Genomic DNA, 72089 nt, shown 5'->3' with positions numbered 1-72089 from the left:
GGAAAAAATTGCCCAACTCGGTGAACAAGCGAACCAATCGTTCCCCCCGCTCAATGTGTCTAGCGACATCGTCGCTAATGCTCCGGGGATGGTGCCCGGTTATAGCAATCTTGGATATTACCTGCCCGACGATGTACATTATGATTTCTTGGAGGTGGATGAACACAGATACGAGTACGGGAAGCCTCTCGTCAAAGATGAAAAATCTCTAACAACGATGATGCGAAGATTCCATAATTGGTACATGAAAACCTGCAGAGAGTCTGTGGGGACGAATACTTTGTATCTGAGAATTAAAGAGGAGCACGACCTCGTTGGAACTGATCTGTTGCATGTTCCATTTGAGGAGTTCTTCCAGTTCTTCAATCAAAAGGCCCTCGATAAATTAATGGTCACTTGCTACTGTCTGTAAGTACTACTTCTGTCATTAAGTCTCTATATATAGCTCAGCTCTTTCATTGCATGTATTTATAATTATCCTCACTATATTATGCAGATTGAAGATCATCGAGTGCAGAAAAGCAGAAATGTATGATATTGGGTTCATTAACACAAATCTCATAGATGAATTTCAGGTTACAAAGAACGCCGAAGAGGCCGAGGCCAACTTGCTCAAATCATTGTTAATAAATCAAAACAAAGATTTAATACTCTTTCCTTACAACTTCAAGTGAGTGTTACTGTCGTGTGCATATTCGGTTTCCCTTATTACTCGAGCGAGATTATAGTAATGTAATTGATGAGTTATGCATGCGTGCGCAGCTTCCACTATATTCTCCTCGAGAATAAGCTTGAGCGGGGACTAGTAACCGTCTTAGACTCGAGACGAAAAGATCCCGAAATCTATGCGGACATGACTAAAATTCTCAACAAGTAAGTTCAATCGATCATTCTCGCACCATATCGGCAACTTTTTGTTCATTTCCTGATATCTCAAGTAATAATTATTTTCTTTGTCTTGCAGGGTTTGGAAACAGTTCACCGCAGAAGCTCCGGGACTGCCGAAGGAGCTGCGATATACATACCCGAAAGTAAGTACTACTAGCTAGCTAGTTGCGCGCATCTCCCGTTAATTCTATAGCTACTTTCATCAATGCCATTTATAATGCTTCATTATCAGTTTGATTGACCTCTATTTCTCGTAAAGTGCTTGTGGCAGGAACAAGGGAATGATTACTGTGGATACTACGTGTGCGAGTTTATCTACAACGCGACTTTGAAAAATAAGCGGGGCTACTCTAAAAGACAATATGAAGTGCGTAAGCAATAATATTCACAATTTCATTTTATTACACCATCATTTCTGTTGAGTTTCATTCATATATATGTATTAACCCCCTTCTTCAAATTAGACGTGGCAGATGCGGAATGAACTCCTACCACAACATCGCATGAAAGCAATTTAAGAGGAATTGGCGGGATTCTTTCTTGACCACGTCATCAATAAAGCCGGAGAATACCATGTGGAAGTTGATTTCAAATGCTAGGGGATTGTAAGAGATCTTACATATTGTATATGTATGTAGCCAGTAGCGTCGGATAGATAATACGAAAACTTGTTGTTCGACCAATCTCTCGGAAAAGGAGAGGTCGATCACTTCTCTTGGTATGCATGACGAACTTCTGTACTTAATGGTTTCCTTCATTTTCTTACTAGCTAGCGTGTCGAGGGCCTCTCTATGTATAGTACGTAGCATCGACCAAGCACGGAGATAAGAGAGGACACTTCTCTCTATTAATTAATTAGCTACCTAACACAATATATGAAACACCTTAATTAACCATACAAAACCCCCAAATCCACCCCCCCTTTCAGAAAAAAATAAAAACCCTAGCCCTGAGCAGCTGACGCGTGGATGCCTATTGGTCCCGCTTGGTGCCACCAACCGGGACTAAAGGGCCTCCTGCCTGGGCTCGCAGCACGGCCACGTGGAGGCCCATCTGTCCCGGTTAGTATAAGAATCGGGACTAAAGGCCTAGGCATTAGTAACGACCCTTTAGTCCCGGTTCCCCAACCGGGACAGATGGTCCTTATGAACCGGGACAAATGGCCCTTTTTCTACTAGTGACAGAATTTGTTGTTGGCTTGCAAACTCGCATTCTTTTTTAAAAATTCCATGAGAATCCTAAAGTTCGTACATTGTATATTGTTGTTCAAAACATAGGTTTTCTTACTTCTGTCAAATCCTTTGATGCGAGATCGGTTAAAATTAGGCTCTACATAATATTATCATAGTTTTTCTTTACCTTATTGAATCTAAAAAAAACATGTTTATATTTTGTCAGGTGACATGAGATCGTTGGTTAGGCGTGGTTTTTGAAACATATAAGTAAAGGTAGATTAATCTTAACCATCTGGTATTTCATTTTCTATTGTGGAACTGGTTAGATAGCAATGGGAGCCTATCCTGTACTGAAAGCTCCTTTTGATTAAGAACATTGTTGAAACTATTTAGACTAAATATAGCCTGAACCATCCTAAAAATCCCTCAAAGGAGATAATAAAGAACCCAAAGCAGATGGTATACTACTGCAAGGGTGGTCTTAAAAATCCAGAAGAGGTTGCTCAGAAGAGATAGATGTATCCCAACCTCTATTGTTCACGCGTGAAGACTTCTTTTACGCGACCGGAAAAGGTGACTACAAATTACCCTTTTTGTTTGTGAATCCCTGTTTCCTTTGAGCGCACACCCATTACATTTACATAGCGATCAAATCAAGGAAATCGAGCAAACTATCCCAATACCGTGCCAACACAAATCATGATATTCACCAACTTGGATTTGGTTCTCTCGCGAAAATCGCGGGTTGCAGAGATGAGAACCATGAAAGGCAAGGTCCAGAATAAGAAAACAGGAACCGAGGAAGAGGAAACCACAAGAGTGAAGACTAGTAGAGTCTAGTCTTTTGTCATTCTTTGATGATTTTTCACTCAGTGATTCCTTCGAATTTGCCAAAAAAATATTACTATCATGATCAAAGCATATGCAGAACAGAACGACAGCAACAGCCGCCTGGAGAAGGAAGGAGACGGTCGAAGCATACTTCCCCGCGGCTGATGCTGACGATAGTGGAAAGGTCTCGAAGGGGTACCTCCCGCTAGCGCTGGTGGGCGAGGATGGGGACAGCGCATCGGGGTGCTCAAAGAGCGCTGGAGATGGTCGCGCAACAGTTCGCCTACAGCCGGCCCGGCGTCCTAAGGATCCCCTACGATGGCCGGCAGTTCCAGCGCCTGGTCATCATCATGTGCAGCAAGAGCGAAGCGTGGCGGTAGGTGATTATGATTCTTTTATATATGAACTTTTTTTTGCGGCAACAGAACTTGTATTACTCAATAACAATGTCCTTACAATCACCTTGAGCTAGTTCCAAAACCTCTACTGGACCAGACCCTAGCCAAGTCATAGTCCGACCTTCAACTCTAGCAAAGGTAGCTAGTCTATCACTTACTTTATTTTGTAGTCTAGAAACATGAGTAATACAAATCTGCCTAAGGCTTAAAAGAAGTCTGATTTCATTCACCATGGAAGCATAAACTGATCGATCAATGTCGCCACATGATATCATAGACACAGCCATGCTCGAGTCCATCTCAATGGCTATAGGAACATCGGATCGCTGTAACGCCAGAGACAGTCCTTCCATGCACGCACACAGCTCTGCCTCCAAAGCATCTCTACACGACCATAGTGCTCTGCAAGCCGAAAAAATGATGGAGCCCATATTATCTCGCAGAATCATCCCTACACCAGCACTAGAACTTGATACAAAGGAGTTGTTCGTATTTAGTTTAACCCAATCAGGTACTGGAGGGACCCAAGCTAATTCCTTCTCTGGCGCGGCAACACTAGGTTGTCTGGCGGCCCGGTCGAGCTTAATGATTGACTTTCCTTTCACTAGATCTGCATGTGGGTTCAGCTTAATGCACAACAGCTCTTCTTTGTATCTCTGAAGAAAACTGATTGACACTTGCATGGGCGGCGCTGGTTTGTAGTGAACTAATTCATTACGGACGTACCAGGTTCTCCAGAAAATTAGCAACATCATGATACTATCAAACTCACCAAGTGGAGCCAGAGCATGAAGAAGCCATTCTTTCCCATTAGGACTAATCGATTCAATTGCCGGCAGATTCCACACCTTGGCCATAGCCAGGTACAGATCGCGACCAAATTGACATCTCAAAAAGGGGTGATAATTGTCCTCTTCCTCCACACCACAAACTGGGCATCTGTTGGACGACTCTAGGCCGATCCTATTCTTATTCTTCCACGTCGGGAGCGCATTTGTTGCTAGTCGCCATGCAAAATTACGCACAGTGGGCAGAACCCCGCTCTTCCATATGTACCGCGAGCAAGGTCTACTTCCATTTGCCAAAGTACTAGAAGAAACTGCTGTACCCCTATGTGCCTCCTCAAACGCCAGCATATACGCTGATTTAACCGTGAAGACACCAAGCTTAGCAGGACCCCAAGCAGTCACATCATCACCCAATCTTGGAGAAGCCCGTATTTTTAAGATTTCCTCAACATCAGCCGGACAGAAATATTGTGCTAGCAGTGCATAGTTCCATGAGCCATTATTATTCAGAAGGTCTGATACGAACCGGATACGGCAAGTTCCCCGTTGAGATATTGGTTTATAAGAGAAAGGTCGGGGAATCCAGTTATCTCTCCAGACCCTGATGCTTCTTCCATTGCCAACCCTCCATATCAATCCTTTTTTTAAGAGATCAAGTCCATGACTTATAGCTTGCCAAGTAGATGACCCGTTTCCAGTAAAGACCGTATCCTCTAAGTTACCTTGCGGATAGTATCTTGCCTTGAGCACACGAGCACACAAACTTTCAGGTTTGGAAAGAAGTCGCCAAGCCTGACGGGCCAACAAAGCTTGGTTGAACATCCGGAAATCACGGAATCCCACACCTCCTTTATCTTTGGGTTGTAACAAATAATCCCAACCCCTCCAGTGAACTTTCCTTTTCCCTTTCTTGGATCCCCAATAGAAATTCCTCACCATCCTTGTAAGATCATCACATACAGAGTAGGGAAGTTTAAAAACACCCATAATATACGTCGGCAGCGCTTGGGCCACCAACTTGATAAGAGCTTCCCTACCCGGCGGGGCTAGAAAACCATCACCCCACTGAATTAAACGCTTTGTTAGACTCGCGTGAAGGTTCTGAAAGCGTCCCTTTGACATACGTCCCTCTGGTGTTGGAAGACCAAGATACTTCTCCTCGAACACCAAGCTCGTAACATTCAGAGCTTCCCTAACCTGCTCCTGTAACATGGCCGGGCAAGCAGTACCAAAAAATAGTGAGCACTTATTATAGTTCAGACTCTGACCGGTGGCCTCACCATATAAGTCCAATGCTGCCTTCACATTCTCCGCTTGAGCTCTAGATGCCTCAAAGAACAGCAAAGTATCATCAGCAAAAAGCAAGTGTGATATGCCCGGAGCTCTTCTGCACACCTTAACTGGGGTAATGTCTCCCGTACTTACTCTACTTTTCAAAATAGCTGACAAGCCATCTGCCACAAACAAGAATAAAAAAGGTGAAAGGGGATCACCCTGCTGAAGACCACGCGTCGGTGCAAATGAATCCAAGAGGGTTCCGTTTAATTTGACAGAATATCTCATCGATGTGACACACGTCATTATCCAATCAATCCATCGCTGAGAGAAACCCAACTTTTGCATCACTCGCTTCAAGAAGCCCCAATCCACCTATCATATGCCTTTGACAGGTCAAGCTTATAAGCACAGAAGCTTTTTGTAGGATCCTTCTCCTACTTGATAAAGTGAATGCACTCAAAAGCCACCAATGCATTATCAGTGATCATCCTCCCTGGAATAAAGGCACTTTGCTCCGGAGAAATTAAGTCATCCAGAAGGGGTCTCAACCTATTAACAAGGCACTTAGAAATAACTTTATATATCACATTACAGAGACTAATGGGCCTGTAATTAGACATTTTTGTGGGGTTAGAAATTTTTGGAATAAGAACAATACACGTGGAATTTACCCCCTCAGGCATAATACCCGTCATGAAGAAATCCTTCACCGCAGCAAGGACACCGTCCTTTAGTATGCTCCAGTTTCGCTGAAAAAACCTTGCTGGATATCCATCCGGCCCGGTGCCTTTAGGGGACCAATCCGGAATAAAGCATCCGCAATTTCTTTATCTGTGAAAGGTGCACATAACTTGATATTGTCTTCATCCGACACCATAGCATCAAGAAGATCAAGTACTGGAGAAGCATCAAGCGAGGGGTCCGCTGAGAAAATATCATGAAAGTATTCATTCGCTAGCTTTCCCATCGCAGCAAAATCAGAATGCACCACTCCAATGCTATCCTTCAGCTCACGGATTTTATTTTTTCGTGCTCTCCAAACAGCCTTATTCTGGAAAAATCTTGTATTTCTATCGCCCTCCTTTAGCCACGTGACTCGAGATCTCTGTAACCACATCATCTCTTCTTGATAAAGTAATTCATTCATTTTATCCGTGACCAAACGAATATCCTGCTGATCTGCATTCATATGCATCAATTCTTCTAACTGGGATCGTGACTTGGCAAGCTCCCTAGTCACATTACCAATTTTTTTACTCCAAGAACCCAGGGTCACCATAGTCTTGGTGAGGGCATCACGCAGTTGGCCTAGGTTCTGCACAATACCTATAGCCTCCCAAGCCTCTTTTATCACGTCCGGTAGCATTGCATCTCTCTCCCAGAACAGCTCAAAACGCCGACATTTAGGCCCTGTTGGTCCCTGGTCGGCCGATCCCTTCACCAAAACAGCCACATGATCAGAACATGGCGAAGGGATATGCAATACCGATGTGTGCGCAAATAAATTCCTCCACGAGTTGGTCGCGACTGCTCTGTCCAGTCGCACCTTTACATTGCTCCCTCCACTGCGTTTGTTGTCGTAAGTGAACGGAACGCCAACAAAACCCAAATCTATTAGCCCACAAATTTCCAGAGTGTCACGAAAGGCCACCATTTGAGATTCCGCCCGTGGAATGGACGACATATGCTCAAAGTCCCAGAGGGCCTCGTTGAAGTCTCCAAGCAATAACCATGGCAGATTATTCACATTCTTTAGATTCTCAATTTTTGTCCACATAAGGTGCCTATTCTCAACTCGAGGCTCTCCATAAACACACGTAATTCTCCATTGTTCTGCATCTTGGTGGACACGGACCAAGGCATCAATGTAGCGCTCATTCTTGTCCAAAATCTCCACGTCGTAGGACTCATGCCAGTATAATGCAAGACACCACTCATTCCATTACTATCCACTCCACAAACCCCTTGAGACCCAAGCGAACTCTAATTCTTCTCATCTTTTCTTCCTTCTGCCTCGTTTCACATAAAAAAACCATAATGGGGGAATGCGACTGGCACATGGTCGCTAGTTCATGAACCGTCCGGGTATTTCCCCTCCCCGGCAGTTCCAGCTTAACAAATTCATTGGGCCCGACGGCCCTCCAGCTCGGAGGCCGCCTCGTTTGACATGTCCACTTCAGCACCTACAGCTCCCTCTCCCTGCCTTCTTCTCTTGACGATAGGATCCTTACCAGGAGTAGAACTAGGTGGCGCACCCCCCGCTCCTCCTGCCACAGTCCCATTTTCGAGCATCAAAATTGTGTTTGAAACTTTTCCGGACAAGTTTGGAACAGCTTGACCTCTCACGTTGACAGTACCGTCTTCACTAATAAGTCTCTTGCGAACACTTTTAACATCTCCTACAGCCGCTTCGCTGTTATACTGGGACACATCCATATCATCAGCCATTGCATGCTCATTGCCTCTCCCGCTTCCACCAGAATTGTTGGTTCTTGCCCCCTCTCTCCTCTACCTCCTCCGCCACTTCTTCCTCCTCTGTTAGGACCACCAAAAGTACCTCCACCTCTGCCTGCTCCTGCCCAACCTCCCCCTCTGCCACCCATAGCGCCACCACCACTTGGTTCGTTATTCCAATGAAGCCAGTCCCCCCACTCACACGAGCTAGGATCATGAATTCCATCGTCACATTCTTCAACAACATGTCCCATACACCCACAGAAGAAGCAAAAATCTGGGAGCTTCTCATAACTAACTGGGTATTTCTTTCTTTCCTTCAAGGTGATAGGCACGAATCTCACCAGGGGTTTTTGAACATTCACAAAAACCCTCACACGAAGATAGCTTGAGGGGTTAATCTTTCCTTCATTGACAACCACAGTAAACGGTGGTTCTCCCACCTTCTTCGCAACCTTCTCCGCAAGCTCTTTCTTCCTAGTCAACCCATCAGGTAGCCCCTTGATTCCTGCCCACAAAGGGAACATATCCAATGCATATTCAGTAACGTTGGTATAGCCATCATACTCCACTAACACAACTGGATCTCTACGAAATTGCCACGGACCCCCCTCCATTACCCTCTTCCAATCACCCAAACAGTGGCACTGCGCCAAGAAGAGGTTCGCCCCCTTGATATTGAAAGTGACCCCTTGTGCACATGACCAAGCATTCCTCATGGAGTTCAGCAAGGCTGCATGGCTGAACGGGCGCATCGTATGAACCCTAAAAAGGGCCAACCAGCGGACCTCCTTGATCAGTTCATCTAGCTCTCCTGACAGGTCCAAGTCTTCCTCCTCCTCGCCATGAAGGTTTAGCCCCTCGAAGGCATCTTCTAGGGCTGGATCTGGGCCGTAATGATCCCAGCCACCCCCATCTTCCTCCTCCTGCGTCACCCCATCAATCTTCTCCTTCTCTCTCTCTCAAATTCCTCCGCTCGCGTACTAGACTGCCATGTTCCCGACCCCCCTACACCATGGATCTCTTCGATATGTTTATCCTTTGTCTGCACTTCCTTCGAGCCTCCGCTTCCATCCAAAACGCCAGCGCCCTCCATATATGAACTGGTGCACCTATCTTCCAATCTATGGTTTTCGTTGGTTCTTTCGGTTTATTGATAGGGGAATAGTGTGATATGCTTTTTGGGCCTGTTTATTTAGTTAGACTAGCACATATGCCCGTGCGTGCAACGGAGAGAAAATTTTGACTTTGGGGTTCCGCATTCATCGACTCTATGTTATATACTCCCTCTGCCCTAGTATTTTCACGTGATACTCCCTCTGTTCGGCATTTTCTTAGGCCGGGGCTTGGCGTATTTTCTGAGGTCATCGGAACTTATATATACTCCAGTTCGGTATAATTAGGCATGGCCCGTTCAATTTTTACTTTTTTGCATTTCCCCGCATTCTTATTTTCTGGGTGGGTCCTCGACGCTTATGTTATACTCCCTCTGTTCGTAATTTGGCCGGGGCTTGATCGTGTCAGTATTTTCTGCATAAATCATTCAAACTTGTACTCTAGTTCAATATTACCCGTACTCGCTCCTGGATTCAGTCATGTTTCAACATGGGACTTTCGTTGATTTCTTCTTGCTCATATGTAAGAGTCCATACAACGGTGCATTCAATCCCTATAGGGATGAATATGACCCCTACCCTTTGTCTATTGGCGTATTGGCAGCTTAATTATTAGCTTTAATTAGCGGTCTATTTAAATTGCTTGATTTAGGTCTAAGGGAGTGAGGTGGTATAATGTAATTGATGGGTGAATCATTTGTGAAACAGAATTGAGAGCTAGCTCAGATGCTCCCACCCTTTGTGACCGGAAGGGAGGTCAAGGGTTTGATCCCCCACGTTAACAACTATATCTTGTGTACATCCGGTATGCATGGGCCGCCGCGTGTGCGATTTGAATCGTCCACTGCTATAGCTGGGCCGGATGCATAGGCCGCCGTTGTAGCTGGGCCGCATGTGCTTGACAACGCAGCTGTTCTTTTAGTACCAAATCATTTGTAAAAACATAATGTAGGATGAGATAAGGCGTCGAAACCAATAAAATCACCTAAGCCGGACGAAAGCAAGAACATAACCTTGTTTTATTAGTAGGTATAGATAAGGAACAATTCGTAGTGTTCTCCATATATTGCTGAAGGACAACGAATTTGGTCTTTTAGTGAGGTGGTTCTGTATATGCAGTTTTTGTTTGAATTGAACTCACTATTCTTTTACATTGATTGCTTCAAGTGTTGTTGCGTCTGTCTCTGTGTACATTCAACGCTACACTAGTATAGAAGGCACACACGCCAGCAGACTTAGAGTCTGTCATTTTGGAGCTACTGCCTACTAATGCCCAATAAAAACGTTTACAAGGAGGATACATATGGGAGCCGATACAAATCTTTAGGAAATGGACAAAACAAAAATAGGATTTTTAACTGTATTATTATTATTATTTTCAAAATCTTGAAACTATATCTCTGTTTTAAAAAGTAAATTATATCACCTGGTCGTTCCCGTTGCAGGCGAAGAGTCACTCTTCGTTCCTTTGGCGGACGGACAGCCTCTTTTCGTTCTGGTTGCGTAGAAAGAGATGCCTTCGTTCTGGTGGGGGATCAGGGAAGAGGCGCTCTTTGTCCCTGGGCAATGAAAAGAGGTTGTCCCTGTAATGTGAACAAGCAAACTCGTAGATGATCATCCCCGCTGCATTGAAGATCCCTGGCCGAACCGTCCCACCGCCAGGACCGCATCGATGAGGAGAATCCAACAAGAGCTTGAACCGTGCATTGTGAAGAATAAATTTTGCCGTTCAATCTACACCGACCAGCGCAAGTCTTGCCATGTTTAGTTGTTTGCTAGGATTTTTCATGCTTGCTAAAGAAAATTGCCATTCCGACGACAACATAATTTTCCATTAAAACACTTGCTTTGTCATGCTTAAAAATGCGACACTGAGGAAATACCAAGTATATCCTGCAAAAAAAAGGAAATACGATTCAAGCACGCTTCTCTCTCGCGATCGCGTCCCCCGCCCCCCCCCCCCCCCCCCCCCCCCCCCGTGGGCGACCGGTCGCGCAACGGGCCTCCTCCTTCCAGGCTTCCCCCTCCCTCCTTCCTTCTCGCTGCCGTCGCCGGCGCCCGCGGCCGGCTTGGCCCCGGGGCTGCTGGTGGCGGCGGCCTCCTGGCCCTTCCCCTCTCGGTCGCTCTCCGGCGCGGGCGGAGCTGCGCCGGGGGGTGCATCTAGGCGGCGGCGGTCTGGCGTGGCGGCGGGGCTCCGTGGCGCAGGCAGGCGAGCTACTGGGCAGCGGCGCCGCCGTTGACGGCGGGGCGGCGCGGTGGCGGGATCTGGCGTCGTCCGCTCGGCCCAGATCTGTGATGTGACCGCTAGTGCAAAAGATAATCTTCAGAACATGCTACAACTTGGCTCTTTTAGTTTTGAGGTTCCATCAATTAAACCGAAGAAGGATGTTGTGAAGCCCAATTTTAGAACGCCTCCATATAGATGGTGTTTTGTTGGAAATAGGTGGCAATCTGATTCCTGTGTAGCCGCGTGAGAGAGCAGAGTCTTATTTTGTTTTCTGTCTACTAGTAGTGGTCACGTAGCTATTTGGTTGTGATCAGCATGGCCGGATGATTAATTAGTTAATATATTGTTTAGTTTAATTAGGAGAGAGAAAGAGTCATGCGCTGGTACGATTTGTACTAGTATTCGGTTATTAGGAAGAGTCCCGGTCAGTTTCGTTTTGAGCCTCCGTGCTCCTTAAATAAAGACCATACGGCCGTGTAACAGAGGCATAATTTTGTTTTAGTCATGAGATCAATAAAACTACAGAAAACGTCCCATGTTGGGGGACACCAAATATCTTTGTTGCTGATCCGAGGGGATTTTGTTGCAGCTGCGTGTGGAGTCGATACAATCTACTCGACACAAGTTTCTGATCTTACGGTCTTGCATCTTTGCTCGACCGGAATTTCTTGTTGCTGCTGCTAGTACCGTGAAAGATCGGGACGTCGAACGATTCGCCATCTAGTCGACTATCATCAAGTGGTATCAGAGCTAAGGTTGTTCACGGTACTGTGTTGATCAAGATGTCAACCTCGGTCAACAAGGGTGATGAGGTTGCTGCTGATTCTGAGGAAATAGTACGTCCAGTGTATGCGGATGATATTCCGCAAAATATTCGGGATGATTTTGACCACACATGCAACTACATCAAGCAATGTCATGATGCGCTCGGCAAAAGGATAGATGTCCTGATCACTCGATCTGATGGTTTGGCGGACATCATCAATATGCCGGCGACGAATTTTGCCCCACCATAGACTGCTCCGGCGGCTCCACTGCATTATGCACCACCTGCTCGCGATGGACATGCCGGCGTGCATGATCGCCGTTTGGCGGCACAACCTCATCCTGGAGATGATGGTCTCGATGACGGCGTTGACCAGGTGGGGTACGCGCCACGACCACGACACTATGAGCCTCGTCCTGAAACTTCCGTTCGTGGCGGAGTGCATGACTGAGTTGGTCAAGTTGTGCGTGTGCCTGTGGATGATGGAATTGGGCGCATAAAAATTTCAATCCCTTCGTTCTTCGTCAAGTGCGAACCAGAAGGCTATTTAGAGTGGGAGATGCATGTGGATCAAATTTTTGATGCCCATCATTATAGCGAGGAGAAGAAAGTTCAACTTGCTGGCATTGAGTTTACCGGTTACGCGCTAATATGGTGGAATCAAATTTGTCGTTCAAGACATCGCCCGACGACTTGGCGAGGGATGAAAGAGTTCATGAGGCAAAGTTTTGTTCCTGAGCATTATAAAAGAAATATGTACAACAAGTTGCAGCAAGGTAATATGAGTGTTGATGAATATTACAAGGAGATGGAATTGCTTATGATACATACAGGGACAACGGAGGATCCGGAGGCGACCATGGCACGTTTCTTTAACGGGCTAAATATCGAGGTGCAGGATCGTGTTGAGATGGTGGTCTACTACAACATACAAGATCTTGTGCACCAAGCTGTGCATGCGGAACAACAGATTAAGCGGCGCCAAGTCAGCACAGTTCCCAGTAACACTTTGAACACAATGCGACGCTCGCAGCATAGGAGTGAGGATGTCGTTCCTAGCTCCAGGACGACGACATCAAATCGTTCTCATGGTTCCGTGCAAAAGGATGCTTCAAAATCAGGACTGTCGAGGGTTGATTCTAGTGCGCAGTCTACCACACATACTAGTGACATCGAGTGTTTCAAGTGTGGAGGAAGAGGACATATGAAGCGTGAATGCCCTAATGAGAAAAGAGTGTTGCTAACGAAAGATGGCTATGCATCCGCTAGCGATGAAGAGGTTGTTTCTGACACTTCTAGTGAAAAATCTGAAGATGTTGAAAAGGTGACTGCGAGTTTTGAAGCTGCTGAATCATACCCGTCATTGATGGTGCAACGAGTGCAAGAGGATCGCATTGAGGATAAGGGGCAGCGTTGGAATATTTTTCAAACTCAGTGCAAAATCAACAACATTAATTGTAAGTTGATCATAGACGAAGGAAGCTACACTAATGCGGTTAGCAAGGACTTGGTGGATGCTTTAGCTTTGCCTACTTGGAAGCACCCACAACCACACTGCGTCGAATGGTTATATCAGTCGGGCAAATTGAAAGTTACTCACAAGGTGCGCATCAATTTTTCGGTTGACAATTACACCAATATAGTTATCTGTGATGTTCTGCCAATGAATGCATGCCACTTGTTATTGGGGAGGCCATGGCAATATGATCATCGTGCTACCCATGATGGAAGGTCCAACACATATTGTTTTTGGGATGTTGGAAGGTGGCATGTGCTACAGCCGATGTTTGCCAATGATATCAAAGATGATGTTATCGTCTCAGTTAAAAGGAAGGTCGCCAAAGCTATCACGAAACCGAGGACGGCTTCATTTCAAGGGAGAGGGGGTGATGTGACCGCTAGTGCAAAAGATAATCTTCAGAACATGTTACAACTTGGCTCTTTTAGTTTTGAGGTTCCATCAATTAACCGAAGAAGGATGATGTGAAGCCCAATTTTAGAACGCCTCCATACAGATGGTGTTTTGTTGGAAATAGGTGGCAATCTGATTCCTGTGTAGCCGCGTGAGAGAGCAGAGTCTTATTTTGTTTTCTGTCTACTAGTAGTGGTCACGTAGCTATTTGGTTGTGATCAGCGTGGCCGGATGATTAATTAGTTAATATATTGTTTAGTTTAATTAGGAGAGAGAAAGAGTCATGCGCTGGTACGATTCGTACTAGTATTCGGTTATTAGGAAGAGTCCCGGTCAGTTTCGTTTTGAGCCTCCGTGCTCCTTAAATAAAGGCCATACGGCTGTGTAACAGAGGCAGAATTTTGTTTTAGTCGTGAGATCAATAAAACTACAGAAAACGTCCCATGTCGGGGGACACCAAATATCTTTGTTGCTAATTCGAGGGGATTTTGTTGCAGCTGCGTGTGAAGTCGATCCAATCTACTCGACACAAGTTTCTGATCTTACGGTCTTGCATCTTTGCTCGACCGGAATTTCTTGTTGCTGCTGGTAGTACCGTGAAAGATCGGGACGTCGAACGATTCGCCATCTAGTCGACTCTCATCAATTTGGGCCTGGGCGGGCCGGCGGCGGGGATGGCTCCGATGTGGCTTCTGGGAGGCGGGGGAGATGTGACGAGTGGCTGGGTGCCGGCGGCGACGACGCCGGCCTGCTGCATCGCGGCCGGCGGGGCTTAACGGGCCCGCTTCGGGCCTGGCTGGGCCAGGGGTGGCCCGGCATGCCCCGCTGCCGCGTCCGAATGGCTACCGCGACGGTGCCGGACGGGCCTCCCGCACGACGGCGGTGGAGGTGGTTCCCTCCCGCTCGGCGTCGATGCTGCTGCTCCCGTCGTGGTGAGCTTCTCTCCGGTTCTCTTGGCCTCGTGGTGGTGTTCGTAGTAAGGAGGCGTGGGTGGCGGCGCTACTGCGTTGGCGCATGGTGATGGGCGACGGTTTGGCGGCTCGGTTCCGTCCGGTTGGGGGTTGGAATGCGGGAGAAATCCCTGCCGGCTTCGACCCCGACGCGGTGACACCTGCGGGTGCCACCATTCCTTCCTGGAGGGTGTCGGTGGTATCCACCCCCACCTCCCTCCGCGTGCCCGGGGAAACCTGAGGACTCGTCCGGGCAGCAGCGTCGTCGGCGTCGCATCCCTTCTTGGAGGTGTTGTTTGGTACGCGGCGGGTCAGAGCCTCGGTCTGTGGTAATTTGTTTCCGGTGGGTGCCGCGGTGGCGGGTCATCCGCGCTTTGCCAAGCTGCCGTGGTTGGCATTTGTTTCTTCTTCTTTTTTCTTGGTGTGTTGTGCTACTCGCCATAGCGTTATCTATCCTCGGTGTTGATGTTTTGAAATACAAAGCGGGGGAAATCCTTTTTCGGCAAAATGCGACACTCGATTTATAGCGAAATCCATACATAATTGGGCGTTGGACTGGACAAGCACACAATACTTGGGAGTTGGGCAAGAAGTTTCCTTTCCGGTTAAGAATTGGCGGTATTCATCGTGTCTTTGTGGTAACTTAACAAGTACCAACCGCCGTATGGGCATTCCATGTCAGAAGTTGAGGCCCAACCAAATCCAGCTAGAACCGCGCATTAGGCAGGGAAGAAATCTTGGATTGTTTTGTTTTTCAAAAAGGAGGTCATCCTCGGTCTCTGTATCAGAATGATGCATGCGGCCATCCTATTAATAAATAAACAGTTCAACAAAGTCTCCAAGTCTCAAAAAGTAAACGAGCTCAGAAAGAGCAAAAAAATATGAAAACGGGATAGCCACAACCGGCAGACTAAAGGTAGATAGGACACTAAACACCTATCATAGTACATGACCGCCATCCAAACCGGTTGAAAATAGCCCGTGCTACCGTCTCTCAACGGATAAACCCAGTAACCATACGCTCCTTAGCATCCGTCGGAGTGAGTAGCGGCCACATACGGATCAATGTAGTGTCTCGGAAAATAACCTGCAAGAAATGAATATGTGTTGTTCTGTTAAAAACCAAATCGTTCTGCAATTCCAAATAGCCCATAATAAAGCACATACTCCTACACAGATATGTTTCGCTATTTCTGTCTCAACTTCATTTAGCCACGTCCCGAAAAACGTGTGGATGCTATTTGGAGGAGTAATGTTAAACGCTATATGAACCGACCGCCATAACATTTTGGCCATTGGGAATCAAGAAAGAGGTGTTTGATAGATTCATTATGATCACAGAAGCTGCATCTTCGAGATCATGTCCAGTTACGTTTTGCCAAATTGTCCTTAGTGAGAATGACTTCTTTGTGGACAAACCACATGAACACTTTAATTTATAAGGGCACTTTGACTTTCCAAATATGCTCAGATCGAGGGATAGATCCGGAGTTGATAATATCCAAATACATGGATTTTACCAAAAACACTCCATTCTTGGTTAGTTTTCAGTGCAACTGATCTGGGTGTTGTGAAAGGTGAACATCAAACAATCTTCTCACAAGATGAAGCCAAGCTTCCCAACGGTTTCCCGCTAAAGTCTTCCTGAATTGAATATCAAGAGGATTAGACTGTAATACTGTTGCAATATAAGCCTCTCTCCGCTGAACAATATTATAGAGAGAATGATATTGGATAGCTAGATGCGTCTTCCCGAGCCACGTATCCTCCCAGAATCTCGTGGAAGTACCACTACCAACGATAAATTTTGTCCTATGGAAGAAGGCTGATTTCACTCTCATCAGTCCTTTTCAAAACGGCGAATCGGTTGGTTTGGCCATCACCTAGGATAAGGTTTTAGAGTGAAGGTACTTATTACGCAGAATCTGGGCCCATGTGGCATCGGTCTCTACAGATAGCTTGTACAACCACTTGCCGAGAAGGCATCTGTTCTTCACCTCTAAATTTTCAATGCCAAGACCACCTTGATCTTTTAGCCTACAAATAATATACCATTTAGCAAGTCTGAATTTTCGTTTTAACTCATCACTCTGCTAGAGAAAAACGCGATCGATAGAAATCCAGTCTTTTCCGAACCCCTACAGGTACTTCGAAGAAGGACAAGAGAAACATTGGCATACTTGTGAGCATCGAATTAATGAGAATTAGTCGGCCTCCATATGACATAAGTTTGCCCTTCCAGCAGCCTAGTTTCTTTTCAAATCTATCTTCAATTCACTTCCATTCTTTGTTAGAAAGCTCGCGATGGTGAATCGATATGCCCAAATAAGTAAAAGGCAACGAACCCAACCCACATCCAAACAGTTGTTTGTAAGCTTCTTGTTCCTTTTTAGCTCTCCCAAAGCAGAACAATTCACTTTTATGGAAGTTAATCTTTAACCCCGACAACTGCTCGAATAAGCATAGCACAAGCTTCATATTTCTTGCTTTTGCCAGATCGTGCTCCATGAAGGCGTACTGTAGAATGGACACTCCCCCATCCACTATATGCGGGACGAGACCACCTACTTGGCCATTTTCTTTAGCTCTTCCTATCAGAATTATCAACATGTCCGCTACTATGCTGAACAAGATAGGTGACATCGGGTCTCCCTGTCTTAGACCCTTGTGTGTCTGGAAATAATGACCTATGTCATTATTCACTTTGATCCCGACACTGCCTTTTTAATTGAAAGAATCTACCTGCTTTCTCTAGGACTGATCGAATCCTTTCATCCGCAAGGCCTGCTGTAGAAATGGCCACTTAACCTTATCATACGCTTTCTCAAAATCCACCTTAAAAACCACCCCATCTAGTTTTTTCGTGTGGTTTTCATGGAGCGTTTTATGTAGGACCACAACCCCTTCAAGGATGCTTCTGTCCGGCATGAAGGCTGTTTGATATGGCTGCACCACACTGTATGCAATCTGTGTCAACCTGTTAGTCCCCACCTTGATGAAGATTTTAAATCTTGGATTGTGCGATTATATTATTTTTATTTCAAACAATATGGTACAAGATTAGATATTGTTCCCTTAGTGTGGCACTGCCTAGCCGCTCCAAGAAACAAATTCCACTTCAGAGTGGCTTCACTGGAGGAAGATCCGAAGCTTAACAAATAATTCTTGGCCTTCATCAGCCCATCCATACTGTGAATCCTTTGGTTTTCGTTAAAACCCAAGAGAAAGCTTTTAGCCAAGATACTTTCTGCAGGAGGTATTGTCATCGTGCCCCATCCTTAGTACTCCCTCCGTTCGGAATTACTTGACGCGAAAATGGATGTATCTAGACGTATTTTAGTTCTAGATATATCCATTTCCGAGACAAGTAATTCCGAACGGCGGGAGTTCTAGATATACCCATTTTCGAGACAAGTAATTTCGAACGGAGGAAGTAAGAAGCTTGACGAGCCACTTACTAGAAAGGATAATGTTTTTAATCTCATGATCTTAAATACAAGACCACCGTACCTTGTTTGGATGGCAAATGGCTGCCAATTTAGCCACTTTATATGTTTTATTTCCGCTGTCACTTTGTCAGAAAATTTTGGACCTGTAATACTTCAATTTCTGCACGACCCCTTGTAAAATGGGAAATGATTAGAATCAGTCGGGCGATCATGCGTAGAGTTTGGCCACCTGTGTAGCCATCAGATCCGAGTTCCAGCGGACGACACACAACGTACATCTTAGTGCAACACATTAGGTGTTGCAAAACACTTGATTGCAAGACACTAGATGTTGCGAAACCTCCGAGTCTTCTGTTTAGATCGAGTCGGGAGCCCTGGCACCACTTCGTTTGATTCAATCCACGTGCTTCCGCATCGTCCGATGGTCGTTGGCGCGTCGCCGCCAGTGATCCCCGTGTCCACCACCGCACCTTGTTCCCTTCCTCCGTCCTCTCTTTCTCCTCGCGTTTGCAGCCAACCATGAATGCCAGTCGCAACCAAGTTCAGTCTCATCTTCTGACCACCACGCGTTGAGCCCAGCCGCCCGCCGTTGCTCGGGACCTCCACCGCCGATGGCGTGTTCGTCCCTCCCTCGGTCTCCTCTCCTCCTTTCCTCACTAGCCAGCCAGGATCTTCACCACTGGATGCGTGCCTCTGCCACCTTAACAATTTTCTGCAACATCATGTGTGTTGCAAAAGTCTTTCCGCAACGACACCAATGTCGCAAAAAAAGACACCCATGTTGCAAAACTGTTAAGTCGAAAAGTAATAATTCTGCAGCATCATCTATGTAGCAGAAGTCTCGGGCGACTCGGGCGGCTCCGCAAACCCTAGCCGCCCCAACTCCCTCCCTTCCCTCCGCCGCCGCCGGAGGACGCCGCCGGGCTAAGCCCGGGGGCCGACGGCGGTGGCGGAGGCTCTCCTCCCTGGATCGCATCGGAGGGGGTGGGGCAGGACCTCCACGCGCGTGACGACGCAGTGGCGATCTGATCCATGGTGGCGCGACGGCGTGCTCTAGGCGGAGGCCTTGGGCGACGGCGTGGTTGTCTGGCGGCGAGCCGGCGGCGGCGGCGTGAAGAGGGCGCCGTGGAGGTCCGGGCTGGCCAGATCAGGATCCCGGGGCGGCGGCCCTGGACGGCGGCGGCGGGTGAAGCTCGGGCTTCCCGCGGCGGCATGGCGTGGTGCAGTCCATATCCAAGGCGGATCTGCGTCGGTGATCTCGTGGTTTTGCCACGGATTGGTTCCGATCAGAGACGGTGATGAGCGTGTGGGATTCCATCTCGGCGGCTCTTGCGGTTTGGCGAGGTGGGGTGGGAGTCCTCCTCCCAGGCTCTAGTGGTGGCGCATTCAGGCAGTGGTCGGTGTGCCAGGACTCCTACGGTGGCACTGCTTTTGCGGTTGGTCGCCGGATCTAGGCGGCTAGATCTGGGGCTTTGAAGGCGGTCGAGACAGTGCACAGGTTGTCGGGTGGATTTCTTGGGACGGATCCGAGTGAAAACTTGGTCTTCGGTCGCTAGCCGAAGCCGGTGATGACGATGACCGTATCATCGTTTCCTTCATGAAGGCATCATCGAGGTACAAATCCCAAACCCACCCAATACCTCTGGGGGAAACCCTAGATCAGTTGATCGGATGACGGTGGCATTCATGTGTCGTTACCCCCTTGGGGCGGCATTCTTGGAGATGCACTCGGGCTCGAGGGACCAGCGGATGGCTTCTTCGGTGGAGCGGTGTTTCTTTCTACATATTCATGGCGGCGGCTCTTGGCGGCATGGAGCAGCGGAGGCTTGGCGTCAGATGTGTGGTGATGGACACGCGCAGGAGGTCGACGCTTTCTGGCGTCATGGTGGCGTCGACGGCAGCTAGACCGGGCAAGGTTGATGCAGCAGTACAACTCTGAAGATGGATTGGTGGCAAGTGGCTGCGGCGGCCTCATACCCGGCAGGCGTCCTGGTTGAGCAGCACGCCGGACTGGTGGGTGCCCATACCCGGCAGGCGTCCTGGTTGGGACCTCAGGTCTTAGATGTTAGGTCTAGCTGCGATGTCTGTTTGGTATTAGGCCCAGGCTATCAGCGCCCCTTCATCAATTGGATAGGTGTAGCGACAGTTGTTGCTTAGACGGTGGCTTTAGTCTTACTGTTGTATAATTTTGTAAGGTCTTGTGAGAATAATTAATAAAGTGGCCGCATGCATCGTCTAGATGGAGAGGCCGGGGGTCCTCCTCCTTTTCTAAAAAAAAATATAGCAGAAGTCATGCTGCAACAACACCCTTGTTGTAAAAAGTTAAGACGGAAAAATAATTCTGCAACAGAACCTCTATCGCAATGCAACATGAGGTCAATGGGTTCTGCAACAGTGACTTTGTTGCAATAGTGAGGAAAGGTCCAGGCCACTGGATGGCGACAGATTAGACGGTGGCGGATCTTTGGCCGACGCGTAGCGTCACCCTTGTAAAATTTGAGAAAAAAAAAAGAGAAGGATATGAAAAACCATATTTCTGAGCACGGAGTCAATAAGAACGAACGTGTGTCCCGCCAGCGGAAAGGAGCTTGCCGTACTTAAATTTGTATCTCTTCCTTGTCCAACTGGAGAGATCTGCCTGTACTCCGTATACAGGACAAATCCGTGCGGAGACTGCAAATTATCCTAGTATACTGTGATTGTTTCTGTTGACAGGGACCATTTGGGAACGATTTGACTAATAATCGAGACCCCAACCCCATCGTCCACGCCCGCAGTCAGCATCACGACACCTTGCCACAGAGCCTACGCTTCCTAGCTCAACTGAACCACCGCTGAATCTTCACAAATTAACCACCTTCTGAATCTTCATCTCACCCTATAAAAGCATATGGCATGGCTCTCCTGTCCTGTGCATCGATGTTTAGGACAACATCACACGATCGACCATCAACAAATCACAACCTTTCCCCGCGCTAGCTAGCTACGCATTTACGCAACACGCAGAACATCAGCAGCAATGGCCGCCTGGCGAAGGAAGGAGACGGCCGAAGCATACTACCTCGCGGCCGATGCCGGCGACAGAGGAAAGAAGGTCCCCAAGGGGTACATCCCGCTGGCGCTGGTGGGCGAGGAAGGGGGCGGCGATGAGAGGGTGCTGGTGCGGATCGATGCGCTCAAGGAGCCGTGCATGGCGGCGCTGCTGGAGATGGCCGCGGAGCAGTTCGGCTACGGCCAGCCCGGCGTCCTGAGGATCCCATGTGACGCACAGCAGTTCCAACGGATGGTCGCGGCCATGTGCAGCAAAGAGCAAAGCCACACAGGATAGGTATTAGGTAGTGATTATTACTGCACATCATACCAAGACAAGCCGAGAGAACCAAAGCAGCCATAGAATGGAAGAGGGATGCACCAGCTCAAATTATAATTATCTCACCTCAGATGCACATGTTTTCTACTAGGTTTATTTAGTCACGGAACGAACCATTCGTGTTGGGGATAGTCATATACAGTAACTGGTTGACAGCAGATTTGGTCTTTCGGCGAGGTGGTCCTCTGTATACTGTTTTGCTTGCGTCGAGCTCTGTTTTCTTTCACAAAATGATTTCGCCCGACTTGAGAATGAAGTTCATGCTCAATGGCGTCTCTGACATTCCATGGGAGACATTCGGCCTTCAGGTTCAGTCTTCGGGTTTTCTCAACTATTCGGTCTTCAGATGGCCAGCACTGATTTCCCCCTCGCCCGTGCAATCGGCCATTATCCATTTACCCTACCGCTCCCGCACGGCCGCCCCCACCTTCTTCCTTCTTCGGTTCTCCCGGCGACACCGACTCGCCGGCCTGCTCCGTCTCCGTGACGGCGGGGAAGACAGAGGAGGGTGCCACCCTGCTGCGCCGGCCTGCGCCGCGACGCCGGAGAGGAGGAAACCCCGCACCACGCCGCGCCGCTCTGCCCCGTGACGACGGAGTGGAGGACACCACTGCGCTGCGCCGGCCTGCCCCGTGATGCTGGTCGCCACCAACTGGAAACGAGCCTAGACTCGTGCCAAGTAAGTCCCCTGATCCCTAGTTTCTGTTTCTGTAGCAAACTGAAATTCCACCTGATTGGATGATTCAGAGACCTCTTCCATCACTCAACTTCCCCTGATTAGATGATTCCTGCTAATGGATACACTTGGAAATCATCAATTTACGCATATCATTTCACTATGCCGCGCACTAAGCTAACTTTCAGATAACCAAAGGAGCACCTTCTAGCTCTAAGCATTGTCAAATCAAGTAGGTTACTAAGTAGAATTTGAGTTTTCAATGACTGGCCAGACCTTAGATCCCTATAACTGAAAACATATATACATTTGGTCTTCCAAGTAAAGAGTGTACAGCTCTAGTTTTGTTGGCTCATTTGTTGCCTCGTTTGTTATTGTAGACGCCTGAACTGGAAGAAGAAGTTGGCAATTCCATAGAAAGTTCTCAGTGGTCGTTGACAATGAGCTGTGAGAATGTTGAGGAAGAGGTCGAAGACGAAGCTTAGAAGAAGAAAACGGAGTCCCAGAAGTATAAAGCACCCAAGGAGTCCAAGAAAATTAAGAAAATGGCGCCAAGGTAAGATGTTTCGGAATCTATTATCAACATCCTTGTGTTCAGAAGCAGGGCAAGCGCAACTATTGCAAATAAGAGCTTTTATTATGCGAATAAAAAAATGTGGTATATCATCCTTGCTGAAGCATTTGACCACCTGCAGGAGCAACCCCAATAAGATCAATGATAACAGGCAGCAAACTCTTCAAGCTACAACACTACAACAGATGAGGAGGACGGCAGTAATTATGCAATTGTTGCTGGGAGGTTTGATCCTGAGAAGATTAGAGATGCTTTTGCTGAAATGATAATTATGGATGTGCTCCGATTTGCATTTTCCGAGAAATCAGGATTTAGAGAGTTTCCCAATGAATCTTGTGATAGGGTCAGCCTAACAACCAAAACCTGGACATCTATGCAACAGCAGAGCTATATTTGTGTTAAGGCTCATTTCCTTGACACCGGTTGGAGGCTACATAAGAGGATTATTGGGTTCTTCTTGGTGTGTGGTCATAAGGGGGAAGACATTGGGAATGACATCGAGACGTGTTTGGTGGATTGGGGTTTTAGAGAAAGCGTTCACAATAACCGTTGACAATGCATCAGCAGACGATGGTGCTGTAAGTTACATGAGGAGGGCCATGAACGATGCTAAAACTAGCATAGCAAAAGGGCAATATGTTCACATGAGATGTGCAGCCCATGCCATAAACATGATAGTTTTGGATTGCCCAAGAGAGTTGGATATCCCAGTGCAACGAGTCCGTGCTGCTGTCTGTTTAATCAGAAAATTTTTATCTGGAATTACTCAATTTAAGTATGCTGACTTGGAGAAGGTGGACATCAAAGCATTCTTATCGCTTGTTGTATGCATCAGATGGAACTCCACATACCTAATGTTGAAAGCTGCAGCCACATATCAGAAGGTGTTTGATAGGTATGGTGATGATGACCCTTACTTTGCAATCGAGTTAAATAGTGAGAAAGCACCAGGAGTTCCTGGAGCTGTAGATTGGGAATATGCAAGGAAGATTTCGGAGTTTCTTGAGCATTTTTATAACCTCATTGTTCGTGTTTCGGTCCAAGCACTCATTTGTACTCAGGAATGGATGCGGTCAGCTCCTGTAAATGATGAAGAGGATACAGAACAGTTGATCAAACTAGAGGAAGGTATGAAAATAGGTTCATTGCCGAAAAAGGCTTTCGCCCCGCTTTATATATAAAGCAATGCCACACCTTACAACCAACAGGACAACAGGAAACAAAAAATACACTCGACACGGATACAAAGCACTACGGAACAGCTAACGAGCTCCGAAGAACCCAAAAGTACTTCGGAGCCCACGACGGTTACAGATCATGACATGGACACGCCCGCGACAAGGGAGCTAATCGTCGCCGGAGGAGAGCCATGCTTTGTCGCCTCCCAGGGCCACTCGGTTCACCATCCTAATCTGCCGCTGAAGAGGGCACCCCCGCCCTCTTGTCCGGGATCGAAGGACATCGACCCATCAGCAGGCAAAGCAGCTCACCCCCGAGCACGCTTGGACCGGTGAACCAGTTGCCGAGGAGAGAGCGACCGCCCTGGCAACCTCACCTCTGAAAGAAACCCATACATCACCACCATCTCCAGCCAAGACCCAGAAGCCCACCGCAGCTGTCGGACATGAACCCTACTGAAGAAGCAGACCAACACCACGCCAAATCCTAGACCGCTGATCACCCAAGACGGCACCTTCAAGAAGTACATGACACTGACGCGCCACCGCGGCCCCAATCCAGAGATTGTAGGCTTTCGCCCGAGACCAGGAGGCGGAGGGCATGGAGTAGGCCTCGATGTTTCCCATCAGAGGGACAACGGCGCCACGGGCGTCGCCAACATCGTGCCCGGCATCGCCGGCCAAGGGTTTGCCCCGACCTAGTGCCCACACCCAGCGCCCCGCCACCGAACAGGACGCCAGGAGGACGCCCACATCTCGGCCGGTCAAGGAGGACAAGCGCCGGTGAAAGCCTCCAACTTCAGATCGAGATTCATGGCCGCCACCGCCTCGCCGCCCAGCACGGCCAAGACCAGCGCACCGCAGCGCCAGCGCCACCCCCAGACGTGGGAGCAGCGCCCTCTCCAACCGTGGCCGCCGCCACCAGCGACACCCGCAGCCCCGAGGGGACCAGATCGACCTCACCGGACCTAGCCCCCACCACCACCGCTGCAGAGCCGCACCACCGCCTCCCAGCACCGCTGCTGCAAAATACGCTCGTCCCCGCCGCCGGAGAGCTCACCGGATCCAGCTCCCCCACGGCCAGCTAACCCGCGCCGCCGGGATCCCGGGCAGGGGAGGGAGGAGAGAGGCCCCGCCGCTGCCAGCGCCGCACGGGCTTCGCCCGGCGGACGCCCTCCGGCAGCGGCGAGGAGGAGGGGGCGGGGGAGGGAGCTGGCCGCCGGCGGCGGATCTGGTTCTCCCGAGAAGCGCGCGCGGGGCGCGTCGCGGGAGCCGCCGGGGGGGGGGGGGGGGGTGTGCTTCCTTTGTTTCCCTAGTTCCTTGCTGAATTTAACTGTTTACTGGTTGCTTTATTTTAATCTCAGAATTACTTCAAGAAATGAGTGGCCTCAACGTATCCGAGACTAGCTCTAGTAATAACAATTCCATCACCGTTGATCATTCCACATCATAAAGATGGGTGAGTACTACTTCCCTTGATAAGCACAAGAACAACATGCAACTTGGAGAGTATGATGGTAATCTCATGCTACATTATTTGTTTTCCTGCAGTTTATAGAGATTGGAGCCTTGGGAAAATCTTGCCGTCTCTCTGATGAGTTGGAGCGTGGTGGTGCAAAACTGCAAATCTTGTTGTCTTGTTTGCTTCAAGCGATTGTGTCATTATTTTATTTTGGCTATGCTTCCAGGCAAGAACATCTATCAGTCAGTCAATGATATGAAATCGTTATCTGTGTCATGTTGCTGTGCTGCTGCTACTATGAACTGTAAGCCACTATCTATTTTGCTTCAAGTTACGCAACCTCACAATTTTTTATGGTTCAAGCAGTTAAAAATAGCTTCACCATAAGGAAATTCTACCCAACTTTGGAGATAATTCACCAAAGATGAATTATCTCATCATTGTTGGGGAAAATAGCAATGGAAACAGGGATTATCAGCTAGGTAATTTGTGGTAGAGGCTAAGAGACAAATGCTGAACCATCTACCTCACCTAATCATTTGGTATATTCTTTATATCATGCTCATATGATCAGGAGGGCAGCAGTAATTGTGCACTCGTTGATGGGAGGTTGATCCTGAGAAGATGAGAGATGCTTTTGCTGAAATGATAATTATGGATGGGCTCCCATTTGCATTTTCCGAGAAACCAGGATTTACAAAGTTAATGTCAAAGGCACGTCCTCGCTTTACTGTGCCATCTAGGAGAACCACTATCAGTTATTGTGTCCACATTTACTATTGTGAGAAAGTGAAACTGAAAAAGTTCTTCAAAGAATCTTGTGATAGGGTCAGCCTAACAACCGACACCTGGACATCTATGCAACAGCAGAGCTATATCTGTGTTACGGCTCATTTCCTTGACACTGACTGGAAGCTACATAAGCGGATTATTGGGTTCTTCTTGGTGGGTGGTCGTAAGGGGGAAGACATTGAGAAGGACATCAAGAGGTGTTTGCTTGATTCGGGTTTAGAGAAAGTGTTCTCCATAACTGTTGACAATGCATCAGCAAATGATGGCACTATAAGTAAATGAGGAGGGTCATGAACAATGCTAAAACCAGCATAGCAGAAGGACAATATATTCACATGAGATGTGCAGTCCATGTCATCAACTTGTAGTTTCAGATTGCCTAAGAGAGTTGGACATCTCAATGCAGCGAGCCCGTGCTGTTGTCCGTTTTATCAGAAATTCTCCATCAAGAATTCACTCGATTTAAAAGGTGTGCTTACTTGGAAAAGGAGGAGAGCAAAACCATCTTACCACTTGATATATGCACAAAATGGAACTCCACATACCTAATATTGAAAACTGCAGCCACATATGAGAAATTTGGAAAAAGATTAGTGAAACACTTAATGACTTGTTTAAGATGTATGCTCCAAGTGAGAAGAAGGAAATGGAATCCAATGTTGTGCAAGGCACGAGCTTGATGAGGTCCCTAATTGCCAAGAGGATGAGAATGAACAACTGTGTGGTCGGCCCTACCAAGTCTGAGCTTGAGAAATATCTTGCTGAGGAGACTGGCGCAAACACCACCAAATTTCATATTCTCATTTACACCCTTCATGGTCCAAGCACTCATTTGTACTCATGACTGGACGCGGCAATCAGCTCCTGTAAATGATGAAGAGAATACAGAACAGTTGACCAAACTAGAGGAAGGCATGAAAATGGGTTCATTTGGTGCTTTGTTTCCCTAGTTCCTTGCTGAATTTAACTGCTTACTGGTTACTCTATTTTAATCTCACAATTATTACAAGAAATGAGTGGTCTCAATGTATCCGAGACAAGCTCTAGTAATAATAATTCCATCACCATTCATGCATGATTCCACACCATAAATATGGGTGAGTACTACTTCCCTTGATAAGCACAAGAGGGACTTGCAACTTGGAGGGTATGATGGTAATCTCATGCTACATTATTTTCTAACCTGCAGTTTACAGAGATTGGAGCCTTGGAAAAATCTTTCCATCTCACTGATGAGTTGGATTGTGGTGGTGCAAAACTGCAAAGCTTGTTGTCTTGTTCGGTTCATTATTTTATTTTGGTCTATGCTTCCATGCCGGAACATCTATCAGTCAGTCAATGATATGAGCTCAAGTTATCTGCGTTGTGTAGCTGTGTGGCTGCTACTATGAACTGTAAGCTACTATCTATTTGGCTTCAAGTTATGCAACCTCACAACTTTTTATGATTCAAACAGTAAAAAATAGCTTCACCTTCAGGAAATTCTACCAAAAACACCAAAGTTGAATCATCTCAGCATTGTTGGGGAAAACAGCAATGGCTAAGAGACTTTGTGGTGTTATAGAATACTTTCAATTTCTCTGTTATCACGTTCTTAATTTCTTCTCACAGACAGGGCCAAGAGACTAATGGTTCAAATGCCTCCCATAGAGGCAAAAGCTGAACCTTCTACCTCACCAAATCATTTGGTATATTCAGGGATTATCATGGACATATGGACTCATGGAGTAGAAAAGGACTCATGTAGTAGAAAAGCAGAAACATCTGGTTTCTAGCTCATAGGCATATTTTTTAGAAATGCATGATCTAGGTAATCACAAACAAATTGACTTTAGTTAAATCCATCCCGTAGGATCTTATTAATTAATACCTCCTTCGGTACAAAATATATTGCACCTCTTTTACACTGCATGATATCAAAACAACACTGAGCTTATATATTCGTGATGAAGGCTTCAGTCATACTATGTTACTAAAAAAAATCATAATTCCTGATGAAAGCAATTTTTAGGATAAAATCTAGTCTTATAACTTCGCCCATGTGTTCAGTATAAAGTCTCCTTTGGCCAAACTGAAGAAATTAGACTGCAAACAACACAGACAATTTGGTTCAATTATTATACAAAGAATTTGTCAATCTTTGCTGCAGAAGCAGAACTTGTGACATAAACTAAACTAAACCAGACACCGCAAGGAATTTGTTTTCCAGATCATAATAATTACATAAACACAAGGAAAACTTCAGGCGTCAGGCACTCCACGAAATCACAACTCAGGCTACTAGCAAGCGATTCAGGGCGCGTTGTGACACGACAGTGTAAAACTTCAGTGGTTCTGCTGAAAGCGGTTCATTAAGTGAATCTCCTCGGCAATTCCCGGGAACCTTTTGGTTGTCCACTGGAACCAACCAAGTGATCACTTCGTGGATCCAGGACCCATGACCGCGCCCGGCGGGGACACGAGCTGGGGCCTCCATGGTATGTGTGTAGGAGAAGCAGCCTCGCAGGTCGCTGACGGAACAACTGAAGAGGGGAGCGCTGCAGCGGTGGTGTGAGTGAAAGCGGCATAAAAAGCGGATCTTGGATACGATGCGACGCTGGCGTTTGCAGACGAGGGAGACATGGGGGAGTGAGGACGGCTGCTGGAGGAGGCGGAGGAGATTCTCAGAGAGTAGGTTTTCATTGTCAGCGGCACCATCACCCTCGACATCTTGCCCTCCTCCCTCGACATTTTGCCCTCCTCACAGCTCGTGCAGCAGGGGGAAATGGTCAAGTGATCAGCATCGTGGACCTGCATTTGCACAAACACCTAGTCAGTAATTTAGTCAGGCCATGTGCCTATTCATTAGGGAAAATTTTAATTTTGCACCAAATACGTTAAAATAGCATCTCCGATTAACACAGAGCAGTATAAATCAAGATAAACTTAAATAAGCATTTGATTAACCTTAAGGAAGTTGACTCTTTAGTGTCCCTTCAAAACTGTAGCTCTAGTACCATATACTAAAATGGATGCTCCATGATACAAAGTCTTCCAGGCAAGATCATTCCAAGGATTCAACCCATCTTGAGCTCCCTGCTCAAACACAAACAATATTGCAATTAATTGATAAGTCCATATCTTAGTTGCAAAACCAAGAGTGAGTTTTCAGTAGTACAAACCAATTCATGTCTTGGGAAGCACGGATCACATAGTCAAGTAAGCAGTCACCATGAACCAAGATGCCTCGTGTTTCCGATCATTAGTTAGAAAATGACGTGAAAGGATGGGAGTGACTCGACAAGGAAAAGATAGGCCCATGTAACGCAGAGTGACCCCAAGGCATGTGTAATGTCCTCAGTTTCGATGTTGCATGGGAAGTAGGAATTTGCCAAGGTATGCACAATGGATATGAAGTGATATGTACCATGAAGTCCTAGGAAGCATATATGCAAATAAACCATCCCACTACATGATGATGAATGGAATTAGCTATGAGTGCTAAGCTCTACATGATGAATAAATGGGTGGTATGAAAAGTGAGAAAGTATAAGCCTAAGAAATAAGACTCATCTCGCTATAAATTAAGACCAAGAGCTTGATAGAGAGAAAACATGGCACCTATCTTGTTCTTCTTTACTTCTTTCTTTTTTTCCTTTTTTCTTTTTCTTTTTTCCTTTTTTCTTTTTTTTTTCTTTTTTCTTTCCTTTTCTCTGCCCTACAAAAGCTTGAAAGGTGCCAACAAAAGCTCTAATAAATGAAATTAAAAGCAAAAATGGTTGGCAAGTTTCAACAAGGGCTAATAATGATGGCTAATATTCCTCCTTAAAAGATGTGCAAAGCGAAATATGAATGTGCATGGCAAAAGAATCCACTACTTGGAATAGCAAATGAGGAGTTGCTATGATAGGTAGATATGGTGGACTCATTGGAAAACTGAAGTGGCCTAACGGGAGTTTCTCTCTTTTTTTCTTCTATTCTTTGGGGGTAATTTTACTTGTTGACCTTTTTTTTTCTCTCATGGTTGATTCAACTGTTCTATCAACCTTGGTTTCTTACCTCTCACATCTCACTCTTTTTAGTGAGAAACTCCACAAGGGGTTCGGATGTACCGGCGGAGTATGCTAGATCCCAATGTAGGAAATGCAATGCCAAGTACCGATGAGGCTAGCAACATAAGATAAAAGGATGATCGGCTTGGAGAACATCTTGTCACAATGAAATGCAAACCTGAAAATGTAAACTTATGAAAAGGTTGTGGAAGCATAGTGAACTCGAAAACCATCTGCGAGAGCACATTTAGTCCTGAACTAGCAAGCACACCACCATGTCCTCATGGATGACCACGAAGCTTTAAGTGAAGTATTTTGATGCATAGCAAAGCGAAGATAAGAACACCTGCACAGAATATTAAATATTGAGTACACCATAAATTTCTTCCAGGAACAAACAAAGAAAGACTGAAATGCCATTAACTTATTTGTCAACTTGTGAGAAGATAAGTGGTGTCGAGAAGAAATCTTGAATTAATGATTTAGGAAAATTATTTTCCGAGAAAGAAATAAATAAAGCTGAATTTTAAATTCATTTCAGTGCCTATGTCTGAATATCTGATATGTCATGAGGCTAATTGGATTTCTTACTGAATATTTGAATATCTGAACAAAGTGCGTAAGAGTTTAACCATAAAGATCAAATGTATATATTTACCAGATGTATGTGCATGAAGAACATCACACAAGACCGTCATGTGAGAACTACGCATCATGCATGGATGGACTGAGTGTTACAAGGGTAGAAAAATGTACAACTCCAAGATAGAGAGTCCTGCACAGTGAATGGAAACAGAGAACTGTTAGCAGCAATGAGGCAAAATAAAACTTAAAAAGTGTTTTCCTTTTTGTGTGTGATCATAAAAAAGCAAGGTTATTAACTGGGGATATATACAAGCAAGGTAACATCAGGGTGTCGATGAACATACTGTAGATTGAAATTTCTGAACAATGCGTAAAACTATTGAAGTACAGTATGATTATGCATGTACTAACCAGATTATGGACAGAATGGAAGATACAGATTGAGATCTCCAGCATTTCTTCAGCTGGACTGAACTTAATTATGTCATGACAACTTGCTTACCAGGTATGCCTGGACCGACAGGACCACGCCGTTTACCCGGGTTGATCTAAAAAGACCAGAGCAACATTGTAACATTAACTTCTGATTGTACATTTGTAAGTGAATTATGGAACAGATCAACCAGAGTAACGCACTTACAAAGCATCACCCTTTAGTAAGTGAGGTTAGTTTGCACGTAAGCAGCTTTGCAGCGTGTAAATCATCTGGACAAGTGACATCCTAACTTAGTGTTGGCTATAAAAAATTGCACAAGTATTCCATGAACAGCAATGGTTTTTTTTTGTGTGTGTGCAGAAGTAGGTACTTACTGCTGGTAGTTCCCAGAACCTTTCCTATATTAAGAAAACTTCAGAATTTTTTATGAGATTCAGCACAACTTCAAAAGGTCAAATGATGAATTTGTGAAACTTCATGTTGCTGTAGTAATTATGATCCATTTCCTTGTAATGAAACTTGTAGAGCTCCTACATCTGGTTCAGAAGAAAGTCAGACAAATGTAGATCTTCTAAGAGAATTCACAGGCTTTCCCCTAGCTTGCTTATAGTAATTATTTGCTTCCGAGAAATATAAATGTCCCTATTGTTTAATTAAAGACAATATTAAAGCATGCAACAACTTCAAGATTGGTACAACATTTAATCTTAAAAAGTTTACTTAGCACAACTAGGGAACGATTATTTTTGTTTTCTGAAACCATCGAGGTATCTATACTATATCTAGAGCAGTCTTAAAGTTTCATTTTACATGTAAGCACTTACCAAATCTATAACACTGGTAGGAATCCTACAAGTGTTGGAGTGAATACTACAAGTGTGCAAAAATGTATAGTTCCAGGATGGAATCCTGCACAATAAATGGAAACAGAGCATTGTTCAGATTATGCAGTAAAAACAAGGTCTGAAGATTAACTGTATATACTTACCAGATTTATGTACAGGCAGGGGATGCCACAAGACCCTCATGTGAGAACTCTGCATGGATGGATCGAGCGAGTCCTTGAATGGCACAAAACTATGCAAATCCAAGGTAGAGCCCTGCACAGAGTATCAAAACAAGTGGGTTATATTCAGAAAACTCGTTACTTAGTAATGAGGCAAAAAAAAACTGAAAATATGTTTTCACAAGGGTAATTGGGGACAGAGATAAACAAGGAAGTATTAGTATTTGTTGACATGAAGGGGAAGTGTCTAGAAAAAGGTGGATTAACATACTGCAGATTATATTCCTAGACAGTAAATTGAACTATTGGATTATGGGTTGATGAGGCATGTACTAACCAGATCATGCACAGAATGTAAGATGCTATTCATGCTCGCACTGGCAACTGCGTGTCCGAGGACTGAGTGTTTGAGTTTTTCAACCAGGCTAGAGGATGCATAAATCGAAAAGGCAAAAAGCAAGCCCTGCACAGAGTATTAAAAGAAGCGGTTTATTGAGATATTACCATAAACCAAACATAAAGGTGAATGGCTTTGATGTTTATGCGGTTAGAAAAAACAAAGGGAATTCGTGTGTAGGTACTAGGAACGAGTACTAGAGAGCAAATAAGTGTTTTGTTTACCTTGGTTTTGTCAGATTTGACTTTACTGGAATTGTCTCTGAAACTTGCTGCACTGCAAAGAAGATAAAATCCTGCAGATTGAGTAGATGGATACAGAAAAAGCTGTTATTCAGTAATAATGAGGTAAAGCAAAGAAAATAAATGGTTTGACAGTGTGAACAGTTAAAGTAGTGGATTCATATACCGTAAAATAAATTTCTAAGCAGGGCATGGATTTATCGTTGGAGTATGGGATGATTACAGTATAAATGGTTATACTGTAATTGCCCCTGAAATTTGCTCCACCGCAAAGTGGATAAAATCCTGTATAGTAGATGGAAACAGAAAACTGTATGATGTGTGGGGCCAGGAAAAAGCAAACGTTAGTTAGGGACAAGATGTGAACAGTCAAAGTACGTATATTGGAGTTATGGGATGATTACACACATGATGGATGAATGATGATACAGACTGAAGTCTTGGTGCTTGCACTGGCAAAAACTGATGAGAGCCTGAGAACGAACTACACTTTGCATACAGAGAGACTTCTACGAGGCTGATGATGTACCACCAATCAAGAAGAGAAAAAGGGAAACCTGCACATAAGATTAAAACAAGTGGGTTATTCAGTTCAGATGAAATGGCAGTAATTCTTAAGCACCAAACGATTTTTTTTGAATGATTTCGAAGCTAACGAGGTCAGCAAAAGCAAAGGGAACTTGTGAGTAGGAACTGAGAATGAGAAGAGGATAAGGACATGCTTGTTACCTTGGAAGGATTCGTGAGGTTATGATTATTGGAATTTCCCCTATTAACCTGCGACACTGCCTTTTAAGCTCCTCGCTATTGTCAGCACGGACATCTAATACTCGCAGGGATTTTTGGAGCCTGTCCTCGGGAAGCGATTTGATGCCGGGGCAGCCCTTGATCACTATTTCCTGCAGAGAACTCGGGAGGGCGTCTTTGGGCACTGATTTGATGGCAGGACAATTCGCGATCTCTAATTTTTGCAGAGACGTTGGGAGGCCATCCGAAAAAGTGGGAAGCAATTCGAGCTCAGAACAATCGTAGATCTCTAATTGCTGCAGAGAACTCGGGAGGCCGTCCTTGGGCAATGCTTTCATGGAACATCCAGAGATCTCTAATTTCTGCAGAGAACTTGGGAGGCCGTCCTTGGGCAGCAGCTGGAGAGATGGGCATTCACTGATAGATAAGTACTTGATGCTGGCAAGTGTATGTAGACCTGCAGGGAGGAACTGCAATTTGTTGCAGAAACAATATGCGAGCTCTTGGAGGGAGGTGAGAAGCAGGAGGGCCTCTCCTGGGATGGGCTCCAGCTCTTTGCTACCCAAAAAGACCAATCTGGTGAGGGAGGTGGAGAGCAGGCTGCAGATGGACTCTGACAAAACTCCGGAGGAGTCATCTATTGATAGGGTATGCAGTCTTGAGGAACTGCTGAATCTTAGGTTTGTGAGTTCTTCCTGGTTGGATAGTGTGAGTTGTTCCAGGGAGGTCGGGAAAGGGAAACCAGACGAGGAGCCCGAATAGGATGAAAGCAAATTGGGGCAATTATATGCACTCAATTCGCGGAGGGAGTGTAGACGCTGGAGAGCTCCTGAATTGGGAAATATTCTCAGCTGACGGCAATTTTGGAGGATCAACTTCTGTAGTTGGGTAGGCAAGAACAGCAGTCCTCCTTCTACCGTCGCCACTATTTCCTTCTCTTCTTTCGTCTCTTGCTGCTGTGATCCACTCTGCTGATCCGACACACCAAGTTCTGTTATCTTTTCGCAATCATTTATACTCAGGCTGGTGAGCTTCGGGAAATGAGAGAGCATTTGAGTCAATTCTTTCCCGCTAGCACCACTATTACTAATGGACACTTCTTCAACTGGAACCTGGTGCGTGACATGGCTCTCGCCTCCGACTGGACACTGTACAATAATCGAATGACCGACTATACTGATGTACTCCAGAGATGTTAGCATTTGGATGATATCCAAGGGCAAAGGAGGGCAATCTCTTATAATCAACTCTTTTACATCACTAAAATTACAGAAAGCCAACTCATTCCAAAACAAGCTATCTTTGCCATCCTCTGCATCAATGACCAAACGATATCCCGGTTTTCTAAAATGACTACTTGAGTAAGCGAGCTCCTGAAAATCCGAGCCTGCTTCTGCTATCTTAATGGAGCATAGAGTACGTGTCCAAGGGATAGGAGGCATTGTCCTCAGGTTTGGGCATCTTACAATCTTGAGCTCCCGTAGTCTAGGGAACCAAGTCAACTTCTCCCCTTCTTGCATTGGTTGAGAGCAAGTAGAACATGAAAATGGCAACTCCTTAAGTTCAGGGAAATCTTCAATAATGAGCACTTCCAGGTGGAAGAAGAACCCACAATTTTGATTTCCAGCCCACTTGGTCAGTTTTGGTATCTTAACAAACACTAGCTTTTTCAAATTTTGGAAGCATTTTTTTTCAAGACAATTTTTTTGAAAGCTTGGGCTTGAGATGCAACACTTGCACTCAACACAGGGTTCATCAACCAACCATAATTCTCCTAATGGTGGAAAAGTTTTCCAAGACACATCAGCCAAGTGAAGAGATTCCAAATTTTTGACAAAGAGGTTCTCACCTAGCCATGTTGGGCAATTAGTGCCTCTGTGCCCTCTAATGCACAGATCTCGAAGGTCACTGTGCGGTACAAGATTTTCAAGAACATTTCCTTCTCTTGTGGGATCCCTGTTAGATCGTTTCATACCCCACTCTAATGTTAGTTCTCTCAAGTGGTTTCCGTGTATTGGTCTTATTTCATTTACCCCACCTTTCTCTTGCACCTTTTCAAGATTGTAAATGCCAAGTGACCCTCCAAGCTCTGTTGATTGTGCTAGTTGACTTAGTTCGAAACCAATATTTTCTTTTCCAACTTCAAACCTTCTTAATTCTAAAAGCAATTTAAGTTTTCCCACCTCTGATATGTTTGAATGAACTCGAGGCTTATTTTCTGGCACAAGAAAATGACGCAGCTTTACAAGGTTGGTCATATGCCTTATTGAAATGGGACCGTTCCATTTTTCTAGATTTATTACCTCTAGATGATAAAATCTGAACAACATATCAGGCAAATTGATGTTGCATATGTTACGTGATGGCTCAATCCTAAGGTAACGAAGATGGATGGTTTCTGAAAAGTTAGGCAGAATGTCTTCCATAGAGTATGATGCTCCAGATAGAACAATTGTGCGAAGGGCTTTAGCTTTCCTAAACAGATCACAAAAGGTCTTGACGAAGCTTCCATGGTATTGTCCAAACAACATCAGAGTACGTAGGTTTTCAACTTTCAGTCGTTTACCTAATGCACTCAAATCCTTTTTATAGTCGTCGAAAGTGATTCTATCATTAACATCTTTATCGTCTACAATTATGGATAAATGACGTACAGATGGGGAGATGTGTATGGACCTGACATTAGAACTAGATATGCTAACACATTCATATGACAAAACCTTGGTGGCCAATTCATGCAGTAGATCATGAATAACATAACAATAACGACCATCTTTTCTCTTGTCTTTCTTGAAAAACCCGTAATTGACCAACTCATGCAAATGGCCTAGTCCAACATCTTCAATCCTTTTATTCTGATCACATGGATGCAAAATACCTAGTCCTATCCACAGTTGAACTAACTCCTTGCTATCAAATTCGTAATCTTCAGGAAACAAAGCACAATATACAAACAACTGTTTTAGATGGAAAGGGAGAAAATCATAGCTAAGTTTGAGGGCTGGCATGATGTCACTCTCACTGGTTTCTAGTTCCCATTCTTTGCTTTCTAGTATTCTTTTCCAATGGTCCAAAGTAAGTTGATTTCTTAGTAATCTGCCTACAGTTTTAGTTGCAAGAGGGGAACCTTTCAAATGGTGCACTACTTCACGACCAGTCTCAGATAATTCATAATGTTTTCCCATGGTTGTAGCTCGTTACCAAATACACATGCTTCAAAGAAACGCATGGTATCTGCATCACCCAGTCTTTCCAGTTCTATTTTATGATTGGTTGTCCTAACCATTTCTGCTACCTTTGGTATTCGAGTTGTGACTACAATCAAATTACCCTTGGACTCTACCTTTCTGAAAGGTGCCATTAGTTTTTCCCACTCATCCTCTTGATATGCCCACACATCATCCAAGACGAGTAAAAATCTCTTAGCTTTTAATCTTTGTTTGATAAGTTCTTCGACACTAGCATTCTGCTTTCCATTATCAACTCTATCAATTTTGTTGACTATCTCTTGTGCCAACCTATCTGCATTGAAATCGAGAGAGACACAAATCCAAATTGAAGCCTGGAAAGAGCTATTCACTTCTTGGCATATGTGTTGCGTAAAAGTTGTTTTTCCAATACCCTCTGGTCCGAAAATTGGAAGCACGTTAAGTTGTTTGGGACAGTACTCATGACTAATCATGCCATTTTTAATTTTCTTTTTTTGGTCATCCCTCCCATATAACTCATATTCTATAATCTCTGATGTGGTTTTTGATCTTTTTATAGCAATTTCTTGGGTACGGTTGTGGCTGGATCCCAACAAATCTAGATTAAGAATTATGGAGACCTTAGCACATACTTCCTTCAGCTGCCCTACCATGTCAATCATTGTTCGAGACATTTGCACCCTATCAAACATCAATTCTTTTGTTTCTATATCTCTCTCGCTTGCACACTCAGACATGCATGATGGCTTGGACAGATATGGAAGAGTACCATGGAAAGTGTTTACCGAAAGTGTGGGAGGCGTTGCGAGCACTTGAGATGACCCTGGGCATGCATCTGCCATCAGCCTTCTTGACACCCGCCTTGTTGGCGGGTGTTGGTGGCGAGAAGCCGATGCCCTGCCTGCCACGCAAGCGTATGCCTGAGAGGCATCCTTGTTTGCCATCATTTTCTTGGTGATCACCAGGATCAATTTCTTGGTCACCACCACGGCTAGCAGCACCCAAGCATGGGAGGCACTTAAGTTTGCTGATGGCATGCCTCGCTGTGTGTTCAACATTGGTGCGGAGGCCTTGGATGCAACCCACATCGTTCACGGCAGCGGCATGGTAGGTTCCTTTGAGGGCGTCCTGGATGCGGAAGTACTCGAGCTCATCCAGCACATCATCAGCCCCGTACGCCAGCTGCTCCAGCTTGCGCAGGAGCTCCTTGAGCGCGAGGCCACGGATGCCCCTGCCCTGCGCGTTCTCGAGCATCCCATGCGCGTACAGCAGCTCCATCTTGAGGTCGTCGATGTTGCGATCGAGATCGGCGCTAGCTGCCCAGGCCTCCAGCAAGCCATCCGTGACAGGGGCCAGCGCCTTCTCCAGCACCCACTTGGCCGCGCCTATGGCAGTGTCCATCCTCGGGCTGAAACACAATTTACAAATACATACATTGGTTATTAGTCACTAACGGAGTAACAGTGCTGATTCCAGATCTACGATTCGAGACGAAGATTAGATGGAAGAAAGATGCACATACCGCCGTGAAACTGCCCCTGCCTGGAAGGCCTGGAGGTGACCCAAGGCGTAGCAGGTTGATGTGGGATGTGCATGTGCACACAGAGAGATAGCAATCAGCAGGCAGCAGTAGTGTGCGTAGAGGTGTGTGTGGAGAGCGATGTGCAGCAGGAAAGAGAGGTGCGGGGCATTGGGTCAGGGACCTCCCCCTGAAAAAGAAATTACGGGATGAAGTAAAATAATGGCTGCCAGCAAGAGGTTTGGTGCCGCCAAATTAAAATAAATTGGGGACTCTATTTCAGATCTCGCGCCGCGGCTGCTTATGAAATACGACTACTCAGGAATACTCAGTGGAAACTATTGACTCGAGCTCAACCGTTGAAAAGCAGCAGGTGAATGTGTTGCAACTCAGTGGACAACTGCGTGAGATCTGAGGCGCTGCTTGAGTTACTGACCCCCACGATGTTTCTTCGGGAGAATGTGTTGAAACATGGAAGATGATGATTTAGTTTTCAAGTGGAATGGCTTTTGTTTGGGTGGCCGGTCTCTACTCTCTTTCGTAATACAATTACCTTTTCTTTACATATCCTGCTGTTTCACTTGGCGTCACAATTGGGACACTAGATAGACCATCCTGTTTCACTCAGTATTTTTCATGGATGCATGATAAACTGCCTTTTAGTCCTAATTTTCATATAATTGCCATTGTTTTGCTATGCTGGGCTATTTGGAAAACACATAACAGATCTTGCTTGGAGGGCGCATGACTTGGCCAGGGCCTCGGCCACTGGGAGGCTCCTATGCATCATGGAAGCAGGCAAGCCTGGAGATGTGCCGGCTACTGATGGCTGCATCTCAACTTCTCAAGTCAAGCCATCCATGGAGTCACCTTAATTAAACCGTCGATAGTCTTTGTGGAAACTCAAGCACACCCAACATCGAAAAAGGCTCTGTGTGCGGTTGACAATGACGGGCCAACCTCATCGACATACCTGCAGCCATGAAACACTGTAAATGTGAAATGCACAACACGCAGAGGGGTAACTGAACTTAGGATTAAACGTGAGAAGAGAAAAGGGTGGAAAGCCTGAACGTGTGGAAGATGAAACATTCTGAGTCATGTTTCAGCAAGCAAATGGATATCTTGGACTGGTCAGATGCCTCCACCCTGAAGGGTTACCACCCCCATCAGCCTCGTCTACATCTTTGCCAAGCTGGTCGCAAAGACCCTGCTGTCATGTTGGGTGCCCTGGATATGGAGAAATTTCTCGTTGTTCGTAGCTTGTTAGCGCTCTCCGGGCACGCGTCGGGGTTGCAAATCAACTTCAGCAAGTGTTCATTGTCATCCAGAGGTTGTTCTGACGAGGTGGCCCTCGAGGCTGCATCGGTGATGGAGTGTCAGCTGGCTCCTTTCCCGGTCAAGTACCTTGGAATCCCCATCGCTCTCGGGAAGCTGTCAAGTGTGGTACTCCAGCCTTTGGTGGACAGGATCAAAGATCGCCTCCCTCCTTGGAGGGCAGCCATGATGGTGTAGCCCGTGTCGGTAAAATAGCATAGCACAAGGACAGTATGTTCACATAAGACGCGTAGCCCATGTCATAAACTTGCTAGTTTTTTTTTTTGACACGAAAACTTGCTAGTTTTGGATTGTCTCAAAGAGCTGGACATCCCTTTGCAGCGAGTACGTGTTGCCGTCCGTTTTATCAGAAATTCTCCTTCTAGAATGACTCATTGTAAGAAGTGTGTTGGCTTAGAGAGGTGGAGAGCAAAGCATTCTTATATCACTTAGTGTATGTACCCGATGGAGCTCCACGTACCTCATGTTGAAAGCCCGTGGTCACATATGAGAAGGCGTTCGATAGGTATGGTGCTGATGACCCTTCACGTTTGAGTTAAATAGTGAGAAAGCGCCAGGAGTTCCTGAAGCTGAAGATTGGGAATATACAAGGAAGATGTACTAATAACCTGCAGTTTGAGAGTACTAATAACCTGCAGTAAATAATAAACTGTACTAATAACCTGAAGATTGGGAATATACAAGGAAGATGTACTAATAACCTGCAGTAAATAATATACAAGAGATTGAGAGTACTAATAATCTGCAGTTTGTAGAGTTTGCAGCTTCGGGAAATCTCGTTGACTCACACTGTCTTGGTGATGGAGAGATGGAGTTGGAGTGATGGCGTAAAACTGCAAAACTAGTTGTGTTGTTCGATTGAAACGATTGTGTCATTGTTTTATTTTTGGTCTATGTTTCCATGTTGTAACATCTATCTGTCAGTTAAGTGCAACGAACTTAAGCTATCTGTCTGGTGCCCTGGTATGAGAGTGTTCCATTATTGTTACTACTAAGAACTCTTAAGCTATTACCTCCGTTTGGATATTCCAAACGGGGGGACTATTTTGTGTGGCTGCTCATAACCTGATGCATGCAGCTTTTTTTTTAGGGATAAGCTGATGGAGATCCTCTCCCTGGCTCCCTCACTACTGCAATTTCCAGCGTTCCCAGATGCTGGAAAACTTAGCAAAAGCCGATTCCAACTCGGCAGAGTGTTTGCCGGGTTCAGATCTTGATTAAGGTTACTTGGCCTAAACTCTTCAAGCAAAGGCCATCTTGCCGAGTGCCAACCGTCGGGTGCTCGGTAAACACTTTGCCGAGACCTAAGTGGGGTACTCGGCAGAAAAAAAGGCACTTGACGGTCGAACGGAGATGACACTCGCCATGTGGCACAAAAGCTTTGTCGAGAGCCGATAGTAAGAACTTGGCCAAGACAAACACACCCGTGGACGCCATGTGGCCACGCCGGTACACCGTGCGCCCAGTGTTTGTTGAGATGCGCTGACGATAAACTATGTTGAGTACCATAACTCGGAAACTCGCAAACTCAGCCTGCCGTGACGGAGCACATATCAGCCCCTGTCTTCGTATGGGTTGGCCTAGATTGCTACTCCCTTCGTATTGACCGGCAGCTCATTTTACTGAAGATTGCTACTCCCTTCGTTCACAAATACTATAAGAAGAGAATTGGCCTAGATTGCTACTCCCTTCGTTCACAAATATAAGATGTTTTGAATATTTCAATATGGACTGAAATGGGTGATCAAACACACTAAAATGCGTCTATATTCTGAATCAGAAAAAAGTTTGACATCTTATATTTTTTAAGAGAGAGAGTATTTATCACAAGCAAGGTGATAAAGAGGAGCAAAGGCATTGCTACAGCATAAAGAAAGCATACGAGTGGGGTGCTGCTGCTGCTGGCTTTACACTTTTATTTTCTTTCCTTTTGGTAAAGATAAAGAAGGTTTGATTTGCCTTTTACTTTCCTTCTGACACGTTGTCAATCAGCAAGTTACCTAAAGAATGTGATAAATTAGCTGCGCAATAGTGAACGATAAAGATAAAATGGAAACAAACGTAAGATTCATGATTGCCAATAGGAGAGTATTATTTACTTATTTGCTCACCATAAATGGCACATCAAAGATTACATTACCATTTTTTGACTACCAACAAATGAAACCAGCAACTGCCCGAGCCTAGCTAGTATTATTGCAGTACTGTAACAAAAAAAAGAATAAAAGAAAGCAACATCAAACAATTTAGCTGACCAGGTTAACACTTTCTTGAAATTAACATGGATGGCGGATCAATCGGCTACAAATGCATTACAAGTACTGTCCCCTCAATTCAGCCAAAGCAGTGACGCCTCCACAAAAACAGGAAGACCAAGGTATTTTACTGGACTCCTCACATCACAGTATCTATATATAAAATGGCTCTACTGAGCTTAAATCTTTTAATGCATTAGTTACTGATGACGATGTCCGATCAGTCAGTAACTAATGCTGGATTGACCTGAGTAAAATGTTCAAGCAAGCAACTTTAATAGTACTAACTACTATTAAACTCTGGCTGAAGCATTGTGCAAACAAGATAACACCAGGGCAAGGGTGAAAGAGTGACCTGAAGCGCTATCCAAACAAGATTTCATGGCTTGAGAGAACGACATCCCTCTAGACTCCAGGCACTCGGTTTCACCATGATCCGCAACATCCTCGACAGTGTGGCCCCTGGAGATCAGAAGCGGACCTGCAAGGCTTTATCAATTGATTACATTGTCACATTTGCTATTCATCGGGCAACTGAAGAAGTTTTTCGGATCAGTTGGGTTTGGAAGTGGGCAGCGCAGCACGGCAACGAGCTCGAGCTGGGGACGAAGTGGTCGGTCATGGTGTCGTCGGCGAGGGCTCCGGCGTGGCTCGCCACGGCATCACAGACAGAGGGGAGAACAAGTGCACGCAGGTTTGGGTCGCAGCTAGGGGGGGGGGGGGGGGGGGGGGCTTGACTGGTTTGGGTTTTGGGGAGCTCTCATTTGGGGTTTGGGCTGGAGGTAGAAGATGAACCAGAGCCGTCCAACAGCTCGAAAAATCACTGAAAACCATTTCGAAAAAAAAAATCACTGAAAGCAAACAAAAATCAAGCACCTCATACATTGTGCATATCGAAAGGATTCGTTGACGAAAGGTGCACAACCCACCTCTTCCTCAGTAAACCCTTCAGAGATCCACAACACAATCAAATCTTGTAAGCACGGCGGCAAGAGAGTGTTTGGTTCATGAGGAGGAGCAAAGGCAGCTTGTTTGCTTGTTTCACTTCTTTTGGTAAAGAAGGTTTGATTCTTCAAGTTTGATTTCCTTCTCCTTTCTCCCAATTGACCAGCAGCTCGTTTTACTAAAGAAGAGAATTGGCCTAGATTGCTACTCCCTTCCTCGCAAATATAAGATGTTTTGGATATTTCAATATGGACTATATACAGACTGAAATGAGTGAACAAACATACTAAAATGTGTCTATATTCAGAATCAAAAAAAAGTTAGAACATATTATATTTTTGAACGGAGCAAGCAAAGGTGATATCCGGTGCATTGTAATGAACTCTATTACTGATCAATAAAGTTGAGCGAGATTGGCCTAAAAAAACTAAAAAGATGCACATAAACACACACAAAAATGTAAGCAGAGATCATCTCACAGGCAAGCTTGCTTCAACTTGCTTGCTTGGAAAGCATATAGCACTATAGCAAATGGACCACGCGGTAAGTACTACTTAATCAAAACAAGTCCTATCTTCCCAGTGGCTGTTGGCTAACTGCGTCCAGAAATTAGATAACAGAGAGAGTTTGGCAAATTAAACGATTAACTCCGACGGGTCCATTTCCCAGTTGACCAGTGCAAGCTCTACAAATGGAGGAACCTTCAGCAAAGAAGCCCATTCCTGCCTCCCAGCAATCTGAATGCAATTCTAGATACCTGTGGAGCAACAATCAGTGTCGTTAATCCAAATACTGTCCATTTATGGAGAAGACGTTAAAGTTATACAATATGACATCTCTTATGATTCAAGTAATAACTATCAGCTTAACCAATGTGGAAATTATACCTAGCAAAAACTCCAACTGAACCATCCCAGCATTATTGGCAATATAAACAGAGAAAAGCAATAGAAAGAGTGGAAGACAGTTAATTTGTAGTGCCCTGTCTTCAACTTCTACGGTTTTCTTGCTACATCTGATCCCAGTAGAACAAGTGATCGTGGCTATTCAGATTTAAACAAATGTATAACCTGAACACATAAAATGAAATTGACCTTATTTTATTTTCCTGGAAAAAATAAACTTGCCACTTGCAGCAGGACTACCCTACAAGTTGACAAAATGATTTGTTTTGTAAATTTTGAGCCAATCTGTTGTTATGGATTTAAGATTATTAGCACGGTCAACAGATAAAAGAATATATATTTTTTGAAACGGATAAACAAATATTGAAAAAACACAATAAATAGCTTTAAGCTTCTAAATGTGTGTACATAAGAGATGGAAAGTAATTAAGACAATTAACTTGCCACTTGTAGCAGGACCCTACAAATTGAACAGTTGTTTCGTAAAATTTGAACCAATTTGTTGTTATGAATTAAAAAAAATTATTAGCACGATCAACAGAGATAAGAATATTCAAAAACACAATAAATAGCTTTAAGCTTCTAAATGTACGTACATAAGAGCTATCCATTTAAATTTTTCGTTGGACCAAAAGCATGTGCAGTTTCCCCCGGCTACGCTACGCATTGATCACGCAGATCATTCCTCACTTTTGAAGGGACGTTTGTTTCTCTGAAGCACAGATGCTACGGGAGCCTTTTACTGTGATGTTAATCGGCCTCCATCTGTTATCGAATGTGCTTTGCTTCATCACACCAATTGTGCAGAAGTTTGCTAGTCTCAACGCGTAGGGGCAGATTGATCCAAGCTAATACTGTATTATTTACCTCAGACCAGTTTGTTTCAACATGCTTTCTTAGAAATCATAAAGCAGTTGTACTACAAATGCTAATTAACCAAAGCAAGCCACTGTGTTTCCATCATGCTAGTTTGCTAATTGTTTACAAAGATCAGATAACAGTAGAGGGAAGTTACAATCATAAAGAAAATAACATGGTTTTGTTATACCAGCAGTGTAAAAGCATGCTGTTACTGCGTAGTTTCCAGTTCATAACCATTACAGCACAACATCACCATATGTTGAAGAGATCATCAAACATCAAAATAATCAATTAATATGTGGCACTATTTAAAATTGATAGGTTAGCAGGAAAGGATGCTTATAGCATTCCATCGACCAATTACCAAAATCAACCTGGTTTTGTGATACTCAAGTGTTAAAGGGTAAAGGCATGCTATTACCTGCAGTGTAGACACTTTCGAATGGATAATGGTAAAGCCAGTTTCTGGACACATGAAGTTTCTTGAATTGCAATGGTTCAAGCTGGACCATGAAGACACCATCAACTGCCGACAGGAACACCACATTATTTTCCTCTGCAAACCCCAGTATCGCTAGGGCCCCTCTCTCCTTCTCTGAATGTAGGGAAAGTAACTTGTCGAGTTCAATAGTCGTTCTCATTCCCCATGATGCAACACCATCAAAATCAGTCTCCCTCTTCCATAACTGGGCGTTGCAGCCTGACAAAATTATTAAACCCAACCCGGCACCATCTCCCCGCATAACCGCGAAGTTGATGTCACTTTCAAACATATCCACTGGCACTTGTATCACAGCTAAGCTATGCCTCTCCAAATTAAACTCGAGAATTCCAACAAAATCACCAACAAGCGGCATGTAAAGGGAACTCCCAACCAGCACAGAAGGCATTCCCGTAAAATACAAGGAGGAAGTACCCTCGGGTTGAACCGATGTAGAGGTGAGATTACCCCATACGCCGGTCTCTGACGAGTAAACGCAGGCTACCATTCGCGTATGTTGTTCGTCGACTCCGCTAGCCTCTACCAAGACCACCTGGAAGTGGCCCACCTCGCCGGCAGCACGAAGCACCGCGCCGTGGATCGGGTTTTCATCCACGTCGAACACCGAGGGAACGGCAATGCGGTGCTGATCGCTGGTGACGGGGTCCCACACCAGGACTTGCTTCCGCGACGCGAGGAAGATCAGCGCGAGGCCATGGCAGCAGCCGAGGAGACAGAAGCTGTGGCTGTCGTCGAGCTGAAAGGAGAAGCGCCCGGCAGGGACACGATCCGGGGAATCCACGGCGGGTGCGTAGGAGATGCCTCGCCTGTCGTGGATGAAGTAACCGAGGAGGGGAGGGCAGCGGCGGTGGTGGAGGCGGAAGCGGCGGAGAAAGCGGGTGTCGGAGACGATGCGGCGCCATCGCTTGCAGACGAGGGATGCGCGGGGGAGGGAGGATGGGAGCGGCGGGATGCGGAGGAGGATCTCGGAGAGTAGGTTCTCGTCGTCCAGCGGCGGCGCCGCCGCCGGCAACATCTCGCCCACCTTAGAGTTCATGCGGGAGGGGGGAATGGTGAAGCAGCCGCCACACTCTGGTTGGAGTGCTGGTGACCTAGGGGACACTGGCAGTCCGAGTGAGAGTGAAGTCAAACCCATTCGAAGAGAGCCCACGAAGTCAAGCCCATTGACGTTAATGTGGCCCAGAGAGTTTTCAGTGTTCACTATGCTAGTTTTGAATCTGTACTGATGATGGCTTTCCCCTAAAAAAGTACTGAAGACAGTTATAGAAGCTCATATTCGAGTAATAATCATCATGAGCAGCTTTGGAGCTTTCTATTTTGTGCTATGTACTATCCTTTTTCTACTCACTATGCTCGATAGGCCACTATTAGGCACCGGCGCACCGGCCCAACTTTGGGCCGGTCGTACCAGCAACATCCGATAGAACAACGCGTAGTCGCACGATTTTCTCCTCATCTTCCATCAGGCGTCTTTTCTTTTGCAAAAAAACTTCCATCCCGGGGCCATAGATGAGCGATGCGCCCGGCCTCGAAGCACCGCCCGTGCGCTCGCCTGTCGCTGCCCTCCCCATCGGTCGCCGACGTCGCTGTCAGTGGTCGCCGTCATGGTGGAAGCAAAAAGAGAAACTGGATCCAGCAAAAAACAGAACATGGTGGAAGCAAAATTTTGGAGCTGTTTCCGGTAAAATAAAGTTGGTGGTAGCAAAACAATTTGTTGGATCTAGCTTCCGGTGATGCCCATGGTATCACTCAGGTGGCTGGTTGCAGCATCTCTGCGTCTCCGGCTCGCTGCGGGTCAGAGCAACAAAAATCTAGAAGCAACAAATTTCTTCGAGCAAAAAACTTCACAGCGGGTCAAAGTCGGGTGGTCTGTTGAAGCAAAATCAAAAAACGGTTCCAGCAAAAACAAACTTAGGTTCCATAAAAAAACAAGATGAGCATTTGAGAGCTCTGCACCGATGAAGCAAAAAAATCATTTCGGTTCCAGCAAAAAAGTACATGGGTTCCAGCAAAAACAAAAAATTGGTTCGGCAAAAAAAAGCATCGGCAAAAAGTGGTCGCCCCTCTTGCAGCTCCCCCGGTAGCCGGTTGCAGCTCCCTGACATCGAACGGCATTGGATGCAGCACTCCTCGCCGCTGGATGTAGCTTCCTCCGGTGAGGCACTGACCTTGTAGCACATATAACCAGCTGGTTGCAGCACAGCGGGGCACCAGTTCCAGCAAAAAATGAAAAATGAAGATGTTCATCAAAAATCAAATGGGGATGGTAGCAAAAGATAAAAGGGGTTGTAGCAAAACAAAAGATGGATCCAGCAAAAAAAACCTGGTTCCAGCAAACCCCCTCGGTTCCAGCACAAACTCACCGTCGCCATGGTCGGTTGTAGCTTGGCCATGGCGACCGGGACACCCTAGCTGTGGCGGCCATGGAGAGGGCGCGCATCCAGCTGCTGCGGGAGGCAGACAAGGCGACGGCGACGAGCGTGCCCCTGGCTGCGGGCGGCCATGGAGAGGGATGCATCCGGCGCCAGCAATCCACACACGATTCGAACAAGGCGCATCGAGCTGCCGGTGGCTGCTACCTCTTGAGCGTGCGTTGGTTTTCCCTTGAAGAGGAAAGGGTGATGCAGCAAAGTAGCGTAAGTATTTCCCTCAGTTTTTGAGAACCAAGGTATCAATCCAGTAGGAGACTACACGCAAATCGCCTAGTACCTGCACAAACAATTAAGAACCTTGCAACCAACGCGATAAAGGGGTTGTCAATCCGTTCAGCCCACTTGCAAAAGTGAGATCTGATAAAGATAATAAGATAAATAGTTTTGGTATTTTTGTTGGATAGATTGGAAAGTAAAGATTGCAAAATAAATAGTAAACTAGAATTATAGATCGAAAACTTATATGATGTAAAGTAGACCCGGGGGCCATAGGTTTCACTAGTGGCTTCTCTCAAGATAGCAGATATTACGGTGGATGAACAAATTACTGCCGAGCAATTGATAGAAAAACGCATAGTTATGAGAATATCTAGGCATGATCATGAACATAGGCATCACGTCCATGTCAAATAGACCGAAACGATTCTGCATCTACTACTATCACTCCACACATCGACCGCTATCCAGCATGCATCTAGAGTATTAAGTTCATAAAAACAGAGCAACGCATTAGGCAAGATGACATGATGTAGAGGGATAAACTCAAGCAATATGATATAAACCCCATCCTTTTATCCTCGATGGCAACAATACAATACGTGTCGGTTCCCTTTCTGTCACTGGGATCGAGCACCGCAAGATTGAACCCAAAGCTAAGCACTTCTCCCAATGCAAGAAAAATCAATCTAGTAGGCCAAACTAAAGCGATAATTCAAAGAGACTTGCAAAGATATCAAATCATACATATAAGAATTCAGAGAAGAATCAAATATTGTTCATAGATAATCTTGATCATAAACCCATAATGCATTGGATCTCGACAAACACACCGCAAAAAGTATTACATCTAATAGATCTCCAAGAATATCAAGAAGAAATTTGTATTGAGATCCAAAGAGAGAGAAGAAGCCATCTATCTAATAACTATGGACTCGAAGGTCTATGATAAACTACTCACAAATCATTGGAGAGGCTATAGTGTAATGTAGAAGCCCTCCGTGATCGAATCCCCCTCCGGTAAATCGCCGGAAAAGGCCACAAGATAGGATCTCACGGGTACACACTACTAGGAAAAAGGCTACTAGCAGCACGGGTAAAATGGCTATTAGCATACTAGTATCGCGCTATAGCTAACAGTTACTAGTAGCGTTACTAGTAGCGTGGGTTAAACCCGCGCTATTACTAACAAAGTTAGCGTGTGCCACCCACGCTACTGCTATTTCATACCCGCGCCACTACTAATGAAATAGTAGTAGCGTGTCCATACTACCAACGCTACTAGTATCCTAAATACTAGTAGCGCGCAGTTTTTTCCAACGCCACTACTAACAAATTTATAATTAAAAAAATAAAATCCACCAATTCCATTTTATGCATACAGTTCCCAGTAAACACAATAGTGAGCACTGCTGGCTCCTATTTCATGGTTAACCGAAGGAAATAAATCAGCCAAAAAACCTCATTATGCATTGCTACTCACAAATGACCACTTCAAAGAACATGCAAGTATCTATGTCATTAACAATTGCAAACATAAGTTTCTTTTTACTACAGTTGTATGTACTATCACACAGTTCCTCATTCTGTTCTCACTCAATAATAAGAAAAATGAAAAGAAAAGATAGAGATAATCTGCCGCAATTGCACTTCGGTGTCATGGATTCAGTCTGCCACTTCAACATCTCATTATCCTGCAGCACTCTGCCGCTATCTTCTACCTATAAATAAAAACAGACCTTGTCAGAGAAGCAAATGTGAAACCTTATTACAACATGTATGCTAAGTCGCTAACCCATAGAGACAGCTAGAACAAATGTGAAAACTTTCCATGTTGCCGAGTAAGTACATGAGCACCCCTCAAAACATCAATTAGCAAGTACTTGACACATACAAACTTGTACAGAAAAAATAACACTTCCGAATTTAATTGGCTTCAAAGATTGCAAGGAAGGCATACTGATGAGCTGCAATGCAATCTTCAATGTTCAGTACTTGTACACGCTATGCTCCTGCGGTGCAACCCCTAGCTCATGTGGCTTCACAAAGTCTACATTGTATAGGACATTTTTTAGCAAAGGGTGAAACTGCATACATATACATCTCAAATCATATGTAGTATGTGTCTAGTCATCCTACGATTGCCCGAGCTCAGAACTGTATTTCTTATAAAAACTTTAGACATGTTCAGGAAACACATGTAGTTAACGACAAGTGTACATATCACCCATTTTATAGGTTCAAAGACAGATAACAAAAATTAACTAGACAAAGTTAGATGACAGTGAAGCTTAAAGCTGCAGTAAGAAATATTAGATATACACATTTTGAAAACCAACCTCGGTGGAACAACATAAGATTGCATTTAGATTTCCGAATTAAACATAGGCATATCTCATACGACGTAGGCCAGTAACATTTACATCAGCTTGCTCACTTGTAGCTGCTGGAGCAACCAAATCATCCTGAGCCAATACAGAGTTGCTGCTCAGGCCAAGAACAACAGCTGTAACAAGACTGGAATTAGATTGCCATGGTACCAAATATGATATTTATTTCATTAAATCAAATGGAGGAGGCTGCATATGCAGAGAGCAGACCTGCTTGCCCAATCAGTATAGCGGCACATGTTGAACCCTTAAAACTGAAGTGACCATCACTAGAATCTGTGAGAGAAAATCATTCATTTCACTCATCTTGTTAATGGTCATGATAGCAAACATGAGTAGTACCAGCCTTAGTTGCAATAGGAACAATACCCGCAGGACAGATTTAAAATCAGAACTCAATTCAAATGGCCAAATCTCTCAGTACATCCGCACAAACAATCGAAGGCAGCATCATCGCAATCTCACACTACATCCACTCAGTAACGCTACCCAGAGCGCATCACACAATCTAACAGGTCCACCATGCTACAAGTATTCCACCGCCAAACTGAACTCTACAGACCTGGCGTGGGGATCCCGTGAGAGGTGGAGAGTGGAGGCACGGGGAAGCGCTCACCTGAGGAGCGGCGTCTGCACGAGCATCTGATGGATGGTGTCGCGGCAGACTGAGTACCTTCGGAAGAAGGCGTTGGGATCAAAGAGCTCAAAGGCTTGGTTGAATTTCCTTGGAGCATCCTCGTGCAGGAGGGTGGGTCTCCTCGGCCCTCCCACTGCCTGCAGTGTGTAGCACGCCAGCAGGTTGCCGTGCAGGAGCACGCGGCACCTGTGACCTTCGCTCGGGTTGATGATGATGTCTCGCTTGATACTCCCTTGTCCGCTGAGACGGCACTCTGTCGCCGCTGCGGCCACCAGCGGCATTCTGCTCAATGGCGGCCAAGGCATGCCTTGTGGCTGTCCAGGAAGCTCGAATCAGGCTGGACCTGAGAAGAAACAGAGCATGGTCGTGTGATGTCCTGGCTGAATCAGAGTACATTGCGTAAGGAAATAAAATGGGCAAAAGGAGGAGCGTAAAATAAGCAAAAGTGCAGAACAACATTCTTAATTAAATTTAACCCTGGCAGAATACTTGGTTATCCAGTGCAAAATGGTTGCCTTTTAAACTATGGAACACAAAGAATCATCATTAGCCGTCAATGCAAATCAGCTTCTCTCCATAGAGAAGAGAAGACGTCTTGGTCTCTTGGATGCATGAAGCACACCGTATATGCTAATCTGATCAGAGCATTTTCTTTTTCAATTTAATCGCGCAATGCCAACATCCCCACCCATAGATGTTTTGTTTGTGTACGAATAGTACAATGTTTTCTTTTCAATTTAATGAACAAAGTTTAAGGTCCATAGGCTCCTTTGTATCCTGTGGAACATAGAATTCTACATTGACTGAACAAATTGACATTTCAACTTTCCTAGAGGCATTGTCGCAAACACCTTGCGAGCGAGCTCAGAGCGTGCACCTGCTGCATAGACTAGACTAATCGCAAGCAAGCAAAGCAACCATTTCACGATTCACAAACGTGACATGCATTGCAGTTGGAGGCATAATGACTACTAACTGCGTTGACCAATTGCAGTTATACTGCGAGAAACTTCTGGGGAAAAATTGGACGGAACATGGTACAGGGAGGGGCTCACCTGAGGTGGAGACCCCGATGGTGACGCCGAGCGCGGCGGAGAAGGCCAGCTGCTTCGGCTCCGCGCCCCTGCACCGGCCAACCACCACAACAGAAGGTCATCATCACATCAGCGGCAGCAGCAGAAATCGATGAAACCGGCGAAGTGCCGGCTCCAGCGGGTCCAGTCCCACGCCAACGCCGATGCCGCGGGGGAGGAGGCCGCGGTGCAGCGGCATGCCGTAGCAGAGGAGGAACTGGCGCCGCGGCGGGCGGGCACGTGCGCGGCGGAGGGGGGCGGGGGCGGGCAGCGGCGCGAGACGGGGAGCGGCGGGCGCGCGGCCGCCGGCGTGGCAAACGCGGCGGGGGGCATGGGGGCGGACGGACGAAGGAGAGGAGGTGGAAGGGAGGCCGGCGGCGAGTGGGTTGGGAGAGGAGAGGAGGCTGGGGATCTGGATCGGGCTGCGTGGTTTTTTTTAAGACAGACGGGGGGTGGGTGGTGTGGGACGGTTGGTGGGGTGGGAGGTGGTGGTGCGGGTGGGAGAGTAGATCGGGCCGGGGTGGACACGCTTAGTAGTAGCGCGGGGTCTTACGTGCTACTACTACTTATTACTTAGTAGTAGTGCCGGTTTTATACCCGTCGCTACTACTATGGCCTATCCTGGGGGCATTGTTGGAGACCATTTAGTAGCAGCACGGATTTATACCCCTCGCTACTACTATCAACTTAGTAGTTGCGCGGTTTTTATACCCATCGCTAGTATTAATTAGCAGTAGCGCCCATTTTTAAACCGCGCTACTGATAAACTTCTGTGTATAAGGTTTTCCCTAGTATTGACAGAAGGTTGCAGCGGTGGAAAAGTGGTTTCGTGGCTCCCCTGGATGTTTTCAGGGTATAAGAGTATATATATGCAAAAGAAGTAGGTCGGTGGAGCTACGAGGGGCCCACGAGGGTGGGGGCGTCCTGCCTTGTGGCCGCCTCGTTACTTCCTTGACTTCCACTCCCAGTCTCCTGGATTGCGTTTGTTCCAAGAAAGATCCTTGCGAAGGTTTCGTTCCGTTTGGATTCCGTTTGATATTCCTTTTCAGCAAACACTGAAATAGGCAAAAAAACAATAATTTGCACTGGGCCTTCAGTTAATAGGTTAGTCCCAAAAATAATATAAAAGAGCATATTAAAGCCCATTAAACATCCAAAACAGATAATATAATAGCATGGAACAATAAAAAATTATAGATACGTTGGAGGCGTATCAAGCATCCCCAAGCTTAATTTCTGCTCGTCCTCGAGTAGGTAAATGATAAAAACAGAATTTTTGATGTGAAATGCTACCTAACATAATTTTTAATGTAATTTTATTTATTGTGGCATGAATGTTCAGATCCAAAAGGTTCAAGACAAAAGTTTAATATTGCCATAAAAATAATAATACTTCAAGCATACTAACTAAGCAATTATGTCTTCTCAAAATAACATGGCCAAAGAAAGTTCATCCCTACAAAATCATATAGTTTGGCTATGCTTTATTTTCGTCACACAAAATGCTCTCATCATGCACAACCCCGATGACAAGCCAAGCAATTGTTTCATACTTTAGTATTTTCAAAAATTTCAACTTTCACGCAATACATGGGCGTGAGCCATGGACATAGCACTATGGGTGGAAGAGAATATGATGATGGAGGTTGTGTGGAGAAGACAAAAAGGGAGAAAGTCTCACATCGACGCGGCTAATCAACGGGCTATGGAGATGTCCATCAATTGATGTCAATGCGAGGAGTAGGGATTGCCATGCAATGGATGCACTAGAGCTATAAATGTATGAAAGCTCAACAAAAGAAACTAAGTGGGTGTGCATCCAACTTGCTTGCTCACGAAGACCTAGGGCATTTGAGGAAGCCCATTGTTGGAATATACAAGCCAAGTTCTATAATGAAAAATTCTCACTAGTATATGAAAGTGACAATATAAGAGACTCTCTATCATGAAGATCATGGTGCTACTTCGAAGCACAAGTGTGGAAAAAAGGATAGTAGCATTGTCCCTTCTCTCTTTTTCTCTCATTTTTTTGGGTCTTTCTCTTTTTTTTGGCCTTTCTCTTCTTTTTTTTTGGTCTTTCTTTTTTTGGCCTCTTTTTTTCCTCACACGGGACAATGCTCTAATAATGATGATCATCACACTTCTATTTATTTACAACTCAAGGATTACAACTCGATACTAGAACAAAATATGACTCTATATGAGTGCCTCCGGCGGTGTACCGGAATAGGCAATGAATCAACAGTGACATGTATGAAAATTTATGCATGGTGGCCTTGCCACAAATACGATGTCAACTACATGATCATGCAAGGCAATATGACAATGATGAAGCGTGTCATAATAAACGGAACGGTGGAAAGTTGCATGGCAATATATCTCGGAATGGCTATGGAAATGCCATAATAGGTAGGTATGGTGGCTGTTTTGAGGAAGATATAAGGAGGTTTATGTGTGATAGAGCATATCGTATCACGAGGTTTGGATGCACCGGCGAAGTTTGCACGAACTCTCAAGGTGAGAAAGGGCAATGCACGGTACCAAAGAGGCTAGCAATGATGGAAGGTTGAGAGTGCGTATAATCCATGGACTCAACATTAGTCATAAAGAACTCACATACTTATTGCAAAAATCTACAAGTCATCAAAACCAAGCATTACGCGCATGCTCCTAGGGGGATAGATTGGTAGGAAAAGACCATCGCTCGTCCCCGACCGCCACTCATAAGGAGGACAATCAAAGAAACATCTCATGCTTCAAATTTGTCACACAACGTTTACCATACGTGCATGCTACGGGACTTGCAAACCTCAACACAAGTATTTCTCAAATTCACAATTACTCAACTAGCATGACTCTAATATTACCATCTTCATATATCAAAATAATCATCAAGTATCAAACTTCTCATAGTATTCAATGCACTCTATATGGAAGTTTTTATTATACCCATCTTGGATGTCTATCATATTAGGACTAATTTTATACCCAAAGCAAATTACCATGCTGTTATAAAAGACTCTGAAAATAATATAAGTGAAGCATGAGAGATCAATAATTTCTATAAAATAAAACCACCACCGTGCTCTAAAAAGATATAAGTGAAGCACTAGAGCAAAATTATCCAGCTCAAAAGATATAAGTGAAGCACATAGAGTATTCTAATAAATTCCGATTCATGTGTGTCTCTCCCAAAAGGTGTGTACAGAAGGGATGATTGTGGTAAACTAAAAAGCAAAGACTCAAATCATACAAGACGCTTCAAGCAAAACACATACATGTGGTGAATAAAAATATAGCCTCAAGTAAAGTTACCGATAGACGAAGACGAAAGAGGGGAGGCCTTCCGGGGCATCCCCAAGCTTAGGCTTTTGGTTGTCCTTGAATTTTACCTTGGGGTGCCTTGGGCATCCCCAAGCTTAGGCTCTTGCCACTCCTTGTTCCAAAATCCATCAAATCTTTACTCAAAAACTTGAAAATTTCACAACACAAAACTCAACAGAAAATCTCATGAGCTTCGTTAGCGAAAGAAAACAAAACACCACTTCAAGGTACTGTAATTAACTCATTATTTATTTATATTGGTGTTAAACCTACTGTATTCCAACTTCTCTATGGTTCATAACCTCCGATACTAGCCATAGATTCATCAAAATAAGGAAACAACACACGAAAAACAGAATCTGTCAAAAACAGAACAGTCTGTAGTAATCTGTATCAAACGCATACTTCTGGAACTCCAAAAATTCTAAAATAAATTTATGGACGTTAGGAATTTATCTATTAATCATCTGCAAAAAGAATCAACTAAATATCACTCTCCAGAAAAAATTTGTAGCTAATCTCGTGAGCTAAAGTTTCTGTTTTTTACAGCAAGATCAAAAAGACTTCACCCAAGTCTTCCCAAAGGTTCTACTTGGCACAAACACTAACTAAAACATAAAACCACATCTAAACAGAAGCTAGATGGATTATTTATTACTAAGCAGAACCAAAAAAGAAGGAAACAAAAGTAAAATTGGGTTGCCTCCCAACAAGCGCTATCGTTTAACGCCCCTAGCTAGGCATTGATAATTTCGATGATGCTCACATGAAAGACAAGATTTGAAGCACAAAGAGAGCATGTTAAAACACGTGACAAACACATCTAAGTCTAACATACTTCCTATGCATAGGCATCTTATAGGCAAACAAATTATCAAGGCAAGCAAAAACTAGCATATGCAAGGAAGCGGAAAGAAACAATAGCAATCTCAACCTAACGAGAGGTAATTTAGTAACATGAAAATTTCTACAACCATATTTTCCTCTCTCATAATAATTACATGTAGTATTATAAGCAAATTCAATAATATATCTATCACAAAACATATTCTTAACACGATCCACATGTATGCAGAGTTGACACTCTTCCAAAATAGTGGGATTAACATTAACTAAAGTCATGACCTCTCCAAACCCACTTTTATCAAGAATACCATAGGATTGAACATTCTCCAAATATGTGGGATCTAAAGTTGACACTCTTCCAAACCCACTTTCAATATTATTGCAAACACTATTATCAATCTCATATTCATCATGGGGCTTAGATAATTTTCAAGATCATAAGAAGAATCACCCCAATCATGATCATTGCAACAAGTAGTAGACATAGCAAAACTAGCATCCCCAAGCTTAGGGTTTTGCATATTATTAGCACAATTGACATCAAGATAATTTATCATAAGATTATTGCAATCATGCTTTTCATCGAAGTAACTATCAAGTATGGGTGCAATAGCAACGATCTCATGTTTACATAAAGAACTATAGCAAATTCATCTTCATAAATATTGGCATCATGGCCACAAGAATAGCAAGCATCATGTTCATCAAGGGATATTTCAATCAAATCATCAGAATCACAATTATCTATAGATTCGTGCATATCATTATTTTCTTCCAAAGCAACGGTCATAAGTTCTTTGACATAGACATTATGGGCATAGTTTTCATAGCAATAATTAAGTATGTCAAAATTGTCAGATTTGTAGAGAGTAATATCATACTTTTCAATTAAAGAAGCAACTTCATAAGCACCCTTAAAAACAACAAATTCTTCAATTTGTTCGATATCATAGTAACTATAAACACCCTTTGCATAAGAAGATAAGATTTCATTATCATTAAACTCACATAGGTAGGGAAGGTGTTTTTTAGGGTTCTTAGAGCAACAAGTAAAGTCATAAATTTCACAAAGATTCCAAGCATAGCATAGCAAACTATTTATTTGATACCATAAGAGCTTCCCCTTTTCAGACAAACGATGACGCACAAAATAAGCATGCTCATCTAAAGATTTCCCCTCAACTAAACTAGTTGGCGTTTCAGCACGAGCACATATAGATCAAAGATGATCCAAGTAGAACACTTTAAGTGGATCTATATCAATAGATTTTTAGCAAGCAAAGATGCAAGCAAATAGAAGGCACATGGAAACACAAGCAAAAAGACATACGGGAAGAAGGCAAAGAAAAGGCAAAGGTGAAGTGGGGGAGAGGAAAACGAGAGGCAAATGGCAAATAATGTAATGCGAGGGATAAGAGTTTGTGATGGGTACTTGGTATGTCTTGACTTGAGCGTAGATCTCCCCGGCAACGGCGCCAGAAATCGGCATGTTGACGGGAGATCAAATCTTGACTTGACTTGGCGCAAATCTCCCCGGCAACGGCGCCAGAAATCCTTCTTGCTACCTCTTGAGCATGCGTTGGTTTTCCCTTGAAGAGGAAAGGGTGATGCAGCAAAGTAGCGTAAGTATTTCCCTCGGTTTTTGAGAACCAAGGTATCAATCCAGTAGGAGACTACACGCAAATCGCCTAGTACCTGCACAAACAATCAAGAACCTTGCAACCAACGAGATAAAGGGGTTGTCAATCCCTTTACGGCCACTTGCAAAAGTGAGATCTGATAAAGATAATAAGATAAATATTTTTTGTATTTTTGTTGGATAGATTGGAAAGTAAAGATTGCAAAATAAGTAGTAAACTAGAATTATAGATCGGAAACTTATATGATGTAAAGTAGACCCGGGGGCCATAGGTTTCACTAGTGGCTTCTCTCAAGATAGCATATATTACGGTGGGTGAACAAATTACTGCCGACCAATTGATAGAAAAATGCATAGTTATGAGAATATCTAGGCATGATCATGAACATAGGCATCACGTCCGTGTCAAGTAGACCGAAACGATTCTGCATCTATTACTATTGCTCCACACATCGACCGCTATCCAGCATGCATCTAGAGTATTAAGTTCATAAGAACAGAGTAACGCATTAGGCAAGATGACATGATGTAGAGGGATAAACTCAAGCAATATGATATAACCCCATCTTTTTATCCTCGAGGGCAACAATACAATACGTGTCGGTTCTCTTTCTGTCACTGGGATCGAGCACCACAAGATTGAACCCAAAGCTAAGCACTTCTTCCAATGCAAGAAAGATCAATCTAGTAGGCCAAACTAAACTGATAATTCGAAGAGACTTGCAAAGATATCAAATCATGCATATAAGAATTCAGAGAAGAATCAAATATTGTTCATAGATAATCTTGATCATAAACCCACAATTCATCGGATCTCGACAAACACACCGCAAAAAGTATTACATCGAATAGATCTCCAATAATATCATGGAGAACTTTGTATTGAGATCCAAAGAGAGAGAAGAAGCCATCTATCTAATAACTATGGACCCGAAGGTTTGTGGTAAACTACTCACATATCATCGGAGAGGCTATGGTGTTGATGTAGAAGCCCTCCGTGATCGAATCCCCCTCCGGCAGATCGCCAGAAAAGGCCCCAAGATGGGATCTCACGGGTACAGAAGGTTGCGGTGGTGGAAAAGTGGTTTCGTGGCTCCCCTGGATGTTTTCAGGGTATAAGAGTATATATAGGCGAAAGAAGTGGGCCAGTGGAGCTACGAGGGGCCCACGAGGGTGGGAGGTGCGCCTACCCCCCTGGGCGCACCCTCCTGCCTCGTGGCCACCTCGTTGCTTCCTTGACTTCCACTCCAAGTCTCCTGGATTGCGTTTGTTCCAAGAAAGATCCTCGCGAAGGTTTCGTTCCATTTGGATTCCGTTTGATATTCCTTTTCTGCGAAACACTGAAATAGGCAAAAAAACAGCAATTTGCACTGGCCCTTCGGGTAATAGGTTAGTCCCAAAAAAATATAAAAGAGCATATTAAAGACCATTAAACATCCAAAACAGATAATATAATAGCATGGAATAATCAAAAATTATAGATACGTTGGAGACGTATCAGCGGCCATGGCCACGAGCGCGCTTCGTGGCTGCGGAGGAAGACGTGGCAGGCTGGATAGGAATGGGGATGAGCATCGAATGGATAAGGAAAAGAAGACGCGAGTCACGGTGCCTGGGCCCCCAACAGCCACACGTTTAGTAATTAGTACCTGTGTGTGATGACGCGGCTAAACCAGGAGCTTCCATCACCAATGCGCGCTCGACCGGCCAAAACTTCGGCCGGTCTGCCTGTGGCAAACTTTTACCTAGTTGATATAAGCCGAGTTTGTTTTGTTTCCCAGTGTACTTAACTTGGCACTAAGCAACAGCTGGCCTATGTCTAGATTATTCCGTTGCCAAGAATCGTACTCGGCTTACGTTTTCTTCACGGAGCTCCCGTGGTTCGATAGTGGGCATAGTTTGAGATACTCAGCAACAACCAATTTTTCAGAAGTGCCTCCTGGTAATTCCTCAAAAATTAAATAAATTAGTGCATCATATGGTCAGATGATGCATGCATTGTATGGATTGTGCATGTTGTATAGCCTAATGGTTTGTTATTTGTGTCAAACATTCAGCCTGTTGTTTCACTTATTTGTGTCAACTTTAGTGCATGGTTGCACATTGAGTTTTTAAGGCTTGCTGATGTTTGTTGTTTGCTTGCTTGCTGAGTTTCTGTTGAGTTGAAAAGTTGATTTATTGCACACATGTTGACCAAATTAACAGGTTTTGAGTTGATTGCCTGACTGAGGGGTTTCTTCTTGTACATGGGTACCTAGAATTACCGAACATGACAACACAAGTTCTGTCAGTAGGTCTTAGATTAATTTTCAATAAAAAATGCCTTGGATTAGATGCATTAGGATACTTTCTTGATTTTTTAGAACCCAAACTTTTGGAAGACGGAACCAAAAAGAACCCATGACAAGAGTGTGTTTGGTTCACATCCTGGCTACAGTGCGGCTGATCGAGGAGGACTTTGGGATGGGACAGAAGGAGCTCAGACTGGCTGGTATCTCACTTCATTGAAGAAGAGAACTGGTGTTGGGGTTGGACAGCAACAATGCGATGCACAAATTCACTAACACGGCAAATATGCACACTACACAGCCCCCTCCACTTGTGATGAACTTTGAGGACAGCTTCAACCAACAAGTAAGCAGTGGAATAACACAAACAACATGCACATGTGACACATGATTTAACATGGAAAAACCTCCTCAACTTGAGGAGTAAAAACTACGGCTGTGGACTGACCGGTCCACAAAACTTCACTATGAGAATGATGAGTACAAGGTCTTCTAGAGAACCTCTAGAGAGATTTACAACACACTCTCCACATTGCCAACCGGCAACAGCAACAACAATCACAAGAGGCAAAGATTTCAGCAAAGCAGAGTTAACACTGCTTCTGTACCCTTCCGTGTTTTGCAAACTTCTCTTAAACCACTAAACCAAGCAACACCAAATTTGGCAGACAAATAAACACACAAGTTCTTGATATCGCCACAAAATTTGAGCTCAGTCAGACACCGTTTGCCTACCCAAACTGTTCGTCCCCCAAAACTACTCAGTTATGAAGCTGCGGCAGTCAGAGCTGACAAAACCACTCTCAAATCTGATGCTCCAATAAACCAATCCTCAAACCAACTAACCAGATCGGAGTACTCAAAGTGAGGAATGAGCTCACCAAGTTTGGGGTCGATCCAAGCACGTTTGAGCCTCCAATCACCAGCTTGAATGTTGTGTGGTCAGATGTAGCAAATCTGGACAGAACCTCTGCTTCTTCTTCCTCTCTTATCTCAGGTTATGTTCCTCTTTTGTGTGTGCTCTCACTCTCACAATGGCAGCCACCACCAGCAAGGGGTGGAGTGGCTAGGGTTTTCTTTTTATTCCCTTTACCAGGGAACACTCACAACCGTTGGATGCATTCATATGTGTTGGACTTGTGTGTGCTGATGTTGGGCTGCCAACACACCAACATGTGGAGGGACTTAGCCCAACAACTGGACTGTCCAGTACGATCCTCACAAGAAAAGGTAATGTAGAGGAGCAAAGGCAGCCTGTTTGCTTGTTGCTACAGTATATGACTGGGGGGTGTTGTTCCTGCTACTGCTTGCAAGAATCCAGCTCGAAATGATTGATTACATTGCCACATTTGCTATTCATCGGGAAACTGAAGATTTTTTTGGATCAGTTAGGTCTGGAAGTGGGCAGTGTAGCGCAGCAACGAGCTCGAGCCGGGGATGGCATGGTCGGCCGTGGTGTCAACGGTGAGGGCTCCGGCGCGACTCGCCACGACATCACAGATAGAGGGGAGGATGAGTGCAAGCAGGTTTGGGATGGTTCAAGTTTTGGGGATCTCTCGTTTAGGGTTTGGTATGGAGGTAGAGGATGAACCAGAGTCGCCCAATGGTTCGAAAAATCGACTGGAAGCAAACAAAAATTCAAGCACCTGATGCATTGTGGATATCGGAAGGATTTATTGAGGAAAGGTGCACAACCCACCTCTTCCTCAGCAAACCCTTCAGAGACCCACAACACAATCAAATCTTGTAAGCACGACGGCAAGAGCGTGTTTGGTTCATGTGCTAGGAACCAGAGTGTGTTCATTTTGGGGATGGGATAGAAGGAGCTCTGACTGATCGGCAACTCATTTTATTGAAGAAGATAACTGGGCTAGATTACCTTTGCTTGGGCCTCTGGCTGCTACTATTAAAAAGAGGAGCAAAGGCAGCTTCTTTGCTTTTGTTAAAGAAGGGTTTGATTCTTCCTGTTTGATTTCCTTTCCCTTTTTACAATTGACCAACAGCTCATTTTACTCAAGAAGGGAATTGGCCTAGATTGCTATTTATCACAAGCAAAGGTGATAAAAGTGGAGCGAAGGCATTGCTACAACATAAAGAAAGCATATCCTCTCTATCCAGCATGCTCCTGTTCATCATGAGTTTCTACAGCCTCCATGAGACTTTGCATCATGAGATCGCCAAGGTCCAGGCCAGATTATTCTAGGCCGGTGAGGGTAATAAGCAGAAGTACCATATGGTCAGTTGGCCCAACATTTGCAAGCTGCGCGACCAAGGTGGGCTCGGGATCATGTGCTCCAAACGCATGAATCGTCATGCTGTCCCGCTGGCTCTAGCGCATTGCGAATGGGGATGGCGGCCTATAGCTTGACATCATCCGGAATAAGTACTTATGAGTTCAACCGCTCGCCTTTTGTCAGCGGTCTGGCGGATTGCAGTTTTGGCAGTCTGTCATCCAGCTTCTTTCGGTGCTCCGCATCAGGACCTCCATCTCGATTGGATTCGGTGCCGCCACCTTCTTCTGGTTTGACCAGTGGGCTGGGGATCTTACCTTCGCTGCCCGTTTCCGCGACCTGTTCTCCATCGCAGTGGAAACTAGGATCTCCGTCGAGGTCGCCTTAATGACTTAGGGTGCCTCGCGTTCCGGCGGCCATTTGGGCCCCCAGATCTTGCTGTGTGGCACGAGCTCCTTGACTGCATCTCTCTGCATGAGCCTGATGTGGATCTTGCGACCGATCACATATCTTGGCATCTAGAGCCTTCGGATATCTTCTCCACCAAATCCCTCTGGCCATCGCGCCCGCCACTACTAGGGAAAACCTTATACATAGAATCTTACCAGTAGCGAGGGACAAAAACAAGCGCTACTACTACTTACCAGTAGCGCGTGGCACTCAAACGCGCTGCAACTAAGTTCATAGCAGTAGCGCGTCTCAGGGAAGAAGCGCTACAACTACAATTCCCCTACTGTTCTTGGCAGGCTACCAATAGTAGTAGCGGGCTTAGCAAAAGCACGTTACTGCTAAGGTGGTTGTAGTAGCGTGTTTCACGGGGAAAGCTGTTGGGGAACGCAATAATTTCAAAAAAAATTCCTACGCAGACGCAAGATCTATCATGGTGATGCATAGCAACGAGAGGGGAGAGTGTAGTCCACATACCCTCATAGACCGTAAGCGGAAGCATTATGACAACGCGGTTGATGTAGTCGTACGTCTTCAGGATCCGACCGATCCTAGTACCGAAAGTACGGCACCTCCGCGATCTGCACACGTTCAGCTCAGTGACGTCCCCCGAACTCTCGATCCAGCTGAGTGTCGAGGGAGAGCTTCGTCAGCACGACGGCGTGATGATGGTGATGATGAAGCTACCGGCGCAGGGCTTCGCCTAAGCACTACGACGATATGACCGAGGTGGATTATGGTGGAGGGGGGCACCGCACACGGCTAAAACAATGAGCAACTTGTGTGTCTATGGGGTGCCCCCTCCCCCGTATATAAAGGAGTGGAGGAGGGGGAGGCCCGGCCCTCTCTATGGCGCGCCCTAGGGGAGTCCTACTCCCACCGGGAGTAGGATTCCCCCCCTTCCAAGTAGGAGTAGGAGAGGAAGGAAGTAGGAGAGAGGGAGGAAGGAAAGGGGCCCCGTCCCCCTTCCCAATTCGGATTGGGCTTGGGGGGGGGGGGTGCCCCTCCTAGGCCGCCTCCTCCTCTCTCCCACTAAGGCCCAATAAGGCCCATACACTCCCGGGGGGGGGGGGGGGGGGGGGTGGGGTTCGATAACCTCCCAGTACTCCGGTAAATGCCTGAACTCACCCGGAACCATTCCGATGTCCAAACATAGCCATCCAATATATCTATCTTTATGTCTCGACCATTTTGGGACTCCTCGTCATGTTCGTGATCACATCCGGGACTCCGAACAACCTTCGGTACATCAAAACACATAAACTCATAATACCGATCGTCACAGAATGTTAAGCGTGCAGACCCTACGGGTTCGAGAACTATGTAGACATGACCGAGACTCATCTCTACTCAATAACATATAGCGGCACCTGGATGCTCATATTGGTTCCTACATATTCTACGAAGATCTTTATCGGGCAAACTGCATAACAACATACGTTGTTCCCTTTGTCATCGGTATGTTACTTGCCCGAGATTCGATCGTCGGTATCTCAATACCTAGTTCAATCTCGTTACCGGCAAGTCTCTTTACTCATTTTGTAATGCGTCATCCCGCAACTAACTCATTAGTCACATTGCTTGCAAGGCTTACAGTGATGTGCATTACCGAGAGGGCCCAGAGATACCTCTCCGACAATCGGAGTGACAAATCCTAATCTCGATCTATGCCAACTCAACAAGTACCATCGGAGACACCTGTAGAGCACCTTTATAATCACCCAGTTATGTTGTGACGTTTGGTAGCACACTAAGTGTTCCTCCAGTATTCGGGAGTTGCATAATCTCATAGTCATAGGAACATGCATAAGTCATGAAGAAAGCAATAGAAACATACTAAACGATCAAGTGCTAAGCTAACCGAATGGGTCAAGTCAATCACATCATTCTCTAATGATGTGATCCCGTTAATCAAATGACAACTCATGTCTATGGCTAGGAAACTTAACCATCTTTGATTCAACGAGCTAGTCAAGTAGAGGCATACTAGTGACATTCTGTTTGTCTATGTATTCACACATGTACTAAGTTTCCGGTTAATACAATTCTAGCATGAATAATAAACATTTATCATGATATCAGGAAATATAAATAACAACTTTATTATTGCCTCTAGGGCATATTTCCTTCAGTCTCCCACTTGCACTAGAGTCAATAATCTAGATTACACAGTAATGATTCTAACACGCATGGAGTCTTGGTGCTGATCATGTTTTGCTCGTGAGAGAGGCTTAGTCAACGGGTCTGCAACATTCAGATCCGTATGTATCTTGCAAATCTCTATGTCTCCCTCCTTGACTTGATCGCGGATGGAATTGAAGCGTCTCTTGATGTGCCTGGTTCTCTTGTGAAGTCTGGATTCCTTTGCCAAGGCAATTGCACCAGTATTGTCACAAAAGATTTTCATTGGACCCGATGCACTAGGTATGACACTGATACGTCCATTTACATCATGCTTTTATATTGATATTTATTGCATTATGGGCTGTTATTACACGTTATGTCACAATACTTATGCATATTCTCTCTTATTTTACAAGGTTTATATGAAGAGGGTGAATGCCGACAGCTGGGATTCTTGGCTGGAAAAGGAGCAAATATTAGAGACCTATTCTGCATAGCTCCAAAAGTCCTGAAACTTCACGGAAGTCATTTTTGGAATTAATAAAAAATACTGAGCGAAGAAAATACCAGAGGGGGCCCACACCCTGGCCACGAGGGTGGGGGGCGCGCCCTACCCCCTGGGCGCGCCACTGCCTCGTGGGCCCCCTGGCAGGCCTCCAGTGCCCATCTTCTGCTATATGAAGTCTTTCGTCCGAGGAAAAATCATAAGCAAGATTTCGGGAAGAAACTCCGCCGCCACGAGGCGGAACCTTGGCGGAACCAATCTAGGGCTCCGACGGAGCTGTTCTGCCGGGGAAACTTCCCTCCGGGAGGGGGAAATCATCGCCATCGTCATCACCAACGATCCTCTCATCGGGAGGGGGTCAATCTCCATCAACATCTTCACCAGCACCATCTTCTCTCAAACCCTAGTTCATCTCTTGTATCCAATCTTTGTCCCAAAGCCTCAGATTGGTACCTGTGGGTTGCTAGTAGTGTTGATTACTCCTTGTAGTTGATGCTAGTTGGTTTAATTGGTGGAGGATCATATGTTCAGATCCATTATGCATATTAATACCCCTCTGATTATGAACATGAATATGATTTGTGAGTAGTTACATTTGTTCCCGAGGACATGGGAGAAGTCTTGCTATTAGTAGTCATGTGAATTTGGTATTCGTTCGATATTTTGATGAGATGTATGTTGTTTTTCCTCTAGTGGTGTTATGTGAACGTCGACTACATGACACTTCACCATTATTTGGGCCTAGAGGAAGGCATTGGGAAGTGATAAGTAGATGATGGGTTGCTAGAGTGATAGAAGCTTAAACCCTAGTTTATGCGTTGCTTCGTAAGGGGCTGATTTGGATCCATATGTTTCATGCTATGGTTAGGTTTACCTTAATACTTCTCTTGTAGTTGCGGATGCTTGCAATAGGAGTTAATCATAAGTGGGATGCTTGTCCAAGTAAGGACAACACCCAAGCACCGGTCCAACCACATATCAAATTATCAAAGTACCGAACGCGAACCATATGAGCGTGATGAAAACTAGCTTGACGATAATTCCCATGTGTCCTCGGGAGCGCTTTTCTCTATATAAGAGTTTGTCCAGGCTTGTTCTTTGCTACAAAAAGTATCGGGCCATCTTGCTGCACTTTATTTACACTTGTTACTTGTTACCCGTTACAAATTACCTTATCACAAAACTATCTGTTACCGATAATTTAAGTGCTTGCAGAGAATACCTTGCTGAAAACCGCTTATCATTTCCTTCTGCTCCTCGTTGCGTTCGACACTCTTACTTATCAAAAGGACTATGATAGATCCCCTATACTTGTGGGTCATCAAGACTCTTTTCTGGCGCCATTTCCGGGGAGTAAAGCGCCTTTGGTAGGTGGAATTTGGTAAGGAAAAATTTATATAGTGTGCTGAAATTTACTGTCACTTGTTACTACGGAAAGTAATCCTCTGAGGGGCTTTTTCGGGGTATCTTCACCCCGACCAGTAGAGCAAAGAGTTGCTCCTCAACCTACTGAACCTACTGAAAATGTTTACTTTGAAATTCCTTCGGGTATGATAGAGAAACTGCTAGCTAATCCTTTTGCAGGAGATGGAACATTGCATCCTGATTTACACCTAATCTATGTGGATGAAGTTTGTGGATTATTTAAGCTTGTAGGTATGCCCGATGATGTTATCAAGAAGAAGGTCTTCCCTTTATCTTTGAAGGGAGAGGCATTGACATGGTATAGGCTATGTGATGATATGGGATCGATCATGGAACCACAAACGATTGAAATTGGAATTTCATTAGAAGTTTTATCCTATGCATCTTGTTCATCGTGACCGTAATTATATATATAATTTTTGGCCTCGCGAAGGAGAAAGCATCGCTCAAGCTTGGGGGAGGCTTAAGTCAATGTTATATTCATGCCCCAATCATGATCTCTCAAGAGAAATGATTATTCAAAATTTTTATGCTCGGCTTTCTCTCAATAATTGCTCCATGCTCGATACTTCTTGTACTGGCTCTTTTATGATGAAGACTATTGAATTCAAATGGGATTTATTGGAAAGAATTAAACGCAACTCTGAAGATTGGGACCTCGACGAAGGTAAAGAGTCAGGTATAACACCTAAGTTTGGTTGTGTTAAATCTTTTATGGATACCGATGCTTTCCGTGAATTTAGCACTAAATATGGACTTGACTCTGAGATAGTAGCTTCTTTTTGTGAATCCTTTGCTACTCATGTTGATCTCCCTAAGGAGAAGTGGTTTAAATATAATCCTCCCATAGAAGTAAAAGTAGTTGCACCTATTAAAGTTGAAAAAAAGACTATCACTTATAATGATCCTATTGTTCCTACTGCTTATGTTGAGAAGCCACCTTTCCCTGTTAGAATAAAGGATCATGCTAAAGCTTCAACTGTAGTCAACAAAAGTAATATCAGGACACACAAACCCCCTGAGCAAATTAAAGTTGAACCTAATATTGCTATGGTTAAAGATCTCTTGGTTGATAATATTGATGGGCATGTTATTTACTTCTGTGATGAGACTGCTAGAATTGCTAAGCCTGGTGCTAAAGATAAACATAGACCTGTGGTAGGCATGCCTGTTATTTCTGTTAAAATAGGAGATCATTGTTATCATGGCTTGTGTGATATGGGTGCTAGTGCTAGTGCAATACCTCATACCTTATACAAAGAAATTATGCGTGATATTGCACCTGCTGAGATAGAAGATGTAGATGTTACAATTAAACTTGCCAATAGAGATACTATTTCACCGATTGGGATTGTTAGAGATGTTGAAGTCTTGTGTGGGAAGGTTAAATATCCTGCTGATTTTCTTGTTCTTGGTTCCCCACAAGATAGCTTTTGTCCCATTATATTTGGTAGACCCTTCTTGAACACTGTTAATGCTAAGATAGACTGCGAAAAGGATGTTGTTACTATTGGTTTGGGTGATATGTCTCATGAGTTTAATTTTTGCTAAATTTAGTAGACAACCCCGTGAGGAAGAATTTCCTAGTAAAGATGAAATTATTGGTCTTGCTTCTATTGCCGTGCCTCCTAATGATCCTTTAGAACAATATTTGCTTGATCATGAAAATGATATGTTTGTGAATGAAAGAAGGGAAATAGATGAAGTATTCTTTAAACAGGGACCTATTCTGAAACACAACTTGCCTGTTGAAATCCTAGGGGATCCTCCTCCACCCAAGGGTGATCCCGTGTTTGAGCTTAAACCTTTACCTGATACTCTTAAATATGCTTATCTTGATGAAAAGAAGATATATCCTGTTATTATTAGTGCTAACCTTTCAGAGCATGAAGAAGAGAAATTATTGAAAACTCTGAAGAAGCACCGTTCTGCTATTGGATATACTCTTGATGATCTTAAGGGCATTAGTCCCACTCTATGTCAACACAAAATAAACTTGGAGAAAGACGCCAAACCAGTTATTGATCACCAACGACGGTTAAATCCTAAGATGAAAGAAGTGGTAAGAAAGGAAATATTAAAGCTCCTTGAAGCAGGTATAATTTATCCAGTTGCTGATAGTCAGTGGGTAAGTCCTGTTCATTGTGTCCCTAAGAAGGGAGGTATTACCGTCGTTCCTAATGATAAAGATGAATTGATCCCGCAAAGAATTATTACAGGTTATAGGATGGTAATTGATTTCCACAAATTAAATAAAGATACTAAAAAAGATCATTACCCTTTGCCTTTCATTGATAAAATGCTAGAAAGATTATCCAAACATACACATTTTTGCTTTCTAGATGGTTACTCTGGTTTCTCTCAAATACCTATGTCAGCTGATGATCAAGAAAAGACCACTTTTACTTGCCCTTTCGGTACCTTTGCTTATAGACGTATGCCTTTTGGTTTATGTAATGCACCTGCTACCTTTCAAAGATGCATGATGGCTATATTCTCTGACTTTTGTGAAAAGATTTGCGAGGTTTTCATGGACGATTTCTCCGTTTATGGATCCTCTTTTGATGATTGCTTGAGCAACCTTGATCGAGTGTTGCAGAGATGTGAAGAAACTAATCTTGTTTTGAATTGGGAGAAGTGCCACTTTATGGTTAATGAAGGTATTGTCTTGGGGCATAAAATTTCTGAAAGAGGTATTGAAGTGGATAAAGCTAAAGTTGATGCTGTTGAAAAGATGCCGTGTCCCAAGGATATCAAAGGTATAAGAAGTTTCCTTGGTCATGCCGGTTTTTATAGGAGGTTCATTATGGACTTCTCAAAAATTTCTCGGCCTCTGACTAATCTATTACAAAAAGATATCCCTTTTGTCTTTGATGATGATTGTGTAGAAGCATTTGAAATACTTAAGAAAGCATTGATTTCTGCACCTATTGTTCAGCCTCCTGATTGGAATTTACCCTTCGAAATTATCTGTGATGCTAGTGATTATGATGTAGGTGCTGTTCTAGGATAAAGAGTTGATAAGAAATTAAATGTTATTCAATATGCTAGTAAAACTCTAGACAGTGCTCAGAGAAATTATGCTACTACTGAAAAGGAATTCTTAGCAGTTGTATTTGCTTGTGATAAGTTCAGACCTTATATTGTTGATTCTAAAGTAACTATTCACACTGATCATGCTGCTATTAAATATCTTATGGAAAAGAAAGATGCTAAACCTAGACTTATTAGATGGATTCTCTTGCTACAAGAATTTGATTTGCATATTATTGATAGAAAGGACTAAAAAAATACACTTCCGTGATGATACGTGTTTGTCATAGTAGGTCACGTTTTCTGTCATGCATGTACATCCATGACAAATTTATGACAGAATCAAGATAGTCATACCTGTGCTGTCGTAGAAGTGTTCCATGACATTACCAAAATTATCATCACGGAAGTGTCCACTTCCATGACGATAAATCGCGCGTCACAGAAGTGCTTTCGTCAAGGGTGACCGACACGTGGCATCCACCGTAACGGAACGTCGTTAAGCTATCGGGTCCGGTTTTGGATCCGATAACCCGTTAACAGCCCCGACCAATGGGGATTTCCACGTGTAAAATCTTCATTGGCTGGAGGAAACACGTGTCGGCTCACCGATGGGACAGATGTCATCCACTTATTGGACCCAAAGCGCCTATGATACGCCGACACATGGCACGTCCCAACAGAGGCGCATTCCTGTGAAAAGGCCGGCCCGTTTGACTTGTTCAAAAGGTGGCAGGCCGGCCCACGGCAAGCCTATTAACGGCCTGTTCGCATATAGCTCATTTACAACCCGCTATCCCAGGGCCTGTTTACGGCCTATCCGAATCAGGCCCAGTAGCGTCATCTGGGCCGTCCAATATAATTCCAGCCCGTTTTAACTTCCAGCCCATGTATGGCCCATGACGTCCTTCGGCCCATATGAGGCCCTTAGTAACCCTCGGCCCCTTAACGACCCGTGGTAAAACTGGCCCGTAATGAACAGTGTATCACTTTATACCCATTAACGGCCCATTATTTCGTTGGGTCGTTTCCAGCCCATGATATCTTTCGGCCTTCTCAGGGCCCACTTATTCTTGGGCTCATTTCCAGCATTCAGTTACTTACGGCCCGTTATTGTCATTTTCTGCTTGTGGGCTAAATTCAGCTCGTGGTTACAGTCGGCCCATTTGTGGCCCGTTAATACGTTGGGCTGTTTTCATGTCGAAAAAAACCCGTTGGGCTGTTTTCATAGAGTTGTCAAATACGGCCAATAAATGGCCCGTTATTGTCCACGAATAGTACGACCCATGATTGGCGAAATGACGATACGCCCCGTAGAAGGCCCATGGATCCTACGGCCTTGTAAAAGGCCCATGGATCGTACGGCCCGTAGAAGGCCCATGGATCCTACGACCCGTATAGAAGGCCAATGGATCCTACGGCCCGTAGAAGGCCCATGGATCATACGGCCCATAGGAGGCCCGTGGTTACAACAGTCCGTGTGTTGCCATGATTATTTTGGCCTAGTTTCCAAAAATAGGTTATTGTGGCCACTAGAAAAACACAGAAAAAGAACTGCAGTGACTACAAGCAAACAACTAAACAAGACAATAAGGAAATAAATAAGCAAGCAATTAACGCTAGCCTATTACTGCTATTACACATATTACATCCAATGGGCATCAAAGTTCGCCACCAGTGCAAATATAGGGAACAAAGCAGCATATTACATACACTGGCCGTAAAATTGGCCACCAGTGCAAATAAACGCGGCAGCAAAACAAGAGCATAACTGAAACAACTTCAGAAGAGCTCAAGAAACGTGGTATCCACCATGCTGGCAATAAGCTTAGCAAGCTTATTAGCTTTGTCCTGTTTGTCGCTAAAATCCTCCAACGCTTGCTGTTGCACCAGAAAGTATGCATCTAAATGCTCCAGGGACTTCCGCAGTCCTTCCGCTTCTTGTTGCAGCACAGCTGATCGATGTTTTTCATCTTGTAGTTGAGACTCAAGAAACCGAACTGATTCAGACAGTGAGTTTGAATAGCTTGCGCAAGCGGTAGTGGCCAGTAACTCCAACACTAAACCAAGACAGGACTTTGGGGTTGTCTCGCTGTCTTCGAGATAGTCTTCCTTAGCTGTTTTATCAGCTTTGTTGGAGACCAACAAGGATGTGTCACTATCCTGAACCTTATCTGCATTACTTCCTTTACCATTGCTTAATAAGGCACTCTTCCCC

At 44.7% G+C, this 72089-nt stretch overlaps 2 protein-coding genes, 1 long non-coding RNA gene and 1 pseudogene across 10 annotated transcripts; 1 reads left to right on the top strand and 3 right to left on the bottom strand.

Moving 5' to 3' along the window:
* The first annotated feature begins 23497 nt into the window (after positions 1–23497).
* On the top strand, positions 23498–25706 carry LOC120966112 (uncharacterized). The gene is made up of 3 exons (XR_005759179.3): positions 23498–23746; positions 25394–25488; positions 25581–25706. It is a non-coding gene; the product is annotated as an uncharacterized lncRNA (long non-coding RNA).
* Positions 25707–29834: 4128 nt separating this feature from the next.
* Positions 29835–38560, bottom strand: LOC109750893 (uncharacterized; annotated as a pseudogene).
* A 4735-nt stretch (positions 38561–43295) lies between these two features.
* Positions 43296–46308, bottom strand: LOC109750904 (uncharacterized). The gene is made up of 2 exons (XM_040393329.2): positions 45181–46308; positions 43296–43750 (listed from the first exon to the last, which is right to left on the bottom strand). The coding sequence occupies exons 1-2, from the start codon at positions 46295–46297 to the stop codon at positions 43743–43745; spliced, it is 1125 nt and encodes a 374-aa protein (XP_040249263.2). The 5' UTR covers positions 46298–46308; the 3' UTR covers positions 43296–43742.
* A 3045-nt stretch (positions 46309–49353) lies between these two features.
* Positions 49354–52420, bottom strand: LOC109737566 (uncharacterized). 8 transcript variants are annotated; one of them, XR_012187060.1, is made up of 6 exons: positions 51992–52419; positions 50916–51279; positions 50510–50575; positions 50333–50415; positions 49870–49959; positions 49354–49630 (listed from the first exon to the last, which is right to left on the bottom strand). XR_012187060.1 is itself a non-coding variant. In XM_073500914.1 (6 exons), exons 2-5 carry the CDS (start codon positions 51031–51033, stop codon positions 49898–49900), a joined length of 315 nt encoding a protein of 104 aa, XP_073357015.1. In that variant the 5' UTR covers positions 51034–51279; positions 51992–52417; the 3' UTR covers positions 49354–49630; positions 49870–49897. The 8 variants fall into 8 exon arrangements, 3 of the variants coding, with proteins under 3 accessions (XP_073357015.1, XP_073357016.1, XP_040247728.1); XM_073500914.1 differs by having other exon boundaries at positions 50347–50415; positions 51992–52417; XR_012187062.1 differs by having other exon boundaries at positions 50249–50415; positions 50510–51279; positions 51992–52300.
* Between the last annotated feature and the right edge of the window lie 19669 nt (positions 52421–72089).

The sequence above is a fragment of the Aegilops tauschii genome, chromosome 6 (genome assembly GCF_002575655.3).
Source record: "Aegilops tauschii subsp. strangulata cultivar AL8/78 chromosome 6, Aet v6.0, whole genome shotgun sequence".
Classification (NCBI taxonomy): domain Eukaryota; kingdom Viridiplantae; phylum Streptophyta; class Magnoliopsida; order Poales; family Poaceae; genus Aegilops; species Aegilops tauschii.
This window is presented reverse-complemented; position numbering and strand designations above follow the sequence as displayed.

Bases quoted from the DNA above. Each gene is read 5' to 3' on its own strand.
- LOC109750904 (XM_040393329.2), bottom strand. From the start codon at position 46,297: ATGAACTCTAAGGTGGGCGAGATGTTGCCGGCGGCGGCGCCGCCGCTG.
- LOC109737566 (XM_040391794.3), bottom strand. From the start codon at position 51,033: ATGCTCCAAGGAAATTCAACCAAGCCTTTGAGCTCTTTGATCCCAACG. The intron at 50,576-50,915 runs GTGAGCGCTTCC...TTTCTCTCACAG, and splicing joins GTGCAGACGCCGCTCCTCAG to ATTCTAGTGATGGTCACTTC. The intron at 49,960-50,346 runs GTGAGCAAGCTG...TATACAATGTAG, and splicing joins GGTTGCTCCAGCAGCTACAA to ACTTTGTGAAGCCACATGAG.